Source organism: Rosa rugosa, chromosome 1, assembly GCF_958449725.1.
Source record: "Rosa rugosa chromosome 1, drRosRugo1.1, whole genome shotgun sequence".
Taxonomy (NCBI): Eukaryota; Viridiplantae; Streptophyta; class Magnoliopsida; order Rosales; family Rosaceae; genus Rosa; species Rosa rugosa.
The window spans coordinates 11320211-11380526 of NC_084820.1; the positions used below are offsets into that span (position 1 = coordinate 11320211).

At 42.5% G+C, this 60316-nt stretch overlaps 8 protein-coding genes and 1 pseudogene across 8 annotated transcripts in view; 3 read left to right on the plus strand and 6 right to left on the minus strand.

Moving 5' to 3' along the window:
• LOC133742771 (uncharacterized) overlaps positions 1 to 742 on the minus strand; it is a 1424-nt gene extending 682 nt beyond the window's left edge. The window contains exon 1 of the mRNA XM_062170477.1: positions 1 to 742. This exon is cut by the window's left edge and continues 330 nt beyond it. Coding sequence (XP_062026461.1) covers positions 1 to 341 — 341 coding nt within the window. The 5' untranslated portion in view covers positions 342 to 742.
• An 11686-nt stretch (positions 743 to 12428) lies between these two features.
• LOC133717288 (uncharacterized) lies at positions 12429 to 15923 on the plus strand. Its single transcript, XM_062143979.1, has 7 exons — positions 12429 to 13148; positions 13263 to 13405; positions 13730 to 14007; positions 14302 to 14456; positions 14733 to 14995; positions 15247 to 15309; positions 15409 to 15923. The coding sequence occupies exons 1-7, from the start codon at positions 12896 to 12898 to the stop codon at positions 15664 to 15666; spliced, it is 1413 nt and encodes a 470-aa protein (XP_061999963.1). The 5' UTR covers positions 12429 to 12895; the 3' UTR covers positions 15667 to 15923.
• An 855-nt stretch (positions 15924 to 16778) lies between these two features.
• LOC133717280 (protein FAR1-RELATED SEQUENCE 5-like) lies at positions 16779 to 19762 on the minus strand. Its single transcript, XM_062143971.1, has 2 exons — positions 19497 to 19762; positions 16779 to 19188 (listed from the first exon to the last, which is right to left on the minus strand). Exon 2 carries the CDS (start codon positions 19170 to 19172, stop codon positions 17232 to 17234), a length of 1941 nt encoding a protein of 646 aa, XP_061999955.1. The 5' UTR covers positions 19173 to 19188; positions 19497 to 19762; the 3' UTR covers positions 16779 to 17231.
• Positions 19763 to 20014: 252 nt separating this feature from the next.
• LOC133717265 (protein FAR1-RELATED SEQUENCE 5-like) lies at positions 20015 to 22617 on the minus strand. The gene is made up of 2 exons (XM_062143948.1): positions 22479 to 22617; positions 20015 to 22265 (listed from the first exon to the last, which is right to left on the minus strand). The coding sequence occupies exon 2, from the start codon at positions 22227 to 22229 to the stop codon at positions 20217 to 20219; it is 2013 nt and encodes a 670-aa protein (XP_061999932.1). The 5' UTR covers positions 22230 to 22265; positions 22479 to 22617; the 3' UTR covers positions 20015 to 20216.
• An 8-nt stretch (positions 22618 to 22625) lies between these two features.
• LOC133717274 (pentatricopeptide repeat-containing protein At5g44230) lies at positions 22626 to 26353 on the plus strand. The gene has a single exon (XM_062143959.1). The coding sequence runs from the start codon at positions 22758 to 22760 to the stop codon at positions 24702 to 24704; it is 1947 nt and encodes a 648-aa protein (XP_061999943.1). The 5' UTR covers positions 22626 to 22757; the 3' UTR covers positions 24705 to 26353.
• On the minus strand, positions 25288 to 25770 carry LOC133742848 (dehydrin DHN1-like). Its single transcript, XM_062170554.1, has 2 exons — positions 25627 to 25770; positions 25288 to 25434 (listed from the first exon to the last, which is right to left on the minus strand). The coding sequence occupies exons 1-2, from the start codon at positions 25768 to 25770 to the stop codon at positions 25288 to 25290; spliced, it is 291 nt and encodes a 96-aa protein (XP_062026538.1).
• A 1412-nt stretch (positions 26354 to 27765) lies between the features above and the next one.
• On the minus strand, positions 27766 to 28867 carry LOC133717296 (dehydrin DHN1-like). The gene is made up of 2 exons (XM_062143985.1): positions 28254 to 28867; positions 27766 to 28145 (listed from the first exon to the last, which is right to left on the minus strand). The coding sequence occupies exons 1-2, from the start codon at positions 28551 to 28553 to the stop codon at positions 27957 to 27959; spliced, it is 489 nt and encodes a 162-aa protein (XP_061999969.1). The 5' UTR covers positions 28554 to 28867; the 3' UTR covers positions 27766 to 27956.
• A 5493-nt stretch (positions 28868 to 34360) lies between these two features.
• On the minus strand, positions 34361 to 35709 carry LOC133727216 (dehydrin Xero 2-like). The gene is made up of 2 exons (XM_062154831.1): positions 35323 to 35709; positions 34361 to 35215 (listed from the first exon to the last, which is right to left on the minus strand). Exons 1-2 carry the CDS (start codon positions 35548 to 35550, stop codon positions 34694 to 34696), a joined length of 750 nt encoding a protein of 249 aa, XP_062010815.1. The 5' UTR covers positions 35551 to 35709; the 3' UTR covers positions 34361 to 34693.
• A 5574-nt stretch (positions 35710 to 41283) lies between these two features.
• LOC133727218 (small ribosomal subunit protein eS28z/eS28y-like) lies at positions 41284 to 41478 on the plus strand (annotated as a pseudogene).
• Positions 41479 to 60316: the final 18838 nt, after the last annotated feature.

A 60316-nucleotide genomic window follows, 5' to 3' on the forward strand; every position in this document is an offset into this window, starting at 1 on the left:
GAGAATGATATAAACTTTCCCTTTTTATCACCAAAGGCATATATAGTGTCCCCTACAACAGCAGCCTTCCCAAAGAAAGGAAAACGTTGTATCCGTTGTTTTTGATCGAAATTGACTTGATGCCATGTTTCCGATTCTGCATTGAAAACTACTGGTACGAAATGTGCTGGTTTGAACTTCATGGAAGGGTACCATAATGAAAGCAAAATACAGCTGCCCCAAACAGCATAACCAATCAACTCCCTGCGAGGTAGTGAAGATTGTGGGATGAATGCAAAATGAGGTACAGGAGTTAAAGGATCCCAAGAGTTGGTGGTGGGATCATATAGCTCAAAGGGCATGGGCACACACGGTTTGTGGGCTAACAAAGTTGCCAGATGATAAAGCCTGCCATGCGCTGCAATAATATTTGGAAATGTCGCGAATATATAAGGCCGATTGAATTTAACCAAGTCTCCAGATGCCTTTGGATCAAAAATATATGCTACTTGCCCCGGCTTCTGCTGCTCTGTATCGTTCACCTGCAAGTATGTATAACTTGGAGGCAATTCTCTCACAGAACACTAAAGGAACCCATGATATTTCTGTTTCATCAAACAACTTCCTTGCAGGGGGTTCAGGCTTATCTTCTGTGGATTTAGTGATAACTTTTCCATCTTTGCTGATTTGTATTTTATGTAATAACCCGCCTACGCCGTTAGTGTCAGAATAATGCAGCACCAAATATACAGATTTAATCAGGTCATCCATGGATCTTCTAAAACAGTACCTAGCCAGGAAAAAAAAAAATTCAAGTAAAAACGTCAAAGCCATACAATCTAGTTAATCAGATACAGGAAATTTACAATAATAATTTCTAAAACTTACTTCATGACCAGCAGGTATCTCACAATACTCAAAATGAATTAATACAGTTTATCTCCTATGCTTCGCAAATTAATATGCTAATTCTTTGACCCAGACAAATCAGTATACATATCTTGAGGTACTCAATGTAATAACTGACAACATGAACAGAAACCCTAGGAGAGATTTATTACTTTCGCATCGAAGTTACATGGAAAAATAAAATAAAAAGTCACTGACCTTGATTCGGTCACCACAGCTAGTCTGATTTGATACGTAAGTGAAAAACAACTTGAAACAGAATCAAAACCCAAACTTGAAGCAGTACTAACTATTAAGTATTATTATTGAGCAAGCTAAACCAATCGTTTCTGAAAGGATACAAGATCGACGAGGCCGCTAGAGTTATCGAAGACGTAGTAATTGGATATCGGCAAGGCGGTCGGAAGCACGTTTAACAGGAACTGAAAAGAGAAGAATCGAAAAGCTCTGAAATATGTTAGAGCTTATATTATTTAGGGCTCTTGACCATTTACCCAGTTTGGGTCCAATAAATGCCCACTTACTCCAGTAAAAAATTTGTGTACCCACTTACCTAATTTAAATGTAAAAAGACAAATTTGCCCTTTAAATAATTAAAAAGTCATTGAAGACCTCGTCAGATTTCCGTCACCGGTCGCCGGAGGTTTCCAAAGAGGTCGCAGGAGATTTTTATTACCCCCCCCCCCCCCAATAAATTTTTATTGGGAGATAATAAAATGTTTATTGGGTATTATTGGGGGCAATAAAGTTTATTGAAGGGCAATAAAATAGGATGCAGGACTCCTGTTACAGGTCTGGAGGTTGCCGAAAATTCGCAAAGAGGTCGCCAGAGACTTTTATTAACCCCCAATAAAAATTTATTGGGGGGAAGGGGGGGAATAAAAAGTTTATTAGGGGGCAATCAAGTTTATTGGGAGGCAATGTCAATAAAATAGGACACCGGTCTCCGAATTCCGGCCGCCGGAGATAGGATTCCGGTGCCCGGCGACTGGAGTCCCGTGAAGTCTCTCTCTCTCTCTCTCTAAGTGACAAAGGGAGAAAGGGCAAAATTGTCCCAAAAATAAATAAATAAATAACTTAATTGGGTATTAGGGTAAAAAATATGTAATTTGTTGGGTAAGTGGGTAATCTTATAAGATGTTTGGGTAAATGGGATTATTGTAGCTCAAATTTAGGTAAATGGACATTTTCCCTATTATTTGAGTGTCATTAGATAATTTCAATAAATTAGCTCTCGACTCGCTTCTTAAAAAAAAAAAAAGTGTCATTAGATAATTTCACAAAAAAAATGTGATTAGAGTATTATACGTATGTCGTTGAGATATCTGTAACATGCAATTCTATTTGTTGAAGAAAATTTAGTCCAAAAAAAAAAATTAAACTTTGAGGAGAGCAAATACTTGATTAAACCACGCCTATTCCTTGCCCTCGGGCTTGAGGGAGGGACTAGCTCCCTATATCGTCAATCTCCAAGGAACTAATACCGTCTAATTTAAATAAAAAAAAAAAAAAAAAGCCTTGAGTAAACCACCAGTCTCACATAAGTCACTACCACACTGTCACGCATCTCTTTTAGATCATTGTTTCCCATGTCCACCACTTGGAGGGGTCTCGGACTTATGAAGGGGGTTGGCCAGCTTATTTTGGTTTGGTAGTTAAATAGTGTATTTGGTTACTAGCTTCCTTCATCCAAGCACGTGTATTCGTACATGACAGGATCGATGTCTTCAATGTTTTATCTCATTGGGAGAGCCATAGGAGTAACGGTCACATTAGAGCATCATCATTGAAATAATCAGCTTCTTGAATCTTTACCCTAGAGTGGAAAAAAACATAAAAAAATTAAGGGCATGTACGGTAACGTTTCCAAAAATAATTTTATGAAAATGATTTAAAAAAGAAAACGAGATTGTATTTTCCCACTATGAGAAGTGCATTCAGTAGGTTAGTGCGAAAAAAAAAATATTCTCTGTTGTAGAGAAACTGAAATTGAGAGGAATTTGCTGTGTATTCTCATTGATAATAGGGGTCTCTTTATATAGAGGATTACAATGCATAGAATCTCAATCATACAAGGAAAGTAATCGTACATTGAATAGGAATCTAGATCCTTCTAATTGAACCCTATTACCACTAGGTCAAGTAACCTAGAGTTTGGGCCAAACACAAATTAGGGTTTACTTGAACACTCCCCCTTGTGTTGCCCAAAAGCGGTGCTTCTCTCGTTGCCTCATTAAAAACCTTGCCGAGTAACAAAAACCCAGTGGGACAAAAATAACATCGGTCGAAGGGGAAAAAGAGCACAACACACTCTTCACGTTTCGAGACGAACATGTAGACATCTCCCCCTGATGTCTGCGTCTCCCCCTGATGACTACGATCATGGGAGTTCAGATATTTTCCGCAAGCCAATTCTTGCCACATGTTTCTCGAACGTGGATTTGGGCAATGACTTAGTGAACAAGTCTGCCACATTGTCCTCAGATCGAACATGGTTCACTTTGATCTTGAGGAGCTTCTGTTGTTGCTGATTGTAGAAGAATTTAGGCGATATGTGCTTGGTGTTGTCGCCTTTGATGTAGCCTTGCTTCATTTGTTCAATGCAAGCAGCATTATCCTCATAAATGCTTGTTGGCTCATCTGTGGTAGACTTCAAACCACAATTACTTCGAACTCGTAACTATGGATCGAAGCCATATACATTCACGAACTGCTTCGTGAAGAGCAATAATCTCTGCATGATTCGAAGAGGTAGCGACTAAGGTCTGCTTTGTAGACCTCCAAGATATCGCGGTCTTTCCCATAGTGAAAACATAACCAGTTTGGGAGCGACCTTTGTGTGGGTCAGAGAGGTACCCAGCATCAGCAAAACCTTCCAAAACACTTATATCGTTTTGGGATGGGGAGAGGGAACGCAGTCCACCATGTGTGGCGTCCCTGGCACTTGATGGGTCTGAATCCATCTTCTCTCTGTAGGGATAGAACAAGCCCATATCGATCGTACCACTTAGGTATCGAAAGATATCTTTAACACCAGTCCAATGGCGTCGTGTTGGCGCAGAGCTATATCTAGCTAGCAAGTTCACAGCGAATGAGATATCCGGTCTTGTGCATTGTGTTAAGTACAATAATGCGCCTATTGCACTTAGGTAGGGCACTTCAGCCTCTAGCACTTCTTCATCATCATCTTTTGGACGAAATTGATCCTTTTTTGGATCAAGACTACGGACGACCATTGGGGTGCTTGAAGGCTTAATCTTGTCAGTGTTGAAACGCCTAAGCATCTTTTGGGTATAAGTTGATTGATGAATCAGGATACCATCTCTACGGTGCTCGAGTTCTAAACCGAGGCAAAACCGTGTTTTCCCAAGATCTTTCATCTCAAACTCGGATTTCAAGTGTTCATCGGTTTCCCTTAACTCTTTAAGGGTGCCAATTATGTTCATGTCATCGACATAAACCGCTACTATTGCAAATCCGGAAGTTGTCCTTTTTTATGAACACACATGGGCATAGTTCATTATTGACATATCCATTTCCAATCAAGTAATCACTTAGACAGTTATACCACATCCGTCAGGATTGTTTTAATCCATATAGTGAGCGTTTCAATCTAATCGCAAACGCGCTCCGTGGTTTAGAGCCACTTGATTTGGGTAACTGAATTCCGTCTGGAATCTTCATGTATATCTCTGTATCTAGATCCCCATATAGATACGCAGTAACCACATCCATAAGCTGCATGTTCAGTTTTTCGGAAACTACCAAACTGACAAGGTAGCGGAACGTTATGACGTCCATTACGGGAGAATAGGTCTCCTCGTAGTCGATTCCAGGGCGTTGTGAGAAACCTTGCGCCACAAGGCGAGCTTTGTACCTTACAATCTCGTTTTTCTCATTACGCTTTCTAACGAATACCCATTTGTGACCAACTGGTTTGGTGTTGGGCGGTATTGGTACAACTGGTCTGAATACCTTTCTTTTCGCTAGAGAATCAAGTTCTGCCTGGATCGCATCTTTCCACTTTGGCCAATCAGCTCTACGTTGGCATTCATCAACGGAGCGTGGTTCGATATCATCGGTCTCAATAATCTCACGCGCCACTGAATACGCGAATACATCATCAATGATGATGGAGTTTCTTTCCCACGTCCCATGTACACTAGTGTAATTAAAAGAGATCTCTATGTTCTCAGGGATAGGTTCTGACATTGAGGCGTCCCCCAATGCTGTCTCTTGGACATAACCATAATCCGGAACATTCTCATGGGACGGATTTTGAGTATCAATGATCAAAGGATTTGTTTGTGCCTCATTCGCTCTCTTTCTAAGGCGAGTATCCTTCGAACCAATCGGTCTACCGTGCTTTCTTGCGGGACCTGCGGCCATAGATGCCACATAATTTCCATGTTGGGCAATGGCGCCATCTCCTGGTGTCACAGGAGAGGCGTGATGTCCAGTATTTGGGACATCGATCCTTGCAGGCACGTTTGCAGCAGGTATGTGTGATCTCGTCACTTTGGCAACATCAGAAAACGCATCAGGCAGAGTGTCTGCTATGTTCTAGAGCTCGATTATTCTTCGCACTTCAAGTTCGGACTGTGCGGTACGGGGATCGAGATGAGACATAGTGGGGACAGACCACAACAATTCCTGTCGTTCCTGTTGAACATATGTGTTCTTATCTCCCCCTAACGATGGGAAGACTGTCTCATCAAAGTGACAATCCGTAAATCTAGCGGTAAAGAGATCGCCTGTCAAGGGTTCAAGGTAGCGGACGATCGTTGGAGATTCATATCCAATATAAATGCCCATTCGTCATTGTGGACCCATCTTAGTACACTGTGGCGGCGTAATAGGCACATAAATGGCATACCCAAAAATGCGTAAGTGCGAGATATCAGGCTCGTACCCAGTCACTAGCTGTAACGCAGAGTAAGATTGGGTTGCAGTGGGTCGTAGAAGAATTAGTGTCGTTGCATGCAATATTGCATATCCCCAAGCAGAAACAGGGAGATTGGTGCGCATAACCAATGTCTGGGCTATCATCTGTAGTCGTTTGATAGCGGCTTCTGCGAGACCATTTTGGGTATGAACATGGGGAACTGGATGCTCTACATCAATCTCCAGTGACATGCAATAGTCATCGAATGTTTTCGATGTAAACTCCCCAGCATTATCAAGTCGAATTGACTTAATAGGATGGTCAGGGTAGTGAGCCCGTAGACGGATAATCTAGGCGAGGAGTTTAGCATAAGAAGCATTTCGAGTGGACAACAGCGCGACATGTGACCAGCGTGTCGACGCATCAACCAATACCATAAAGTATTTAAAAGGTCCGCATGATGGTTGAATTGGTCCACAGATACCCCCCCTTGGATTCTCTGTAAGAACGGAATGAGTATTTTGGGATCCTTTGCGTAGGACGGTCTCGATCCTAATTTCCCGAATGAACAGGCTTTGCAGAAAGAGCGAAGGGCCTTAGAAGCAACCAATGAGGATTTTGGTTGGGCATGAGAGTCTATAGCGCTATTAGAAGCAAAATGTGTGACTACATCTCCAATCATGGCGTTGGAGCCATGGGAATTGTTGTGTATGGCATCATGGCCATTGGGAGGAACAACCATGGCGTCATGCTCATGGTTGGCGCCATTGATGGCGTCATCACATGGGACTTGGGCTGCCCTATGACGCCCCAAGACTGCTGCAGCGCCAGATGCTGCAATTGTTGCGGTCTTGCTAAGTCCAAGAATCAATTTTCGATTCTTGCTTCTTCTCACTCTGAAGAATGGATGTCCGTGTGAAGTCTTTAGTATACGGAGCATCATATCACGACCAGGATGTCCTAGTCAGTCATGCCAAAGCCAATATGTGTCTGAATCCAAGAGATCTTCTCTTATGACATTGTTGGATTCAATAGGTCGAATTGTAGTGACATAGAGTCCACTAGATTGACACATAAGCTTCTCTAAGATGCGATTTCTTCCGCAATCAGTAGAGGTAATGCAAAGGAATTCTATTCCGTTCTTACTATGCGTTTCCTCATGGAATCCGTTGGCTCTAATATCTTTAAAGCTCAATAAGGTTCGGTTTGCCTTAGGAGCGTAGAGAGCTTCAATGACTTTAATCAAGGTGCCATTGGGCAAAAGGAATTGGGTCATTCCATGTCCTTGAACTAAACCTGATGGCCCAGCCATCGTAGTCACAGATGAATATGTAGGCAACATCTCCAAGAATAATTGCCTATGTCGTAGAATGGTGTGCGTAGTCGCACTATCCGCAAGACATTGATGTTCATCCATTCCTAAAAGAAAAGCTCGTAATTAAAAAGGAGTCATAAAGAAAAGAACTCAACTTTTATTAATAAGCCAAACGGAATTACATCATCGTTTCTTTAACCAAAGAAAGTCTAATCCAATAAACTAGCTAATGCAAAACAATGGTAGTTGTCTAACTCCTTTCGGTAATTCCAATGCAAATGTGACCAGGTGAGTAGAGAGATGTCGGTGGAGCAAGGCTCGCTTAAGTACCACTTATCTCAAAACCTTCCTAGACATCACACTTACATTGAGTACGCCTACTTTGAAGAAAGACTAATAGCATTGGCATCTACTACAAAAATAATATGGCAATTGCCTACATCTCTTGGAAAATAAAAATACTTAATCAAAATCGCCAGTTTCTGGGTCTTGATCCTTGTAGTCTTCCACCCTTAGATCGAGATAGCCATCTTGATCTTCTTGTTCCATGTAATTTGCCTCCCTTGCCTCACGATACATCTTGTATGCGTTTGCAACGTTCTGGGATGCAGTACACTTCTTTGCCCAATGTCCACTTGATCCACATCTGAGACAAGCATCATTATGGTCAGGTTCCCTTGATCGAGGCGCTCTGGGAGCGTTATGAGGACGGTTATTGCCTTTGGTGGCGTTACCACCATAACCGGAGGCTTGGCCTCTCTCTCTCTCTTCACACGTTTACCTCCACGGTTCCGTGTATGCCTATCTTGGCGGTTTCCTTCCTCTTTAGGGCGAGAATATGGACCAGAACGTCCAGAAATATCCCTATTCTTAGGGTTTCGCTCCTTGCGTCCTCCCTTGGAGGCGCGACTATAATTAGACTCCGGATTTGACTTGGTTCCCACGGGTCTAGAGTTATAGTTCTTCACAAGTATGTTGTCGTGCTTTTCAGCTACGTTCAAGGCACCAATTAGCTCATGAAATCTTGTGATCCGTCTAGCATTGACATCAATCCGATAGTTTTTGGCTATCATCAATGCAGAGACGGGGAAGGTGGAGAGAGTCTTCTCGATCAACATCGTATCAGTGATTTTCTGTCCACAGAATTCCATCATGGACTTGATACGAAGTGCTTCTGAATTGTAGTCAAGTACAGACTTGAAATCACAGAAGCGGAGGCTATGCCATCTCACTTCTAAGTCTGGAAGCAGGGAATCACGGACGTTGCCAAAACGCTGCTTGAGTTCTACCCATAGTTTTCTTGGGTCTTCCTCATTGAGGTACTCATTTTGGAGCGCGTCATTCATGTGCCTTGTCATGAGAATGATGGCTTTAGCTTCATTCGCCTATCTCTTAGCTCTATTTGCTTCAAAAGCAGCAGCTTGTTGAGGAGTAAGCACATCCTGACTTGGCTCTTGGATCGTACTCAGGATCCCATCAGCCTTAAGATGCTGGCGCACATCACGGACCCACTTGTGGTATCCTGCGCCCGTTGTCTCTAGTGGAGCGAAGCTCAACTTGTTCAGGTTACTCATCCTGAAAAACAACAAGAAAATAGGGTTAGTTTTGGAGCGAAAAAGGCTACCACGAAAAACTATAAAATTTCTGAGCGTAGTCGCTTCCAAGAAATTAGGGATTTTCTGAGCGTAATCGCTTCCAAGAAAATCCGATTCCAAGAGGGGTTTTGGATTAGATCGAAACAATGATGTAAGTGGTCGATCGTTTTTCTTCTCAACAAACTCTAAGTTTGGAGGACTCTACAAGCTCCAAGCTTGGAGTGAGCACGAGCCCCCACAGTTCGGCTATTGGTCTCCCCTATGAAGAAGAAAGGGGGGTAGAAGAAGGGATGTTGGAAGTCCCCGAGAAAAAGAAGAAGAAATTGAAAAACTTCAAAAACGGGAACTTTTAGAAAAGATTTACCTTGAAAAGTGGTAGGAAATTATTGACCGGAAAAGTTACTGTAGATGGCTGGAAAAAGTCGCCGGAAAAGTGGCCGGAAAAAGGTTGACCGGCTGTTGACTGGAGGGTTGACTGACGTTGACCGGAGGTGCTGACGTGGCGGCCGGTTGCTGACGTGGCACTCTGACGCTGACGTGGGCTGCTGACGTGGCTGGGGTCTGACTTCAGTGGGCTTTGGGCTTGGTTCTTTGCTTTTGGGCCGATGTCAGCTTCTTTGCTTCTGGGCCTAGGGCTGCTTCTGGGCCTGTGGTTGACTGCTGGGCTTGGTTGACTGAAGCAGGGGCAGAGGATGCAGGCGGCGGTTCGGTGGTGCAGTCACTTCAGGCGGCTGGTTCGGGTGGTTGTAGGCCGGTTCCGGTGGTGATTTTTCTGCTCCGGTGATCTGGGGTCAGGCTACAGCTTCTGGTGGAGTATGGCAGCAGTAGGCAGTGAGGAAGGCTTCGAACCGGGCAGAGAGGTTTTCGGTATTTCCGGGGGCCGGTCCGGGTATTTTCCGACTGGTTCTGGGCTTCTGGAGGTAAGAGCTTCAAGGTGGGCGGCGGACGTTTCAAGGTTAGGGCTTCGTGCTGATAACGTGTTGTAGAGAAACTGAAATTGAGAGGAATTTGCTGTGTATTCTCATTGATAATAGGGGTCTCTTTATATAGAGGATTACAATGCATAGAATCTCAATCATACAAGGAAAGTAATCGTACATTGAATAGGAATCTAGATCCTTCTAATTGAACCCTATTACCACTAGGTCAAGTAACCTAGAGTTTGGGCCAAACACAAATTAGGGTTTACTTGAACATTCTCCATATTTTCTAAATTGGGAATAGGTAAAAGTAAAAACATCAAAATATTGTTTTCAGTTTCTTCGAGTAAAAACTGAAACTATTTTCTATTTTTGTTCTTAACGTTTTTGATAAATAGTTTGTCGAACGGATTCTCATCATGTTTTCATTTTCTAAAATGAAAATATAGGCATAAAAGTGTTACTGAATGCTACATTAGTGATTAGGAAAATGTTGGTCAATTTGGCATACTTGAAACTAAAATGACTACAAGGAAATTAGGGATGCTTATTGAAATCGCTAGGTGAAAATAATAATAATAATAATATACTACTATAGTTCTAAACAAAGCATTTCTTAAAATATAATACATTTATTAAAATATCACATGTCAATATGGAGCTACTGCATGTAACAAACTATACCCATAAACCATGGTCAAGTATACATTAATTTCAATAATATTCTAAACCCTTTCATCTTCAAATTTTACTTTCGCAAGGAGACCAAGAACAAAAGGAAAAATGTTGAGATTGGACATTTGGACTAATAAACGACGTCATAGAGACACAAATGTTCTCAATCATGAGAGAGAAACTTTCAACTAGAGAGAAAAGATTGTATTTTACAAGTACACATCATCTATCTCTTCTTCAGATAAAAAAAAAAATCATCTATCTCTTCTTAATTATAAATTGTTTGTTGAATTCCAACAACATCAAAAAAATAGCACAAAGATAAAAATGTTCACTATTTTCTTTTGATATAATATAGTACAATATGATGCAAACTTCAGTTTAGTATATCAGACTATTTAGGAGGTTATGTAACGTGTTGTGGAGCATACGGATGAATGTACAAGACTTGTGAAGTAATGCTATTTCATATTTATTTGGTTTTCTTTAAATAAGGTGAAGGGTACACTCTTTTAATGCAAGAGCTGCTGGACCATAACCAACGGGAGAAAAAGGTCATCGCTTTTCTTCATCTGTCTTTTGATCACCGGAGGTAGGATGAAGAAAACTTATTCATCCGTCTTTTCTTCATTCATCTCTTCATCCAGCGATTTAGGCTTTTTGACCATCACCGGAGGTAGCATCATTTCTTAGTTATGAAAATGAATAGCTTAATTCCACGTATCTTAAGGAGGAGTTGAGACTTTTCGAAAAAAAAAAGTGTTTGGCTTAATCCGCCTTTTGATCTCAATATTACACCATTATGATACAATTAAAGTTAATCAAATTCATGTACTAATTATTCATCCAGAAGTATAAACCCTAAACCCAAAAACGAGTCAATTAATGTTAAAACTTTAAGATAATCTAACTATGGTGTATCCACTACAAAGAGAGATTTAGTAAATGAGGTAGATTATCAACGTATACGGACAAACAATATAAAAGAGATTTAGTAAATGAGATAGATTATGAACATACACAGACAAACAATATATCTTTCGCTAGGTTCAATCTAATAAGATGTGAGCATGAATGAAGACCTTCAAAATTTTCCTACAATTTCACAATTTCGATAAGTTGTGAGGAAATTTTAGGATAAGTTGCTAAAACCAACGGGAGAAGAGGGTCAGAATTTTTCTTCATCCGTTTTTAATCATTCATCTTTTCATCTAACAATTTAGGCTTTTGGGCCATCACCGGAGGCAACATCATTTCTTAATTATGAAAATGAACATCTTATTTCTGCGTAGCAACTCATAAGGAGGATGTTGAAATTTTTCGGAAAAAAAGAAGAATATTTTTTTTTACTTAATCGACCTTTTGATCTCAATATTACACTATTATGATACAATTAAAGTTAATCAAATTCATTTACTAATTATTCATCCGGAAGCATAAACCCTAACCCCAAAAACGAATCAATTAATGCCACTCAAGTGACTCAACATAAGAGGAATGCCAATTTAAAGGATTAAGGAAATTAGAAAATAAACTCCAAATTTGTCTAGAAAAAAAAAAAAAACAAGACATAAAATAGATGATCAATAGTTTCAATAGTAGTATGACAATACATAAGAGTATCTTCTATCAATAATATGAGAAGTCCAACACAGAGTCTTTAGTTTTTAAATTATTTCGAATCAGTTGCAAACTAAAATCTTAATCTTAATATAGTCTTGAACTAGTTTATTTATTGCTATCATCAATTAATAAAATCAAAGGAAGATGACAATAAATTGTTTTTCGGAGATACTTAACTGTAACAACTTTACCCCACTAGTTTTGAGATTCAATTAACACTTTGCAACCCAGTTGAAGAAGGGCGTCCTTATTAAAAACACAACTTGATCAAATTCCAAGAGCTCCTTTATTTTTGGAAAGGCAAAGATGACACCAAACAATAAGAGGAGTATGCATATTATTGCCCCATAGTAATTTATGATTGATGGGAGTGAGAGATGGTTCACCAAAATAGAATGAAAGAAGAAAAATAGATGTTACCCCCATAAAAAAGGGCAGCTCGGCCATTTCCCCCAAAAAGCTTGATGACCACAAAGATATGTTTATAATTCACCAAAATAGAACAAAGAAGAAAAAGAGAAATTTCATTACAGCAAATAAAGGCCCCCCCTTCAAAAATGTCAAGAATTTCGAAGAAAGGAGGCAAAAGGAAAAGGAATACGAAGAATCCAAAAGCAAAAGCCACACAAAAACGGTCCCAAAATGGCATTTCCTTTGCATAATTCGCATTGTTCCTCTTAAAAAGCAAAAGAGCCATTCGTCCCCAAAAGTCTCAAAAATACACACAGCACCCCAAATAGAAGAAGAAGAAGAAGACCATACTCGAGCTCTGTGCTACCTGCTCTTGATTCTCTGACCAAATCCAAGAGCCATTGACCTCAATCCTAATCAAAGCTTCAACCTTTTGGAACCAACGCACCCAAAAGCTTCGCTACAAGTGTCTGCAATCACACCCAGCCAAATGTACCAAAACCATCACAAGCCCCAATTCGAAACCCTAAAATGCGTCCTCCTCCTCTGCTCCCATTAGAGCGCCGCTACTCGGGAAACCCTAATGGCGAAGCAGCAGCACTCGGCGGGGTGGGTGGCGTCCCAGAAGCGGTGGCTGTTGGCTTTTCTGGTGATGCTCTCCGTCTCGACCTTGATCGCCTTCTTCATCAGAGCGGCGTTCGATTCATGCGATCGGAACCTCGACGTCGTCGGAAAGAGGGTGCCTTTGGGCTCGCCGATCGGCACCAGTCCTAGCCCATTGCGCTTCATGAAGTCCAAACTCGTTCTCCTAGTCTCGCACGAGCTTTCTCTCTCTGGTAAATTCAATGCGTTCTTTTCGTTTTTAAGTTACTGATTTGGATTCAAGTTGGTAAATTATGCAAATACCACAGTGAATAGTAATGAATGGTTTTCGAACTGGTTATTTCCAGGTGGGCCTTTGCTGTTGATGGAGCTAGCTTTTTTGTTAAGAAGTGTTGGTACAGAAGTTTGTTGGGTGACTATTCAGAGGCCGTTGCATACTGACGAAGTGACATACAGCTTGGAGAATAAGATGTTGGACCGGGGAGTGCAGGTAGCGAAATCGACCTTTTTGTTTTCAGTGATTGTTTTGGATGTTTTCTTTTGCGGTCTGTTGTCTGTGTTTTACTGTAGGTATTGTTTTTGTCTTGAATTTTTGTGATATGGAAGCAGTATTGTTCTACATTGTACGTATATTTGGCCACCTGGTTAGGGAGAGTATGAGATGTAAAGCAGCGTTCCTAGTTGATCTAAATTATGACCATTATGAAATTATGGCTTTTTCTGCTACATGGTATTTCCTGTTTCTGATAGGTTTCATTTGTTTTCTGTGTAACTTATCTGCAAGATTCTAAGTCTGCTTCCATATGTCTGCTAGGTCTTGTCGGAAAAGGGCCAAGAAGCTACAAATATAGCTCTCAAGGCTGATTTAATTGTCTTGAACACGGCAGTTGCTGGGAAATGGATGGAATTGGATGCCACTCTCAAGGAAAATGTTCCCCATCTTCTCCCAAAAGTGTTGTGGTGGATCCATGAAATGCGTGGTCATTACTTTAAGTTGGATTATGTCAAGCACCTTCCCGCTGTTGCAGGTTCTATGATTGATTCACACGTAACAGCAGAATATTGGAAGAATAGAACTCGAGAACGTTTGGGGTATGCTTCAAATTTTGCCATTGAACTGTCTGTGCTTAGTAACTCTAAATGCATTTTATAATTGCTCTGTACACATCCTTTGAGGTAGAGTTTGAAAAGCCTGATGTACTTTTTATCCAATACATTAGCATGAGAGAAAGACTATAACATTATGAAGAACTAGATCTGAAACTCTGAACTAGTGCTCCATAGGCCAAATAACACTCTTATTTCGTTACTTTGGAATTTTTTGTTTCCAATTTCTTCTTGTAGTCAAATTGTGGTTTCTTACTTGCATTCATTTGCTCCCTACAGGATCAAAATGCCTGAGACCTTTGTTGTTCACCTTGGGAACAGCAAAGAGCTTATGGAAGTTGCTGAAGACACTGTAGCAAAAAGGGTTTTGCGTGAGCATGTTAGGGAGTCTCTTGGAGTACGAAGTGAAGATCTACTATTTGCCATCATAAACAGTATGTGTTCTGAGCTGATTTGATCTTGTCTCTTCTTTAAATGGTTGAGTCTTGTCCAATGTCCAGTTACAATTGGCCAGTGCAGTAACTTCACTATTGCTTATCGGGTTATACTGCAACACTGTGAATTAGCCTGTTCTACTTACTTTTTTTGTCTTTATTCTGGCATTTCTAGTATGCATCTAAAACTTGTGGTCATTTCCATTAGGAAAAGAAAAGAGTCTTTGGTTAGTTTATCCATAGGCCTTTTGAATAGATTACAATTGATGATTACAGGTGTTTCACGTGGAAAAGGCCAAGATCTATTTCTGCGTTCATTCTATGAAAGCTTGCGATTGGTCCAAGAGAAGAAGCTGCAACTGCCAAAAATGCATGCAGTTGTTGTGGGAAGTGACATGACTTCTCACACCAAGTTTGAGTCTGAATTACGTTACTTTGTAAAGTTGAAGAAAATTCAAGATCGTGTTCATTTCGTAAACAAAACGCTGACTGTAGCTCCATATCTAGCTGCCATTGATGTTCTTGTGCAAAATTCTCAGGTATGGAATATTATTCGTTTATTAATGAGTTCATATTTTGTTTTCAAGAACTGCATCTGCATGTACATGTAGAATGTTAAACTAGTTTGTTATGTAAAGCAGTTCCCAGTTAGCATAACAGATAAAGCACGAGATGCATAAAAGGCATCAAAATTATTGCCTTTCTGACCCTAATGTTGTTGGAATTACATAGATCTTAATTATATTATCTTTCTTCATCTTGTAACCTGTTTCGTAACCCTTCCATATAGGCACGGGGAGAATGCTTTGGTAGGATAACTATTGAAGCCATGGCATTTCAGCTGCCTGTACTGGTAATGAATCTTCCTTTTGATATATGCCTAGTGATCTTGCAAGTAATTCTCTTTTGTATTGCTGCTGCTAATCTTGTTTTGAAATGAAAAATTTGCCAGGGAACAGCTGCAGGTGGAACCACAGAGATTGTAGTGAATGGAACAACAGGTCTCTTGCATCCTGTTGGGAAAGAAGGGGTTACCCCTCTTGCGAAAAACATTGTCAAACTTGCTACTCATGTTGAGAGGAGACTTACGATGGGGAAGAGAGGCTACGAAAGGGTCAAAGAAAGGTTTTTAGAACATCACATGGCAAACAGAATTGCTGGGGTTCTGAAGGTAGTGTTGCAGAAATCAAAGAGCCACTCAGATGCCTGATACTTTAGAGGCACTTTAGTGTCAACTAGAATGCCACATAATTCAAACTATTTGGGGCGAAATATACATCTGTAACATGCTCTCTTCTCCTAGGGATTTCAGTGCTTATCAAAAAGAAGATGAATTACACTAGATTATTAGGACAATTTTCCTGCTTTTGCTTTTTATGTACATATTAAATCATCGCTAGTAGCTTTTGTTATCAAGGTTAACATTATGGATTTTGATATATCAAGGTAAACATCTTATTGAAATGATTGGCTCCAATTTTGTTGTTAATTTTCTCTATTAATTGTTTTTTATTTTTTCGGCAAACCATCTAAACTATGGGATTAAATCTCATTGAACACCACCATTCTTAGCAGTCAGTATAGCAGTAACTAAATAAGAATCACTACATTTTGGTAAGAGAGATTACAAATACTAATCACTGACATTGTGATTGCGGCAAAACGATTTAGAAACGATAATGCAGAGTGAAGAGGAAGCAATTCAGCTGGTAAACCCATAAACCTCAAGGGAACTTGGGTTGTGGAGAACCGTTTACAGGTTTCGGCTGCTGCTTGGTGTTGGGTTTTGTGAACCAAGTCGTATACATAAACTGCTTATTAGGCCCTACATGGTTGCATATTTGTCTAAGCTTCTGCCTCTCCTTCATCCACCTCAACACTATCTTCATGTGCCTCTTGCTCGTCAGTCCTCTTAAACCAACTTCCTAATAAAAATGATTCGGACATTCAATCAAACAGTTGGTAGGCACTACTCAGATCAGAGATAAGAGTAGAGACAGCTCCGGATTTCAAAAACTAAAAGAGCTTACAACAGCAACAAGACCTGTAAATGGGAATCAAATTACCTTAACGTGATCCCAGGTTTCAGAAATGGTGAGAGGACCGTGCTCCTTCACGATGTCAAAGATGGTCCTAGTGATGGTCTGTGTCTGCTCTGGTGGGGTTTTGAGCTCTATCGGTTTCATCTTTGGTTTCGGTTTTCTCCCAATAAACCTTATTGCTGTTCCAAACATGTTGACGGCGTCTCTTGTTTCCCTGAACTATTCTCAGTTTGCTATATAGATGCTCACCACCTGAAGAGGGAAGTGAGTGAGAGAGAGAGAGAGAGAGAGAGAGAGAGAGAAAATATGTAAGTATTGTAAAGGGCTAAAGCAGATATTTTATTTTCTAGTAGAGAAATTCATCCCAAATCTTCAAATTGTTGTATTGTACCAAGTAAACCAAAGGATTTCACTAATAAAAAGCACATATCAAAAGCTGCCAAACCATAAAATTCTCATATTCCAATGATTACAAGAAGCATAATAACCAGATATATCTAGCCTCTGAAGAAAAGAATGTTTACTGATAGCTTCTGCCAAAGAAACAAAAAACACACATCCTATACAGTACAATTCTAAGCAAAAAATAAGCAAAAGCCTTGAACACAGGCTGTTTCCGTTTCTTCTTTTCTCCAAATTACTTCTCAACCTAGCATTAGTTATCTCTTTAGCTGTCAGAACTAGGGGATCTAACACCAGTTATCAAGAGGCACATCCGGAACATATTGGTCATCTACTTGTTCAAAGTTCCCAGCATGGATGTAGTTTCCGTATCACTTTCAAGTAACTTCATGGCCTCTACCAACTTTTGTTTGACAATTCTTGTTCCAGAATCACACAATGAGCCTATACTGAAAACATTATTCCCTTCATGCGTCAACTCACTCAGGCGCAGTGATTGGGCAGACTTTGCCCTTTTACATGAGAGCTCACATAAACCACCACTCATCACATTCTGTTTTTTCGCCCCTCGAGTCCATCTCTTCACTATGTATTGAGCTGGTATGCTCATGAAGTTTTTAAGATCCAATACTTTCAGGGCATGACGACACAACACTCCCATGGATTCAAATAACTTACATGAACAACAAATCATGGAAGTAGTGGAGTTGTACTGAATAGTGTAGACTCTTTGATGACCTTCTTCAATTGCTTCATATACATACTGGTTGCCATCATTACCAACTTCCATCATCCTCACCCCAAAGGTACTTAAAAGCTCATTTTCAAAGAATGAATACATTTTAATAGTGTACTCTGCAGCTGCATGCTTAAAGATACCCGTGTTCACTTTAAGACGAGGCATACCATTTTTACAACGAAAATCCTCTTCCGCCTCTGCTGATCGTAACACTTTTGTTTTTTTCTCGTAATGCTGTGCCAAACCAATGAGATCCATTGTTTTTGTAGAAATTTGATGGAAAGTAGTATTAATGTTCTCACCCCTCTGGTCACATCCGATATTAGCTGTGAAAGTGTCTGAGCTAAAAGTAGGACACCATTTCTCTCGAAGTAAATATAACTTTTTCAGCCACAAATTATTCTCAAGGTTGAACTTTTTAACCATATCATCCCACGTAGCTTCAAATTCTGCTTCGGTGACACAATCATGAAAACATTTGTTAAAGCATTCCTTGAACTCAGGATTAGCAAGGTGGCTAGCAAGATATTGTGAAGCATTCTTAGAGATGTTCCATGTGCATAGTCGATGATGTGTCCCTGGAAGTATAATTTCAATCGCTTTTTCCATGGCATTATCCTCATCTGTAAAAATGGTTTTAGGCCGTTTATTTCCCATAGACTCCAGAAAAGTTTCAAACAACCAAGTAAATGAATCGGTTCTCTCGTCCGATAGAAAAGCACAACCAAATAGGACATTCTTCCAGTGATGATCAACCCCCACAAATGGAGCACAAATTAGATTGTATTTCTGGGTTCGGAATGTGGTGTCAAAGAGTACAACATCTCCAAAGCAATCATAGTCCAGCTTTGATCTACTATCTCTCCAGAAGAAATTTGTGACACGGTTATATTGATCCACTTGCACACTGTAAAAGAAATTTGAATCCTCCATTTGCTGATGCTTCAAATAATCAAGTAAGCTTTGTCCATCTGCTCCTTCAATCATTCCTTCCTTCATCCTGTGCAAACAATTATGGCCAGCATTATCAGTACTGCCCATTTCTTTTTCCAAGTGTGATTGTGATTTTGTTGGTCTTACACTCACATCAACCTTAGAACCGATGATAGCTGCACGAACAGTTGGTATATGTCGACTTGATCTCAGAAATTGTCTCTCTTCAGGCTTAGCAAACTCGTGATTATGAACCGGATTGAACTGAGCAATCTTCCATTTACCATTATCAACAGTGAAGCGAATCATCGCCTTACAACCGGTTCTTGTGTCCAATCTTCTCACTTTTTTCACTTCCCCCATCTCCTCATCTAGTGGAAACCCCTCTTTGGAACAAAAATAGTCTCGCTGGCGGACATTATTTTGGGCATCTCTTCGCACAGTCCCTTTACGGATACTAAAACCTTTCTCGAAGGCATATGTGTTGTATAGCTCATAAGCTTCAGTTTCATTAGATACCTCCATCCCCACTCTTAGCTCATCACTTTCTCCAACCTTGCCACCATTTTCTAATATATTCCTCTGCCAACCACTATCCATTTACCTAATCGACAGCCTAATCATAAACAACAGATTTTCTATTACTGTTTTGACAAAACAGAAAACAGGGCAAGCAAAGTTCACACATTCAAGTCTAAACCAACAACATTCTCGTGAAACATTCGGAAATGTGTAATGAAAATCTATCTTCGTGAACAATCATATTACTCACCAAAAACTATCTCTGAAAATTTTCACCAGAATTTCATAAAGAAAATAACACCCAGTTTCATAAACCAGATACCCAACAATTCGAAAGTCACTCTCCTGTCCAAAAATCCAAGAAATCCAAACCCAAAAAATAAAGTGAGGCAGAAGTGCTACCTGTTTTGCCAAGAAGGAGACTTTCTGAGTCTGAGGTCACAATCGCCGTTCAAAGTTGACTTCTTTCTGCAACTGGATTATGGGTTCGAGTGACGGAGAGGATATATATAGAGCAGAAAGAAGGCTTTGGTATTCCCAAGAGTTTCTGTAAACCAAGTTAATGGTATTGGTGGGTGTAAATTGTAAAACGACCTAAACGCACCGTTTTGTTTACTTCTTTTAGCTGCGCATTGATCTTGTCAAAATTCTAGTACGAGCTTGGTTTTACGGTCTTACCTCTACTCTAGTGCCAATACCCTTTCCTTCACATAAATATAATCTACTTTTTTTTTTTGGCTTTTGGTGTAATTTTACAGATTAGAATTAATGGTTAGGAAAAACCATTCATCGTTGACAAGGCAGGGCAAAGCTCTCTCTCCTCAGTAATTCACTGACTTCAGAACACTTCAGCTGCATGACAACTCTCTTCCAGAAAGCAATAGCTTATGAACTGAAATTAAAACGGAAAACGTAGAATCTTGGGCCGAATTTTGACATGATCCTTCATTTCATGCCAAATCCATTAATGGTATAAATCTATACAACTTGCTGCATTACAAAGCACTACCAAAAAGTAAAATTCAAAAGTATTGACAAGAAGCATGGTAACTGTATAGTGTATACATCTAAAATATGTTCAATCTAGCAGTTTCCCTTCATCTCTCGCAACCGTTCCACACTTCAGTCATCCAGAACCGCAGCACAGACAGATGAGTCATCTGCTCTTCTCAAATTTCTAACCATGTCGGTAGTTTCTGCATCACCTTCGAGTAACTGCATCGTCTCTGCTAACTTCTGTTTGACAATCCTAGTTCCAGAATCACACAATGAGCCTAAACTGAAAACATTAGTTCCTTCGTGCATCAATGCACTTAGGCGCGACGATTGGGCAGACTTTGCCTTTTTGTATGGTGACTTGGAGAAATCAGTACTCACCACAATCCCCTTCTTCGCCCCTTTGGTCCATCTCTTCGCTATGTACTGGGCTGGTATGCTTGTCAAGTTTTTCAAATCCAATACTTTTAGAGCATGACGACACAACACTCCCATAGATTCAAATAACTTACAAGAACAGGAAACCCTAGCAGTAAAACAATCATATCGAAATCGAATTCTATAGACTCTTTCATAACCTTCTTCAGTAGCTTCATAAATACACTCATTCCCATCAGTACCGACTTCTGTCATCCTCACCCCAAAGATACTCATGAGCTCATTTTCAAGAAATGAATACATTCTAACAGTATACTCAGTAGCTGTTTGCTTAAAGACACCACTATTTATTGTGAGACGAGGCGTGGCATTTCTACAACGAAAATCCTCTTCCAACTCTTTGAATCGCATCACTTTTGTTTTTTCCTCGTAATGGTGTGCAAAACTGATCAGATCCCCATTTGTTCTAGATATTTGATGGAAAATATTGTTCATGCTCTCACCCCTCTGGCCGGATGCAATATTCGCAGAGAAAGTATCTAAGCTAAAAGCAGGGCACCATTTCTCTTTAAGTGAATACATCATCTTCAGCCACGAGTTACTTTCAAGGCTGAATGCTTTAATCATGTTACCCCATGCAGCTTGAAACTCATCTTCAGTAAAACAATCATGAAAGCATATGTTGACGTGCTTCTTGAACTCGGGATTAGCATAATGACTAGCAAGCTGTAGCGTAGCATTCTTAGAGATGTTCCAACTGCACAATCGGTGGCGTGTCTCTGGAAGCACACTTGCAAGTGCATTTGCGATTGCTGTATCCTCATCTGTGAAAATGGTTTTAGGTTGTTTATGTCCCATTGACTCCAGAAATGTTTTAAACAACCAAATACATGAGTCGACGCTCTTATCCAATAAAAAAGCACAACCAAATAAGACGTTCTTCCAATGATGATTAACTCCGACAAATGGAGCACAAATAAGATTGTATTTGTTGGTCTGAAATGTAGTGTCAAAGCAGACCACATCTCCAAAGCAATCATAGTCCAACTTTGATCCACCATCTCTCCAAAAGAAATCTGTTATCCGACTAAATTGATCGACTTTCACACTATAGAAAAAGTTCGGATCCTCAATCTGTTTATGCTTAAAATAGTTAACCAAATTTTGTACATCCCTGGCTTCCATCATTTCTCCCTCCTTGCTTTGCAAAAGACTATGATAATCTTTATGAGTGAACCCAACACTGTCAGCACTGCCACATTCCTTTTCCAAGATTGGGTATGCTTTCACTGGTGTGCTACTCTCATCAACCTTATAACCAACGATAGCTGCACGAACACTCGGTATATTTCTACCCGATCTCAGAAATTTTCTTTCTTCAGGACTCGCAAACTCATGATTATGATGCGGATGAGTGTAAGAGATCTTCCACACACCATTTTCCACATTGAACCGAAATGCAGCCTTGCACCCCGTCCTCGTCTCCAACCTCCTCACCTTTTTCACTTCACACAAGTCCTCATCTCGCAGAAACCCTTCTTTCGAACACAAAAACTCTCTCTGCCTGGGATTATTCTGCGCATCTTTTCGAAGGTGCCCTTTACGAATACTAAACCCTTTCTTATATGCATAGTTGTTGCACAGCTCATAAGCTTCAGCTTCACTAGACACCTCCATCCCTAGTTTTAGCTCCTCACAATCTCCAAACTGATATCCCTCATCACCATTTTCTAACATCTTCTTCTGAAAACCACTTTCCATTACAGCCTACTCATAAACCCCAAATTTTTCTAATACCTGTATACAACATAGTAGTAAAACCCAGACATGTGAGACACGTATTTGGTACCTATTCTAAGTATTGGAAAATATAATCAAAAGTTGTTCTCAATTTCTCTGAAATTATATCCAATACATCAAATTTCATAAACAAAATTACACATCAACCTCCAAAAGTTTCAAAACAGAAATGCATAACAACCAACGCAAATTGCAGACAGAGGAAACTACCTGGTTCGCCGAGAAACAATACCCAAGAGTCCAAGACGTGATACGACGCCGTTTATGCTGCTATGAGAGAAAGAAAGAAAAGAAAAGAGAGGACTTTGGAGTTTTATACTGCAATGGCTCTGGGTCACTATCCAGAGAGAGAGACGGTGCGTTTTGCTCCTCTTTGCTGCAAAACGCACCGTTTCTTCTTTCTCTTTTCTTTCGTCAAATAGACTCCTGGGGTTTTCCTTTCAAAAAAAAAAAAAGACTCCTGGGGTTTATGAAAGTTTGAATCTTTCAATGCAAAACCTCTCTCGCAAATTCTCAACTCTCCCAATTCCCAAGCTTTCACCTTCACACCCACAACCCGCCACACCCTTCACCCCATACTCTGAGATTCAGCATTGCCGTAAGATCTTAGAGCACAAAATCATTACTATTCTAGACGTGTGCAACACCCTCAACCATGTCAAGCAGGTTCACGCTCACGTCATCGGAAATGGGCTCAGCCAATACAGCTACGTCATCACCAAGCTCGTCCGCACGCTCACCAAGCTCGGAGTCCCAATGCCCACCTACCCGGAACTCGTCTTCCGGCAGGTGTTGCACCCGAACCCGTTTCTCTGGGCGGCTATGATTAGAGGGTGTGCAATTGAAGGAACTGTTTCTGAAGCGGTCAAGTATTACACTTTGATGAGGAGGGAGGGCACTGGGCCGGTTTCGTTTACGTTCTCGGCGCTGTTCAAGGCCTGTGGGAGTGGTCTGGATGTGAACTTGGGCCGGCAGATACATGCGCAGACGGTTTTGATCGGTGGGTTTGTGGCGGATTTGTACGTGGGGAACACTATGATTGATATGTATTTGAAGTGTGGGTTTCTGGATTGTGGGCGCAAGGTGTTTGATGAAATGCCTGAGAGGGATGTGGTTTCGTGGACCGAGTTGATTGTGGCGTATGCCAAGAGTGGGGATATGGAGTCGGCGAGGGACTTGTTTGAGGATTTGAGTTTGAAAGATATGGTGGTGTGGACGGCTATGGTTACTGGTTATGCCCAGAATTCGATGCCGAAAGAGGCGTTGGATTGCTTTGAGAGAATGCGAGGTGCTGGTGTAGGGCTCGATGAGGTTGCATTGCTCGGGGTCATTTCGGCTTGTGCACAATTGGGTGCTTCCAGGTATGCTAATTGGGTTCGAGCCATTGCTGAGGAATCTGGTTTTGGGGCAACTCAGAATGTGCTTGTGGGATCTGCATTGATAGATATGTTCTCCAAGTGTGGGAGCTTGGATGATGCATACAATATTTTTCAGGGGATGAAGCAAAGGAATGTGTTTTCTTATAGCTCGATGATTTGGGGATTTGCAGTGCATGGAAATGCCAATGCAGCGATAGGATTGTTTCATGAGATGCTGACCACTGATGTAAGGCCGAACCGGGTTACTTTTATAGGTGTGCTAACTGCCTGCAGCCACGCGGGGATGGTTGATCAAGGTCGGCAGTTATTTGCAACGATGGAGAAGTATTACAATATCACTCCATCAGCTGATCATTACACTTGTATGGTAGACTTGCTTGGTCGAGCTGGGCGCTTGGAAGAAGCTCTCGAGCTAGCTGAGACAATGCCGATAGTCGCACATGGAGGTGTGTGGGGAGCACTACTTGGTGCGTGCCGTATCCATAAGAACCCCGACATTGCTCAAATTGCTGCCAGCCATCTATTTGAGCTTGAACCTAATAATATTGGAAACTATGTGATGCTCTCCAACATATATGCATCAGCAGGAAGGTGGGATGATGTTTCAAGTGTTAGGAAGCTGATGAGAGAAAAGGGTCTGAAAAAAAACCCTGCATATAGCTGGGTTGAAACAAAGAACGGACACGAAAAGTTTTGTGCAGGTGAAACGAGTCACCCCGAATACAACAAGATTAAGAAGGCGTTGGAGGATCTTCTAAACAGATTGCAGGATCTTGGCTATAGGCCAAACCTAAATTCGGTGGATTATGATGTGGGGGATGAAGAAAAGATGCGTATATTGATGGCTCATAGCGAAAAACTGGCTTTGGCATACGCATTGCTCTACGCAGATTCTGGTTCCACCATTAAGATCGCCAAGAACATAAGGATTTGTGAAGACTGTCACGCCTTCATGTGTGGTGCATCACGGGTTACAGGAAGGCATATTATTGTCAGAGATAACATGAGATTCCACCACTTCGAAAATGGGACTTGTAATTGCGGCAACTTTTGGTGATTCAAGTACTGTTGGGAGTGTATTTAACCAAGATTATGGAGCAAGATTTGATAAGCGGAAAGCTGGCTCGGAAACGCAATTCTAGCTGCCTCAATATCTCATAGCTAAGGCTGGTAACCATATATAAGTCTACAAAACCCTTCAAAATATTTTCATAGAGCTTTTTCTTGGTGCCTTGAGCCTTTGATTGAAGCCTCAAGCAAGGTTAATACAGTCTCTGTTTCGCACATCTTTTGTATGAGGTGACTAATTATAGGTGTTTAATGGGCTGGATCCTTTTCCTCAGTAGCGGTGGGTGAACAAGAACATTAGACGGCAAAGTTCAGAGGCTCAATGAGCACAGATCAACATATATAAACGATTACAGTGAGCATTTTTCTATTTCTTGCTTTCCAAATCCTTCCCTTACAACCTTGTGGACCTTATACACAACACTGCTTATTATACCAGTAGTACTATAGGTGCATAGGTGCTTATCAACTTATTCAGCTATCAACAAGCATTTACATTAGATGCATATATAGATAGTCCATCGATCAGTCGATTTAATGGTGGCCGGGAAGCTTCTCTTTGATCTTGTCCATCATGCCCTTCTTCTCATGGGCTCTGGTATCAAACGGTGGCGTATTAGTTGTGCCGCTATGGTCACTGTTGCTGCCTGGCAGCTTCTCCTTATATTCTCCTTCAAACCCTTCTTCTTCCTCCTCCCGCCGTACCCATCATCCTCAGACTATAAGTTCATAACCAATCTAACATCGATCACCTAATTAATTCAAACACAAAAGTCAATTGATTAGCATGCAAAGAGTGATCGAGACTCACAGAGCTTGAGCTGTCAGAGAGGTGAAGCGGGACGCCGTGACCGCCCGCCGTTGTTGCAGCGAAGGCAGTTGGCTCAGTGGCCGTGCCATGAGTTCCGTACCTTGTTCGATCTAGTGTCATGAGTGCCGTACCCGCCGGTTGCTTCAGTTACACCGTGGTGAACCGGGTCTTCAGTCCCGCAGATCGGGTTTCCAAACTCGTCAGTGGTCTTGTCTCTGCTGTACTCACTCTGGTAATGCGCCATGTTGATCAGTTTCCCAAAGACGCAAACAGTTTTTGTGCAAATGATCGAAATTGTATCTGATGATGTGATTATTAGAGCAAGTATTTTGGAAGATGGATTGGAATGGGACTTGATTCGTTTGTATAGGGAACCTCTGCATGGACACGTACGTACGACTGAGGGCGTGGAACTGCCCGGAGGCGACGATGTACGACTGAGTCGATACGGATAAGCTAAGAGAAGTTTTTGTCTCCTAGCCAGCAGGGGAAACTAAGCTCGTGGTGCACCTCATTGCGTCGATAATTAGGATTTGTGAAGATTAATGCCATGGCTTCATGGTGGTGCATCACATGCTGGCTGAAACAATGCCAATAGTCGCCCATGGGGGTGTGTGGGGAGCACTACTTGGTGCGTGCCGTATCCATAAGAACCCCGACATTGCTCAAATTGCTGCCACCTAGCCCTGGCAACGTGCGGGTTCTTAATGGGCTGACCCGATAAAAATCCGTTAGCTTAACTGGTTTTGCGGGCTAAACCCGGCGGGTTTGCGGGTTATCCGTTGGAACCCGTTAAGACCTGTAAACTTTTTTTTTTTAACTTTTTATCAAAGCAACTAGAACCAGTTAAGACTTATGTATATAATTTTTTTGACAACAACATTACTATGATATAGTACACTGCAAGTAGCTTTTTTGACATTGAAAGACAATTAAGTTGCCTATAAGAACGAAACAAGAATATACAATTAATTACTATTCAAACAGAAAATGGAGATTCCAACATTCAAAAGATAACTATTGGCTCTGCAATAACTATTTGTCATAGTCAAAGTAGTATTAGATCTGAAGCCATAGTCATAAGGTGCTATATATAAAGCAGTCCTCCAAGAAGATTACTAATTCAAAGTTGAAGATCTACATACATACACACGCGGGAGTAGACCATAGCATCGCGTATTTTTACAATTAATGCCTCGTTTGGTAATGCTTGCTAGAATAAGATAAAGTTTGAGAGTAAATCAAATTTAAAAAAATTAAAAATCCTAAAAGTTTGCTAGAAATGGGTTTTTGGGAAGGGTTTTGAGTTAACGGGTTCCAACGGGTTTAGCACGCAAAGCCTGTTAATTTGCGGGTTTTTTACGTGCGGGTTTTTTTTAGCCCGGATTAATAAATGGGCGGGTTTGTGCGGGTTTTTAGCGTGCGGGTTTGCGGGTTATGGGTTTAAATGCCAAGCCTACTGCCACCCATCTATTTGAGCTTGAACCTAATAATATTGGAAACTATGTGATGCTCTCTAACGTATATGCATCAGCAGAAAGGTGGGGTGATGTTTCAAGTGTTAGGAAGCTGATGAGAGAAAAGGGTCTGAAAAAGAACCCTGCATATAGCTGGGGTTGAAACAAAGAATGGGGGCATCGAAAAGTTTTGTGCAGGTGAAACCAGTCACCCCGAATACAATGAGATTAAGAAGGCGTTGGACGATCTTATAAACAGATTGCAGAATATGCAGGGTTATCAGCCAAACCTGAATTCGGTGGATTATGATGTCAGGGATGAAGAGAAGATGCATATATTGCTTGCTCATAGCGAGAAGCTGGCTTTGTCATACGCATTGCTCAGCGCAGATTCTGGTTCCACCATTAAGATCATCAAGAACATAAAGATATGTGAAGACGTACTGTCATGCCTTCATGTGTGGTACGTGCATCAAAGGTTACACCACTTCATGAGATTCCACCACTTCGAAAATGGGACATGTAGTTGCGGGAATTTTTGGTGATTGAAGAAGATTTGATAAGGGGAAAGCTGACAATTTGGTTAATAGAGCTTTTTTCAAAATAATTTCAGAGCTTTTTTGGGTGCCTTGAGCTAGCCTTTGATTGAAGCCTCGAGCAGGGTTATATATACACTTATACATTCTCTGTTTCGCACAGTATTTTGTATGAGGTGATCAATTATAGGTATTAATGGGCTAGATTTTTCCTCAGTGCCGCTACTGGGTGAATAAGAACATTAGATGGCAAAGTGCAAAGGCTCAATGAGCACATATTGACATAAACTTTCTAAATCCTTCCCTTACAACCTTGAGGACCTTATACACAGCACTGCTTATTATACCTAGTAGAAGTACTATAGGTGCTTATCAGCTTATTCAGCTATCTACAAGCATTTACATATGCATATATAGATAGTCGATCAAAGATCGATTTAGTGGTGGCCGGGAAGCTTCTCTTTGATCTTGTCCATCATTCCCTTCTCCTGGTGCTGTCCACCGTAAGGTGTAGTAGTCGCACCGTAACGGTCCTCGGACCCGTGTGTGCCACCTGGCAGCTTCTCCTTTATCTTCTCCTTCAAGCCCTTCTTCTTCCTCCTCCCGCCGTACCCATCATCCTCAGACTACACGCACATAACACATACCGTAAGTTCATAACCAATTAAACATCACCTAATTAATTCAAACATAAAAGTGAATTGATTAGCATGCAAAGAGTGATCGAGACTGACAGAGCTTGAGCTGTCAGAGCGTTGAAGCGGGACGCTGTGAACGCCGGCCGTTGGTGCATTGAAGCCAGTGGGACCAGTGGCGGTGCCATGAGTTCCGTAGCCTGTACCAGTTGTGCTATGAGTCCCGTACCCCGTTCCGGTGGTGTCATGAGTTCCGTACCCTGTTCTAGTGTCATGAGTGCCGTACCCGGTGGCTGCTTCGGTTACACCATGGTGAACAGGGTCCTCAGTCCGGCGGATCGGGTTTCCGAACTCGTCGGTGGTCTTGTCTCTGCCGTACTCGCTCTGGTAATGCGCCATATATGTTGATCAGTTTCCCAAAGACGCAGACAGTCGGTGTGCAAATGATCGAAACTGTATGTATTTGATGATGTGATTATTAGAGCAAGTGTTTTTGGAAGATGGATTGGAATTTGGGACTTGGTTCGTTTATATAGGGAACCTCTGCATGGACACGTACGTACGACTGAGGGCGTGGAACTGCCTGGGGGAGACGAGTGTACGTCTGAGACGTCGGTACGGATAAGATCCTAGAAATCCTTGTCTCCTAGCTACGAGATGAAACTAAGCTAGCTCGTGGTGCGGGCACCTCATTGCGTCGACCATTAAGATTAGAATTTGTGAAGATTACCATGGCTTAATGTGTGGTGCATGAGTGCATTAGGGTGATTGTTGCCACTGTTGTGAGAGATAACCTAAATATGAGGTTCGACCACTTCTGTAATGGGACATGTTTCTTTGGCCATATTAATGAACCAGTAGATCTGAAGATGGTTGGAGGTCTAAAACAGGTCGACCACGATTTAAAGTCGACCAAGATTTGATATGTCGAACGCTGGCGCTAATGATCTGGATATTGAACCAGGAGATCTGAAGATATATGGTTGGAAGTCAAACAGATTGACAACGATTAATGTCGACCAACATTTGATATGTCGACATAGGGGTGGTTTCGACACTCATACATTTGATCAGAACCTTAATAGGTGATTTGCCGAGTTTTAAATTTCTTACTTGGCCTTCCTATGCTATAATATTAGCTAATCAAAGACTATCATAAAACGAATCAAGTTAATCATCACAAGCCCGCAAGACACCTCGGCCAATTGTGCTAGAAGTTGCCAAATAATGGTTGTTACAAGAGGAATACTAAGAAGCTTTATAAATGACCACAATTGAATAAATGACTTCTTGGTTAGGATATCAATAATCGTGATATTTCTAAAAGTATTAGAGTTCAAAAATATATTCCGTTCATATAATCAAATCATTAAAGAAATTGGAGAACTTGGGCCTTGTGGGCTGCTATGATTTTAGCTAGTTTTAGTTTGTATATTTCTAATCATTCCCTATTAGCTATGCTTGTTAGTTACTTAATGAGCGCTAACGGGTGTTTGTTAGGTGGTTTTTTAGCTTGTAGATTATGATGTTTCTTTTACATATTGATAATGGAAGCTTTTGGCGCACTGCAATTGAACGCATTGGCAAAAGAAGTTTTCACACAAAATTATCTCTTTCTACGGTAATGTTGTAGTTTGTTAAGCTCCTTGAAGTGAGCTTCGATGTCTTAAGCTAATGGTGCATGATTCTGATTTCTGATAATTTGTAAGTGTCGTTATGGCCTGCGATTATCAATGAATTCTAAATCTTTATTTACTCAAAAAAAAAAAAAAAACACAAAAGAAGTCATGTGTTAGAATCATTATATGTAACTTAAAACCTAATAATAATAATAGTCTCAAAAATTAATATGAGCAAAGCAACAAAAAGATCAATAAAACCATATGAGGATTATAGTCATTGTTCTAATGTAGCACGGGGTTCAGGTTTTATGTCCCCACCCCGTTGCAAAATATTATTTCAATAAATGGAACCGGGCGTGGGGCTGAGCCTCCCAGCTAGGCTGGGTTCCAAACCCCTTTTCAAAAAAAAAAAAAAAAAAAAAAGATGATCCTTGTGATGGGGTAAGCTAGAAAAAACACTCCCGAAAAATCAGTACTACACCAAAACCTAGCCCTAGGTTTTGAGCAGTAGTGCGACAGCGCCTCATGATTTCAAACTTGTAGCAAGGCTGTAACGTCCCGAACCTAAATTTACCGGTTTACTAGTCTTTCGATCGGTAAACGACATTCACATTTACTTTTGACTCCGTTTCGATATTTTAGGGGCCTTAAAAGTTGACTTTTTGTTTGGGTCAAAATTTGAGAAAACTTTCTTCATGAAAGTCGTAGGGGACGTTAAACCGAGAGCGTGCATATGTGATACGTAAAAATCGGAGTTCGTATGCGAAAGCTATAAGCGAAAAGTTAAAGTTACTGTTCATGGTAATTTCCTATATATATGGAAAGTTACTGTGGTAGCTTCCATTTTTCAGAAACTACTCCAGGTGACTTTCTCTCTCCTCTCCCTTCTCTCTCCCCGACCCGGCCACTGTTTCCGGCCGTTTCTTCTCCGTCCGGCTACAGATTTGAACGTCGCCGGTGGCTATGGAACCCTCTCTTCCTCCTCTCCACGTCTATGGTTCTTTGGTGGCGCAATTTGGGCCGTAAGAGGTGCAGAAAGGTGGTGATTGCGGTGGCCATTTCAGGTCTCCGGTGATTTCTCGTTTTCCTGCCATTTTCGGCCGTCTTTCCACCCATAACATGGAGTCCTTGTCTTCGTGGTTCGACCCATGCCCGTGGGTAACCTCAATTTTGCCGGATTGCGGCGAATCGACGACGAGAAGCATCCTGCGGATTTGAGGTAAATTCGGGTACTTAGACTTGAAATTGAGCTTTGTCATAGTTATGAAAGATGCATAGAAGGTCGAGATGATGCTATTGGTGAATTTTGGTGGCCATCGGAGGTGGTGGCCGGAAGCACTGGGGCCCACGCGCCGCCACTGTTGGTGGCGCGTAGGACAGTTTCTGGTTTTCGGTTTTGGTTAGATAATTCAATTGTGAGTTAAAGAATATGTGGATATGATTTTTGGTGGAAATAGGAGAGGTTTGATATTGATTTTGAATTTCCGAAGTTCGATAATTTGGTTATTGATTTACTAGAATCCGGCCATCGGATTTCTCTCGGTTCTGCCTTAGAACTTTTAAATTAAGGAATTGGTGTTAATGGTGAAGTTTTGGTTAAATCGGAGAATAAATGGAAATGTTGAATTATGAGGATATGATGCGGGAATCGTATTTAATTTCCGGATTGTTATTCACGAATTATAATTGTGTACATGACGATGTACCGAGCTACTGCTCGATGAAGGAAACCGTTTGGTGATCGCCTAAACAGTACTGTGAGTGGACATTTGTTTTAAATTAATTGTGCATGCAGTATATTATTATTTTCCGATTGAGATTTAATTTATGATTTGAATTATTGAGTTTTATAATTTTATGAGCTTTATCTATGAATTTACGAATTAGTATTGAAATTCCTACCCGAGGGCTTTTAGTAGATTTCGAGCTATTTATTATGAGTTATTAAGGAATGGTTTTGGAAAGTGGTTGATTAAGAAAATAGTATGTTATTGTAGCATTTTGAGTATTTGATTTATCGAGATTTATTGAAATAAGCTTCCAGTGATTTATTGAGGATTTACGGAATTATTATTGAGTTCTCTTTTCAGAAGCACTTAGTGATTTATTTGTGTCATGAGAATTGTTTGAAAGTGATTTTCGAAAAGTGATTGATTGATTAAATACCCACTATTTTTTTAGTATGAGACTGATTTGTGACATGACTTATTTTGAAGGGGAAGAAGGTTTTAAAAAGGAATAAATTGGCAAGGAGGCTATTATCGGCGCATGCGCACATTACCAGCTGGTCGGTAGTCCCCTCCAGGTAATAGTCTGGTTGGCAGTCCCCTCCAAAATATTCCGGTCGGCAGTTCCCTCCGGTGCATCATCTAGTCGGCAGTCCTCTCCATATGACATGAGGTAGTTAGTCGGCAGTTCCCTCTAACTACCCGTGGTTAGTCGGCAGTCCACTCTAACCACCGCCTCCTGGGTTCCAGTCGGCAGTTCCCTCCGATGCTTCATCTAGTCGGCAGACCCCTCCAGATGACATGAGATGACTGGTTAGCAGCCCTATCTAGTCATCAAAGGTTTTACATGGAAAGGTGGATATTGAAAGGAAGTGGGTTTGAGACATTTCATTATGAAAGGCTGATTTTAAAGGAATTGAATTTAGAATGTTTTATAAATTGCACTGCGTGCCGGATTTAAAGAATAAGGAAATGGGAAAAGCATTCAGTTAGTTATTTTCGTAAATTACTTTATTTTTATCCACTCACTCTAACGGTTTTTAAATGTTTTTCCCCTGGGCCATTCGGTTTCAAATGCCCAGTTTGCAGGACAGATTAGCTTGAGGTCGAGCGTACATGGGGTTGAGGCATAGCTGTCATAGCTTCCGCATTATGAAAAGTATCGATCCTTTATCTTGTATTCTATCCTCTTGTACACCCTGTGCATTAGATTGCTCTGATAACCCATGAGATTAATATTCTTAAGTTCAGAATTGTTTTGTGAAATGGGAGATATTGTGATCAAGGGAGCAGGGTGGCTCCAGAAGAATAAGGTTGGATTGTTTGGAAGTGTTTTGTTTTTCTATAGGTTTTGGGTAGTCCGTTCTAGAGGAGGTTCCGCCAAATTTTTGGTAGAATTTCTTCTAGCGAGGCAATGGTGATTTGGTTGGAGATGAGTACGGTTCGGATTTTTTGGGGCTGAGATTGAGGTCGGCGTGTCTGCTGTGTAGCTGCGTCGGGGCTTGCAGATGAGGTGATTTTTTTCAAAGCGGGTCGGTGTCTTCTAGTTGCGAAGGAGGCGTGCGACTCTGTTTTTGACTCGGCAATGCTTGTGTTGTAGCAGTGGTGGCGGTTGTGTGGCTTGGTACTTAGGCTGGTAGCCATGGTTTCTTGGATAAGGAAGCCGCTGGATTGATTCGGCAGTAATAGGCGCCGGCGATCTCGTGGGAGGCTCGGCTCTTGTTGGTTCAGGTTGCAGGGATGAGGGTGTGGGTTGGGCCTTTGGGCTTCAACCCACTTTCTCTTTCTTTCTATGGCTTGGGCTGGGCCTTTTGGGTGGTCTGTCATAGCGCAAGTCCTATATTGCCTTAGGTTGTTCTCAATGAGTAAAGATGTACACCATGAGGGTCTTAGACATCTTTGCTTGTCAAGTGTGGTTTTTGGTAGCATTTTTATTTTTGGATTTTTGTCAATGAATAATTGAACATAGTGATGTACGTATATTGAGTGGGGTCCTCATTGGCAGGAATCTGATCTGGCGCCAAACACCACGTAGGGTCTTGCTATTGTTGGATCCCTCTAGATTGACCTCGTATGGTCATGAATGTTAATCATTGCTCCACTTGATCTATTTCGTGAGAACCAAAATTACATTGCGATAAAGGATCTGGAAAAGAACCCTAGCCTGCATATAGCTGGGTTGAAATGGGGGATGAAGAAAATTAAGATGCGCGTATATTGATGGCTCATAGCGAGAAACTGGCTTTGTCATACGCATTGCTCAACGCAGATTCTGGTTCCACCATTAAGATGATCAAGCTTTGTGAAGATCATGCCTTCATGTGATCGACAGGAAGGCATATTATTGTGAGAGATAACATGAGATTCCACCACTTCGAAAATGGGACATATAATTGCGGCAACTTTTGGTGATTGAAGCAGGAGTCTAAAGACTGTTGAATCTATTTAACCAAGATTATGGAGAGCAAGATTTGATATATAGTGGGAAACTGGTAATTTAGAATTTGTGATATTGTTGCTTAGAAACGGAAATCTACTTGCCTCAGAGGTTCATAGCTGAGGCAGGTAACGATATATACATTAGTATGCAAAACCCTTTCAAATTAAAATATTTTCATACAGCTGTTTTTGGTTTCCTTAAGCCTTCGATTGAAGCATCAAGCAGTATATTTTTCGTTTCGCACACTTTTCTTTTGTATGAAGTGAATAATTATAGGTGTTGATGGGCTTGATCCTTTTCCTCTGTAGCAGTGTGAATAAGAAGTTAAGAACATTAGATGGCAAAGTACAAAGGCTCAACGAGCAGAGATCAACATAAACGATTGCAGTGACTGTTTCTCTATATCTTGCTTTCCAAATCCTTCCCTTACAACCACGCGGACCCCCTTTTTTTTTTTTTGGGTTAAAACAGAAGCTGGGAAGAGCAAAATGCTCTCCCACCCCAAATTTATTGAAATAAAGATAATATACACTCTAATAGGGTGGCATAAGAGCCAAACCCTGAAGAACAAAACGAATGACATTAATTTACACAATGCAACCAGCACAAAGAGAAAGAAGGAGAAAGCACAAATCGATGTACCATGCGGCTTATTATACCAGTAGAGTACTCTAGGTGCTTATCAGCATATTCAGCTATCAACAAGCTTTTACATATATGATATATATAGATAATCTATCAATGATCAATTTAGTGGTGGCCGGGAAGCTTCTCTTTAATCTTGTCCATCATTCCCTTCTTCTCATGGGCTCTAATATCAAAAGGTGGCGTATTAGTAGTGCCGCTATGGTCACTGTTGCCGCCTGGCAGCTTCTCAATCTTCTCCTTCAAGCCCTTATTCTCATGGTGCTCTCCGGCCACGCCGTAACCCGGTGTAGTAGTGGTGTCAGTAGTACTGTAGGGATCATCCTTGTGACCACCTGGTAGCTTCTCTTTGATCTTGTCCACCACTCCCTTATTCTCATGGTGCTCTCCGGCCACGCCGTAACCCGGTGTAGTAGTGGTATGAGTTGTACTGTGGGGATCGTCCTTGTGACCTCCTGGGAGCTTCTCTTTGAGTTTGTCCATCACTCCCTTATCCTGGTGCTGTCCACCATAAGGTGTGGTAATCGGGGTCGTACCGTAGGGGTCGTCGGACCGGTGTGTGCCACCAGGCATCTTCTCCTTCAAACCCTTCCTCTCCCTCCTCCCTCCGTACCCATCATCCTCAGACTACACATACTCATACCATAAGTTCATAACCAATCAAACATCACCTAATTAATTCAAACAAAAAAGTGAATTGATTAGCATGCAATGAGTACGTGATCGAGACTCACAGAGCTTGAGATGTCAGACCGGTGATTCGGGAACCCGTGACCACCGGCCGTTGTTGCAGCGAAGCCAGTGGGCCCAGTGGCCGTGCCATGAGTTCCGTAGCCTGTTTTAGTGTCATGAATGCCGTACCCGGTGGTTGCTTCAGTTAAACCATGGTTAACCGGGTCCTCACTCCGGCGGATCTCGTCGGTGGTCTTGTCTCTACCGTACTCGCTCTGGTAATGCTCCATGTTGATCAGTTTCCCAAAGATGCAAACAGTTGGTGTGCAAATGATCGAAATTGTATTTGATGATGTAATTAATTACAGCCTGTGTGTTTTGGAAGATGGATTGGAAGTTGGGACTTGATTCGTTTATATAGAGGGGAAATTATAACATGGTTTCAGATTATGGTACACGCGGTGATCCGGGTTAATGTTATTGGAAGAGCTTTGCATGGACATGTACATACGACTGAGAGCGTGGAACTGCCAGGACACGACGAGTGTACGTATCAGTTGGTACGCATAAGATAAGAGAAGTCCTTGTCTCCTAGCTAGGAGAGGAAAACTAAGCTCGTGGTGCACCTCGCGTCGACCATTAAAATTATGATTTGTGAAGATTTCCATGGCTTCATGTTGTGGTACATCACATGTTAGGGTGATTGTTGCGACTGTTGTGAGAGATCGATGACATATAAATGAGGTTCCACCACTTCTGTAATGGGACATGTTTCTTTGGCCATATTAATGAACCAGTAGATCTGAAGATGCTGGTGGGAGGTCTAAAACAGGTCGACCACGATTTAATGTCGACCAAGATTTGATATGTCGAACGCTGACGCGCTAATGAAGTTGGAGGATCCTCTGGATATTGTTTCTCAAACTTAAACCTAGCTAGGTATACCTTAGGCTTTCATAAAGGGAGGCAACTAACCCGGCCACAATTACAAACGATTTAGGGCTGGTTTCGACACTCAGAGAACTCCTCCATCGATCCCCCACTATCAAAAGAATAAGAGAAGTACTAGTGTATTTGATAAGAACTTTAATAGGTGATGGGCATGGGGTGGCTTTATTCCTCCCCTATCATCGATCTTTTAGCCAAAAAAAAAAACTTTAATAGGTGAATTATAAGCGCCGAGATTTAATTTTCTTACTTGACCTTCCTATACTAATATTAGTTTATCAAAGACTATCATAAAACGAATCAAGTTAATCATCACAAGCCCGCAAGACACCTTGGCCAGTTGTCCTAGAAGTTGCCGAATAATGGTTGTTACGAGCGGAATACTAAGAAGCTTTAATTGTGGTACAAGATTCGTGCATGTGTTGTAACGCCCCAAACTGCACCTCATTAATTTGAGCACGTCACAATGCCGCGTGTCTCTAATACATAAACCGAATGTTCAGTTTACATCCTAAAAGCCCGCAAGGCATTTTTGTTAAATAGCTTTTCGTAAAACGCGTAGCGAAAATGTCGAAATACTTTTTGAGGTGAAAACTTTTTTAAAAATTATTTATCGAACTAGTCCGTCTAGAGTGATTCTGATTTACCAGTAAAGTAAACAAGACTTGACACATTTTCAATACAAGACGGAACAATAACTATCAAGTTCCGAATTAATGACTTTCAAGAGATAGAGTTCAAGACTAGACACGGAACCTGATTTCCATTACAACTATTCACCAAAGCTATTTCCGCACACCCTGCTCCGTTCGTCAATCCCGTCACCAGTGCATAGTACCTGCATCCACACTGTTGTAGGGGTGAGATTTCGTCCTCGCTGCTCATTGGGAAAACATCTCGACTAGGTTTGAAAACAATATAGTATTGTTTTGTGGCCACGGTACACATAAAAACATACTTACACCATTCATTTGAAGAACGACAAACTTTATATTATTTTTCAACTTGAAAACCGATGCATGCTACGTAAATAAATACGGCACCAAATCCAAGTATTACCTGATGGCTGGTCTCATAGACCCACTACAGGACCTTACCTCAAATTAATTTATAACCGGCCAGGTAAGCGTAGCTAGAGCGTCCACTACCTAGCTACACACACGGAATTGGGTCGTCATTACAATCGCGCACCGTCCGACTGGTGTAGCTAACCCTCTGGAGGTTAAGGGGATCGAATCCAAGGAATTCAGTGCCAGTGCCACCTTTCGCTCTCAAGCCATCATTTCTCTCACGGTTTGGTTAGTATGCATTGCATTTTAACATAACCAAACCACATTAACATGCATCATTTTATAAAAAGCGTAATATAATAAAACCACTAATCGAGGAGAGTCCCGAATCCCCTACCTGGATTCCAATGCTTTTCTTCACGTACTCCGAAAGTCACGAACATTCCGTTCCTCAGGTAACTGGAGTCCTAAATTCCGACACGATTCCATATCAATAACACTTTCTTAGGAAAATAATTTTATAAACCTCGACAAATTGTCCGACCATTCCCTAGTTTGACCAAGATAATCGATGAGCTTCCAATTCCAATAAATATATGGAGTCTCTATCCAAGCTTATCAATTAAGCTCAACCTTGTATTTGTATTTAATTGTGCTGCTCACTGCACATATATTAAATAGAACCAATCTGTACATTTAAAACCACTTAATCCGAAGGATTGAACAACGTGGTACTTTAACACCTTTAAAGGCAATGTGACTTTTTAACATTTTTGTCACTACTTGCATAATTAGGATAGGGTGGTGCTATTCGCACACTCATTTTCTCTATTCACACACCTTCTCTATTTTTTCATTACTTTAATATATATTTTTTTTTACAAATTACCCTAACTACCCTCTCTTGTAATTATGTTTTTTCTTTTCTTTTTTTATTTGGCAAGTCAATCATAAATTAAACATTATTATACAATAAATCAATTTTTCTCGTGAATGTCATTGCTGATTAGAAAAAAAAAATGATGGGCAGGATGAAGTGCAATATGTCGAAAGTTCTGCAATTAGTGTGGCAAAATTTAGGACTCAGATGAAAAATCACGATGTAACTGAGTTTGGGGATTTAGGTATGTCATCATGACTGTTATACAAAATTGAAGAAAGATATAAGCATATCACCTAAACTAAAGGAGATCCAAAACCACTCACGTATGATTAGGCAACATTGATTCAAGATAGCATTCCCAGTGACATAAAGTATTTTGTAGAGTGATGATATGACTAAAGTCAAAATGAAATCAAAGCGTCAATAATATCAAAATTATCAATCAACTCAAGTCAAAACCATGATTAGCAAGCCAGCCATACCAAAATCAAACTAAGACGAACATAACGCACATATTTAAAGCTCCTAGTCTACCAAATCGCTGAGAAATTGATATTTTTAGCGGAAAGCGATGGATTGAAATGCACCAAATAATTTCAGTTAGAATCTTACCAGGAATAATGGATTCAAAGGGGCTCGAATAATCACTAAACTCATATTTTTCTTCCATGTCTCCATTGCAAATCAGATGTAATTTTTTTTTCAAAGATGGGTCTAAAGTTGCTTGTTTTGCTATAATTAAACTTTAAAGCATCACGTTAGAGAGACAATGACTAGACTAGAGAAGTTTTTGATGGAAAAGAAAAGAGAAAATCGCAAAGAGTTTTGAAGTTCTCTGTGTCTGCAGGAAAATAAGGGTTTAGAATTTGGGGATGATTGACTTGCCAAATAGAAAAGAGAAAAGAGAAAAAAGAAAAAAAGAAAAAGAAACAGAATTGTTAGAGAGGGTAGTTAATGTAATTTGTAAAAAAAAATTAAATTAAAGTAATAGATAAATAGAGGAGATGTGTGAATAGAGAAAATTGGTGTGCGAATAGCACCACCCTTAGGATATCAATAACTAGTTTGCAACTTTTGTCATTCTTGTAAATATGATGCAGCGTATTACCAATTGATAAAAACCATATCAATTTTTTTTTTTTGGTAATAAAAAACCATATCAATTGATCATTACATACTTACAGTAGCCTAGTAATACCTTCACCAAAATATACCCATGCCACACATAATCAAGTCCAACAATAATTGTCCAAAGTGATCTCCCACTTATCTTATAAATTCTTTATTTTAAACTCTTTCTTCCCGCTGCGTTGTTGGACCAAGCAACTGAACATTCTCTACTCTGTTTCCATCGAATAGAAATACAAATCATCATTTAAATGCCAAACTGAATTCTTACTGCACTACCAACAATAACAACGACCACATTGATCGAGTTTCAAGCTTAATTCCACAATTACCTCAGCTGAGATTAACAGCGTACCTAAAACTCACACAGTAATCGAGCTGCAGAGTCTGCAACTCCCCCTGCTCGAATCACAAAGCAAATCGGAGAAAGTTCTCCTGATATTCATCATCTCCACATTTCACCCATTCTGTGATTTCGACAAAACTAAACGTCAATAACCCATAACTAAAGCTTTCGGGCTTTGATTCTCTCTCTTCACTCCATGCATGGACGATCCGTGACCACAGGAGGAACCACGACGAAGAGACGCGTCAAATGTGACCGGTGCACCGCCGTATCGTCGCCGGAAGAGGAAGTTATGGCCGGGTTCAGTCGCCGGGTCGTCGAGCAGGGAAACGGGTCGAGGATTCCCGAAACAGCCCGAAGGTTCTGGCACATGTGTAAGGCGTGTGGAGGCTTTATACCCAAAAATTAATTAATTTCAACGGTCCGGATCATGCGGTGGTTAATTCAATGGCTCTGATCGCATCAGGACAATTTCTATTTATCTAAATGAATTTCCATAATTTCCAAACTTCGGAAATTCATAATAAATAGTTCGGGTGTCCGAAAAATTCCCCGAAAATTCCCACAAACTCGTTGTGTCGTGTGAAAATTCCAACTCTGAAATAATGGATTCCACCTTGTGAAAATTTCTTAAAAATATTCTCGAGTACTTTGGTAATTACCGAGATCGTAAATAAATAATTCTGAACGATCTCAATTAAGCTTTTTAAAATTTTCTGGGGCTCACATGTGTGCCCAAGAAATGATTGTGGTGGTTGGCTAAATGACTTGATATCGATAATCGTGATACTCCTAAAGGCATCAGAGTTCTAAAATACATTTTCTCTATGTAATGAAATCATTACAAGAAATGAATTGAAAGAGTTTAATAATTAGTTCCGTTGAAATTCACAATAAATATTGGCTTGATCGACTACATGAGCTTAATTGTTGGGATGTTATTGTAATTGATAGGGGCTCCATTGCTTGCACTTGATCTATTTCGTGAGTACCAAAGTTACATGGAGAGAACATTCTTCATTGAATTCACCCTTTGGATAAACTTACGCGATTACCTTCGATCCTTTTTATTAACTTATTTTGACCTAACCACGTGGTGTGGTGTGTTGGTCGAGCGGCCTAGTCTGGAACCCTCAGGTCTAGCGTTCGAATCCCAGCTCCACCCCGTGGACAGCAGATTTGAGGGACCTAGGTTGATTAAACACCAAGGTTCGTGCGTCTGCGGTGCAGTGATTAGTCCGGCTACGCTGGGATGCACTGCATGAGGGTGTGTGTGTGGTTACTACTGTCGTCCAAACCTAAAAAAAAAACTTATTTTGACCTTTTGTTTACATAATTCAAACTATTAATTTGATATATACAACCATTCACAGATCACTAATTTCCGCACAAATCAATCAAATGGAAGTTTATTTAACCTATTTGTATCAACAGATATACTGTCTTAAGATTGATCATCGAGCCTCTTTATTTGATGCAATGAAGTATATCTTCGAATTGATTTTATTTTTGTACCTTTCTATTTTTTAACCCATAAACAGTTTCGATTAAGAAAATTAAAGGTAGAAATACATTACTACAAGAATTGGTGAAAAAGCCAAGTGACTTTTGCTATCTTTGTCTCAGGAAAAAGCACGATAGTGAATTGGATCTGCCGCACATAAAAACCTCTGAAGTCTCGGTGTTGTACAGTTTCGTCGATCGAAGGATGGAATCTTCAATGAAGCATGCTATTGTCGTGAAAGTTATGGATCAGACTGGATCCCGAGGACATGTGACTCAAGAAAGTCGAGTTTCAGAGCGATCAGAATCGGGACATCATGAGGAATGTCAAAGGACTGGTGAGGGAGGGGGATATCCTACCTTGCTCGAGTCTAAAAGGGAAGCGATGAGGTTGCGTTGAAATGGAGGCTTTATTCTAGCGTCTGTACGTTTTGCTTATTTTTGTCAAGGTAAATGGCACTTCTGTTGCTAGCGTATGCGTTTTTTTATTTTTTATTTTTATTTTTTTTTTAAAGGGCCACTACGGCTGCCCTCAAGCCATGATCATTAATGAAACCACAGAATACATGGGGGGGGGGACATTGTACCTAAACCCCAACATACAATAAGCATTGAGAGAACATCCCGAGATAATAACAGAAGTCTCAACTAAACATATGTATTCTAACAAACATCAATTAGCGAAGAGTGCACTGTTAGCTACTCTATTCGCTTTGCAATTGTGACGACACACCGGAAAGATATTGCTCACGCGGAGCCATAATTTACTAATACTATCAGCTTTCCCACTATGTTGCCACCAGAAAAACAATCCACAATATGATAGGGACTTATTGCTAGCATAAAGCCACTTCCTACAAACAAATAACAATAAAATAAAACATGAAAATTAAAAGCAAACCCAAAATGACCCATTGACCAAACTGGGTGTATATACATGACATCTGCCGGCCATAATCAGCACTCATACTTAACCATGTCACCTTATCGGAATGACTTCAACAGTGTGACCCCTGGAAACACAGCAACACAACCTTTACCGGCAAACCATCTCCAGGCCGAAATATGCCTCGACGAGCCGACACGCGCCACCCAAAGTCGTCTCTGCAGAAAGGACCAAAGCTCAGCAAACTAAAGCATATCAGTCCCACATCGAAAACAAAGTGAGGTAACTCACTATTTCACCTATAAAATGTCCACTTCTCTCTCTCTTCATTCATTACGCATTTAATAGCTATTTACCGCTACATTTGTCAATACAAGTACATCGTCTAACTTTAGCATCGGAGGAGCGAATACCGCCAACCGCGGTCTCCCCTCTTGACGCCGTTGTATTTCTCTTGACAGATTAGCGGGATTTCGCGAACTCTATACATATCGGAAGATTGGACCCTAGTCCACGTTATCGGAAGCCGACATCATATGGTGGTATTCTGAACATTAACACTAGGTCCAAAAGCAAAGCCCAAGCCCAGAAGGCTAAGGCAACAAAGATCCAACCCGCAAACTCTGCTCGATTTCACCGCTGCACCATCCCGCCACCCACCCGCCGCCGTTTGTCCACCAGCGAAAGCCACCCTCCACCACTGCGATCCAAGACTCCCTCTGCCTCGATCCAGATCGCACCTCCAACCCAAGTATAAGGCCTGCCACGTCGCCACACAACACCATCCTGCCATCTACCCGTGGTGGCTTTGTTTTCTGTCCCACTACAGCGCCGTGAATCCATCCCACTTCGATCCAAACCCGCAACCATTAATCAAACCCTGGTGCAACCACGCCATTCGATTGAGAAAGATAAGCCAAGGAGCTTCTCGACCCAGCCTCCAAGCAATCGGCCAGCCATCGGAGTAACCACCCTATTCGGCAGCACACACAGTGCACGGGCGAGGCCTGCAGTCAGGGCCATCGCTGAGGCGCCAAGGTTCTAAAAAACGGGCTGGGCGGCGCCTCGCTAGGCGCCAGGCGTCGCCATACCGTTTCGATTTTGGGCTGGGCGTAGTCACTAGGTGGCGGGCTTCTAGGCGGACACTCCTGGGCGTTGGGCGCTGATTTTTTTTTTTTTTTTTTTTTTTTTCCGATTCGTCTGGCCAGATTGATAACTCCCAAACTCCATAGTCTTCAGAGACTTCTCTCTTAACTGAAACCCAATCCTCGACAGAGCCCTTGATCAAAACTAACAACCCAGCACGCTCGGATGAGTCGGTGGTGGTAGAGTTCCGGCGATGAACCCGATAAGAGAGAGTCGGGGATTGAAATTTGAATCTTAAGTCGGAATCTCTGATCAACAAAACTATCAATTGGTAGATGAATGAAGCTTTCCTCGATGAAGACAACGAAGATTTTGGTGTTTGATGATCAATTTTGGCGAGAGGAAGAATTGGGAGAGTGCAGAGAGAAATAGGAGAGTTGAGAGGCTTCGTGAAATCTGGACTTTGTTTCTTGACTTTCTTCTAAGCACACACAACTAGCAAATGACAATTATGCCCTAAGACTAATTAATATAATTACAAGATCTGAGAGTGGAGATTAAAACCAAAAGAAACGTAAAAAAAAAAAAAGTTTTAAAAGGGAAAAAATACACACACATTAACACACTATATATATATATATAAAATAAAAATAAAAATAAAATAAAATAATAATAAAAAACTCCTAGTCCCCGCCTAGGCCTCTGGGCGCTAGGCTCCGGATTACCGCCCGATTAGCGCCTAGCGTTTTTTAGAACCTTGCGAGGCGCCGCCGGACATACAGGCAACAGCGTGTCTTTTCCTCTCTATGTTTTTTTTTCTCTCTTAACAGTAATTAAATCTTATATTAATGGGGAAATAATAGATGCTGTTATTAGGTTTATAATTCTTAATCTTTATATGGATGAATCTTTTGGTTGACTTAAATTTTGTTTTCAGTTATGACAAAAAAAAATGGCAGTGAATCAAAATCTCAGACCATGCTTTTCCAATCCAGGTGTGACCATATGCGTCTCCAATGAGGAGGCAACTACGTCACCAGAGGTAAAGTTTGAGACTATATGGAAAGCGTGAAGGCCTCGTACCTGTTCGACACGAAATCAGTGCGGTACAAACTGTCTCTTTTGAGCGTGTGATATCGCGGGCGTGCCAGCACCGTGGGGTGCAGTCGTTGGGGGAGTCCCTTGACCTGACTTCTTCTTCAAGCGTTGTAGACGAGGAGAGCACCAACCTCGTCACAAGGCTCTTTTCTCTGCCTTCCGAAAAAGGACTTTTTGCCTTACGGATAAGGGCTTTGGTTGTGATCTCTTCGCGTTACCGAATCGATACTCAACGTTGTAGGTTGAGCAGAGCAATCACTGGGAAGTTCTGAGAAAGCACAGGGTTTGCTAAAGCGTGACTTTAGCTTCGCTAGGTTGCGAGGGCGTTACCCTTGCTTCGCTGGTAGTATCGGTGGCAGTAGCACTTAACAGTCGACTCTTGGAGAGACTAGGACTGGAAGCACGGTCGCCGGGTTTCAACGAGGTTGAAGGTTTGCTCCGGGGAGGCTTGATAATCTGAGAGATTAGTTGATTTGAGAGTGTTGTTGTTTTGTCCTTGAAACCTGGTATTTATACCTAGGGTTTCGACTGCTCCTTGCCATGGAAAGATTATTGATTGAAGTTTCCTATTCAATCTCCGCTACCTGACTCCCATAAGGGCTCGTTTTCCTTATAGGTTTCGGAATGGGTGAAGCTGTAACCCAATCCCAAGCAGACTTATTTTTGGGCCGCAGGTATCGGCCTACTATGCTAAATCCACTAAAGGATCTTGCCAAAATTACTTTTGGGCTCAAACATTGCCCCCCAGGCCCCGAAATCGGGCTCGCTAAAACGTAACTGATTGAAGGGGACTAAAACGACATGCCTGGTTATTGAAACGATGTCATTAATGAGGGTTGCGTCTATTCGCTTGGCAAAACGTCTTTTCGTCGCATCGTTTCCCTCACAAAATCTCTTATTTAAATCCCGCAGCCACTTCAGACCTATCACATCAGACACTCTTCCAGTCTCCTAAACCCAGAAAACCTCTTGTTCCATATCATCTTTCTCGCAGAAACCCAGAAATGGCTCCCCCAAAGAAAATGATTATCGATCAAGAAGAAGAACTCGACGAGAACGTCGCTCACACTTGGGGAACCAACATCGGTGCCCGCTGTCATATCCGTACTTCCGTCCAGAGACCTCTCCTTCGCAGGCTTCCCAATCGTCACGCCGGACTGGGTCCGGCACCGCGAGATTCCATCCCAGCCGACGCTATCGTCCTCTATAGCCTGCCTATTCGCCGACCCATTCAGGTCCTCCGAATGACCCCTAGGGATTTCAGTAGTTGGGGCGCGCAAAAACATCGAGCAAAAATAGGGCACTGGCCATCCAAAATTAGCACAGATGAGTTTTCCTGGTATCGCGAAGTGAGAGTACGAGATTTGTCTCGCTAGAATACGGCAGGTATTACCCAAACTATCAATTTATGCTTTCGTCTTCCTCGCGGTGGCAATCGCTCACCACTCGCGGCTTTCCTTTGCTTTTGGAATACTGCCACCAACACCTTTGATTTCCAATTTGGCCAAATGAGTATTACATTACTGGATATTCTGACCATTACTGGCCTGCCCATCGATGGCGAGCCCTATCTTCATGGCCAATTCGAATCTGACACCTTCGCATCAACTATGGCCCAAACCGGTCGCAGCGCTCATAACGGCTCCTATCCGCAGTGGCTGGCCTATTATCGCAAAGAGTGCAATGCAACCGACGGCATTGCTTTTCTGGAGTATTGGCTCTGTAAGTTCATCTTCTGTATCTCCGCCAATAAGCCCACTGGTCCTTGGACTTCCCTGGCCACAGCCCTTTACAACGGCCGCCGCATGGGGTTAAGACAACCAGTGTTGGGTGCCCTCTATCACACTCTATACCAGGCCACCATGCATCCTTTCGAGACTAGCATTTCTGGCCCCTTTTGGATCCTTGATTTCTGGATTCAAACTTATTTTCCATTCTTTCGCCGCGACGACATTTCACTGCTACCACTAGCTGACGCCCTTCTTGGTCAATGGCTTTGTCGCGAGACGAGGTACCCATCCCCACCCTATTCTGAGTGTTTCTCATATTTGTACCTCCTGCACGAAATGCCTTACTGCGATTTAGTACTCAATAGGAGATTCCTTACTCCTCTTGAAAATGGGTTCCTTCCTGGGGCTCCTAATTATAGTGATCGCGCGCGCTTGGATTTTCGCCGCGCGATCTCTTGTGCAGACATTAGGCTTGCTGTTGATGAACTCAGTTATGAGCTTTACGCTCCCAACCATTTTGCTCGCCAGTTTGGTCTTATCCAATTGGTGCCATTTCCCCTCTATGATGCATGGAATTACAATACCTCTTGGCGCAGAATTGGCCCCCTTGACTGGGCCTCCGCCAGTACAAAGCATGCTTGTACTGGTTGATCTCCCTGACTGGGCTAATAACATCGTCCCCGTGGATGCGACCGTTGAAGACTATGATCAATGGTGGAAGGAAGTCTCTGTTAACTGCTGGAGGCAAGGGGACGATATACATACATGTACATTTGCAAGCATAATTAGCTATAATGGGCCACGCTCATTGTACCGCCAAAGGTACTAATTCCAACCAAAGGAATGACATGCAGACACACCGCCAGGCGGGCTACAACCTCAGCGTCGGATCACCTCCAGATCACCGCCGACGCGCCGCGCCAAGATAGCATCAGAAGCTTCTGAATCTGGAAACTGAAGCACGTCAGCCCCACATCGAAAACAAGGAGAATGTCAGCCTCCTCCTCACCTATAAAAGGTTCTCTCTTCTCTCCTCATTAATTACGCATTCAATACTTACCTACTGTTACTTTGTCAACATAAATACATTGACTAACTTAGGCATCGGAGAGTTAAAGACCGCCCAGCGCGGTCTCCCTCTGACGCCATTTGTATTTTACTTGACAGGTAGCGGAGGCTTTGAGTACATCACAGGCATCGATCAGCCCATCGGATCAGCGTTAACAAAGGTTCAGCTACCGCCGAACTTTTAGACATTAACTGTCACACCCCGAATTCTGAATTTAAGTAATTCATATTCGAAGCATGAACCTCAAATACCCTGTTTATAATCTCAAAATTTCTTTCTCAAAATCAACTGCACATTACACCTTTGATATTACATAAACCAAATCCTCAAGCTACTTATTACAGCACACTCTCACCAAATCAAATAGTAAAACTCAAATGAGTATAATTCTCCTCACAAAACAATTGCTGTAAATCTAATACTAATACTCTAAACCGCACGATCACTGCCCTGATTCTCCTGACCTGTAAGACTACCCGCTACACAATTTGAATAGTGTACCGGGAGTTGCAACAACACAAAACCCGGTGAGCTTTTGACAGCCCGTATGAGCAAACAAGAAAGAACTGTTAATTTATTCAATTATATTTATTATAACTCAAGTAAACAATCGACGCACTCACAATGTAATTCCAAAAATCAAAGAAACATATATAAGCATATTTATTCTCGATACTTCTTTTAAAACTCAGCATTTGACTGATCACCACCAACGAATATTGCAACATTAATATGTGAAATAACATTAAAGCAAAGCATGCTTGATTCTCTTTCCACTAACACCTTCACATATTAACAATATATCACAAATAGATATTTGATCAAAATAATATAAGTACACTTTTCTTTTTAGTGAATTTTCGGATTAACTGGTAACAATTCATAAATACAAGTGCTAGGGTCCAACGTACTATACCCAAAGCACAAGTAAGCCAGGTTGACTGGTAACAAATCATAAATCCACGTACTAGGGTCCAACGTACTATACCCAAAGTACGGGAAAGCCGCAGCATACTAGGGTCCAACGTACTATACCCAAGTATGTATACCCAAGGTCGGCTACTTCCTTCCTATGAGTATAATAGTGCACTATCTGTAGGGACTAGGGCCCAAGGCTAACTTCCACATAACACCAAAACACATTTACCAGTAATTCACTTAAGCACGGGGTAGTAGATAACACCCGGCTTCACAATTGTACTTCTCAGACATAATCAAAATCACAAAATACAATCTTTATGATTTATAGATCGTATATATGTATATGTACACCCACATAAAGAGACATATTATTTCAAGACAAATCTTTATTTCTTAAAATAATTTCCACATATTCACAATTGGGCATAGAAAATAGCTTTCACACCACATGATCAACATTTCATTATTCAACAATTAAATGCGAGATTAATAGCTTGAATAATATCCAATCCAGTCTCAATCATTTCATCACACCAATCACACATCAACCAATATATATATTCCACGTAAATATATATATACGTAATCATCCGCTCAGGGATGACCACTAATACTAACTATAGTTCAAGCATAAAAACCGTGAAATTCATTTGTATAATAAAATCATTTTACTTACCTATGGACCGTAGTTGATCAAGTCCATATGATTTAAAACAAATATTTATTCCACAAATATTTTCACACAATTGCGACAAAAATAAAGTAATTAAATTTATTCGGTTCGTAATATGAACCACGTGAGGTTTACTCACCTCTAATCCAGCTGCATCTTCTTAACAGCTAAAACAACAATTTTCCCGAATTGTCCGCCAAATCAATCCGTCGATAACCTAATCCAATAATGATCTTAACTTAGCCAACAACTCATAAATGTAATTAAACGACGATCCAACGCTCAGATTCAAATTAAACGATGATCCAACGGTCGGATCTGAATTTAATGATGATCCAACGGTCGGATCCTCACGGATCGCCTTTAGGATCATCCTCCAAAATTATCACGAAGATCCAACGGTCAGATCTTCCTGAATCGCCCTTACTAACATCTCCACAAAATTATATGAAAATCCGACGGTCGGATTCTCACGAATCGCCTTCCGAATCACTATTTCTCAATTATACGAAGATCCAACGGTCGGATCTTCGCCCGTGACCTCACAAAGTCACCGGGACAGTCATACGATCAACATATTAAAATTTGAAGTAAAACCGATGGTCTGATCTTCGCAGATCGTAAACCGAAGATAAAACGTAAAAACCGTAAATAGTAACGTAAAAACGTAAATCCACTATTTATCAACTTTTTCTAACATGACCATGTTATATATCAAAACGCTCGTATGGATGCATAGATCATCGCCTAGATAATGAAAACTCGAAATATGGTCTGACGCGCCGCCACAAGCGGTGGTCAGTGGGCGGTCAACGCGGCGGTCAACTCCGGGTCAACCACCTCCGATGGCAAAGCGACCAACTACAAACTTGTTCAAAATGAAAGGGTGATCGACTTCCATACCTGGAGCTAAGTCTGGTTTGGCCTAGATCGTCTTAGATCAAGCTTTGAAGTTGGATTAATCCGGAGCGTCTGATCTGATTCCAGATTGAATCAGAGCCGTCAAAAAAAGTCAAACCTTGATCAAGCGCTCTACACCCAAAATCGTCATGCAAGGCCTATATGGGGATGATCAGGAGGAAGAGGAGATCACGAAAATGGGGAGGATCGGCCCGTGCAACGCCGGCACGGCCAAGATCCGGTCGGGTCGAATGCTAGGCTCTGGGGGACTTCGATCCACGTCTGGGGGCAGCGTCGATGCAAGGCGATGGCACCAGGCGACTGGACGGCTCACGGCGAAGCCAGGGATGGCCGGGTCGTGGCCGGAGGACGCCGGAGGAGGGATATGGGTCCGGGTCGGGTCAGTCGGGTCGGCTGCGTAGGGAGGAGAGAGAACGGAGAGTTTCAGGGACCAAAATGCAATTTTGAGAAACTTTCGTCCTTCCGAAATAAATCAGATTTTCCACCTATTTATAGAAAAATCCCAATTTTTAAATATTCATAACTTATTCATACGAACTCCGAATATTGCGTTCCACATATGCACGCGATCGTATCGACGAGTTCTACAACTTTCATGAAGGAAGTTTTCCCAAATTCCGTACGTATAAAAAGTCAACTTTCTCGGCCCCCCTAAAAAACGTTCGTTTTCGAAAATAAAATCATTCGAACTAATTCCACAACTTCTCCAAGCTTCGTACTCGCTCCTACTATCGTGAAATCATTTCTAAAAATCCATGGAATTTAATTTGGATTTTCGGGGTATTACATTAACATTGGCGCCGTCTGTGGGAATACCCTTGAACAAAAGGTCATCCCACCATATCCACCATGACTAACGGTAGCGGAGGAAACGCTGAGGAGCAGGCGGACCAATCCGCCATCCCCCAACCCTCCGACCCAGCGGTAGGCGTTAACCGCACACTATTCACAACACCGGCCAACCCTGGCGTTGAGACAAATCCAAGCAGCAGCCGCCCGCCCGGCCAAGATCTCGTCACTATGTACGAGCTGGCACTGGCGGATCTTCAAAAGGCAAACAGAGAACGTGAGGAGGAGCGCAAGGAGAAGGCTGAGGCTCAAAGACAGTTGGCTACGCTAATGTCACGTTTTGATGAACTAAAGAGGACGCTGGAGGCCACCGCCAATCCAGCGCAAAGCGAACAGTCACGTAGCACCAGGCGTAGTCGACCCGGCACTGGCACATTGGTACCGGGGCCAGTCATACAGATGCAGGTACCGCTAGACCCACCTGAACTTTCGGGGATGGGACCACTGCCCATCCCCCAGCTAATGTTAGAACAGGAGGCGGAATCACTGCCGTGCACCAACCGCTCGGAAGCTAGGGCAAGGACCGAGGGCAATCCACCTGCGCCAAGGCGCAGACAGGTCAAGCGGAATATCCAGGTTGGTTCCGCCGGTGATGCAACCGCCCAGATATTGGAAAGGATGCAACAGCTGGAGCAGAGATTAATCCGGGCAGAGTCGGGCGCCCCAGCGCCAACTCAGAATCCACTGTTCGCCTCCAGGCCTGGGCCCTTCACCGCTGCGATTCTGCAAGCTGTCAGGCCGGCGTACGCAAAAACCCCAAAAATGTCGCATTACGGCGGAATGTCTGATCCCTTCGTCCACATGGACACCTTCAAGAAAGTCACCAACAACAAGGGGTTTGACGACGCCACCCTGTGTCACTTGTTCAGCGAAACATTGGACGGTGAGGCAATGAGCTGGTTTTTCGAATGTCCGCCAGGGTCCATTGACTCATTCCATGCACTATCACACGCCTTCCTCTCTCGGTTCATCCTATTGTCCGCCAGACATCACAACACGAGTCAGCTATTCGGCGTCAAGCAAGGGGCGGATGAACCACTGAAGGCATTCGTCACGAGGTGGCGGGCGGCAGTGTCTCAGTGCCGTGACCTAGATAAAACAATGGCATCGGCGGCCTTCAAGCAGGGACTTCTCAAGGGGCCATTCCTCTATCACCTCAACTACAATCATCCTAATGCGGCGTATAACCACGACATGAGTGAGGCGGTCATCCACGCCCAGGCGGAATTCCTCACATATGGAGAAACCCCACCACCAGACGAAGCGTCTAGTGGAAGTAACCACTTGGGATGAAGTCTCCGCTGAGCGAAACCCCGCCAGCGGAACTTCTCCCTTGTCATCTTCCAAGTGATGAAGTATCTGCTGAGCGAAACCCCCCAGTGGAACTTCTCCCTTGTCATCTTCCAAGTGAGGAAGTCTCCGCTGAGCGAAACCCCGCCAGCGGAACTTCTCCCTTGTCATCTTCCAAGTGATGAAGTTTCCGCTGAGCGAAACCCCGCCAGCGGAACTTCTCCCTTGTCATCTTCCAAGTGAGGAAGTCTCCGCTGAGCGAAACCCCGCCAGCGGAACTTCTCCCTTGTCATCTTCCAAGTGATGAAGTCTCTGCTGAGCGAAACCCCGCCAGCGGAATTTCTCCCTTGTCATCTTCCAAGTGAGGAAGTCTCCGCTGAGCGAAACCCCGCCATCGGAACTTCTCCCTTGTCATCTTCCAAGTAACGAAGTCTCCGCTGAGCGAAACCCCGCCAGCGGAACTTCACCCTCTCCATCTTACCAGCGGGGAATCTTCCGCTACAAAACCTCTAGCGGAACCTTCTGGTCATCTGGAAAACAGCGTACGATTGCTCAGAGCAATACCGCTCAATAACATACCGCTAAGCACGTCTACTGGACACTGCTTCCTGCTACAGTCAGCGGCGGATCCCGAGGCCACGCCTCACTCTGACAACGACCGCCACGCGGCGTTACGGTCAGACGGTCCCTACGGGACACGGGGACTTGTCAACAGTCTACGACGGCCCTGATCAGGAACGTTGACCCCCGTCACTCGGGTACTAAGATTGGGCTCGCTACCCAACACCCTCTGCTCCGTGCAGCTCCCCCTCAACAAACAATTCGCCGACCATCCGGAGGTCTACCTTGGCCGGGGACTGGGGAACTCCCTGGGGGGCCTAGCAGGGGCCCACCCGAAAGGGTATAAAGTGTTTGCTCACTAAATCCATGGTTGACAACGCACTGACGCTAATTATGCTCTTGCAAGTCTAGCGGAAGAAAACGCTTCAAACCGCCGAACAACTCCCCAACCAAGATTGCCCTCCTTGACTGGGGACTTGGGGGACTTGTACATACATGTACATTTGCAAGCATAATTAGCTATAATGGGCCACGCTCATTGTACCGCCAAAGGTACTAATTCCAACCAAAGGAATGACATGCAGACACGCCGCCAGGCGGGCTACAACCTCAGCGTCGGATCACCTCCAGATCACCGCCGACACGCCGCCACGCGCCGCGCCAAGATAGCATCAGAAGCTTCTGAATCTGGGAACTGAAGCACGTCAGCCCCACATCGAAAACAAGGAGAAGGTCAGCCTCCTCCTCACCTATAAAAGGTTCTCTCTTCTCTCCTCATTAATTACGCATTCAATACTTACCTACTGTTACTTTGTCAACATAAATACATTGACTAACTTAGGCATCAGAGAGTTGAAGATCGCCTAGCGCGGTCTCCCTCTGACGCCCTTTGTATTTTACTTGACAGGTAGCGGAGGCTTTGAGTACATCACAGGCATCGATCCGCCCACCGGATCAGCGTTAACAAAGGTTCAGCTACCGCCAAACTTTTAGACATTAACAGACGACGAGCTCTTCGCAACCATTTTCAAAGAATTGAGATATCCTTACGACGCTGATATTGAAGTACTCGCTCGCTTTCCTGAAGATGAAACAAGACCTCCGCTACCCGAACCGGCTCCGCGAGCTCGGTTCAGGCTAGGATTGTAATCCGCGAGCCCCTTCCAGAGGTAACTGTTGTCAATTTTAATTTAGTACTCGCAAGTGCACGAATCAATTGTAGAATAAATGTGCAAGCACGAGGTCATTCCCTCAAGGACTGATTGAAACAATTTTGCTATGACAAGTGTGCTATACTTAAGTGAAACAAACTGATTTTTATGATGATTGAGTTGTAAACAGAAAATTAAAGAAAGAAAAACTAAAATTAAAGACAAGAATGAGCAATGAGATTCTTTAATTAGAGTTTAAGAATAGATTATAAAGATGCTAAAGCATTGAATCCACCACCTAATACTTCTATCCGATTCTCTAGTTGATAACAATTGAATTCCCTAGATTTCATGCTAAAGATTTCCGTACATAAACTGTATTGATCCCAGACATATGCCAAAGTTCTTCTAACCTTTGAATTCCAACTTATTGATCCTGTATAGAACTCAAGTAGCCAAACTATAATTTACTCCACTTAATGATCAGGTTCAAGCAAACATGTTCAACTCCATTAAGCACAAAAGAACTAGAAAATCATGCAAACAAGAATATCGACTATGATCAAGCACTTGTATTCTTAATTCACAACTCTTTAATCACAAGATTGAATTATCTTTAGGCATCCGAGAAAACTTCTACTCATTGATCAAGCATCATGTTCTCCAACCAAATAACCAATAAACAAAACCTAGGTCTTATTGATCCCGAACAAAGATTTTGAATAAAAGTTCTATTGAAACGGTGATTAAGAGTTTAACATAGAAATCCAGAAATTCAATAGCAAACCAACTAAATAAACAGAATAGTCATACTAGGGGCTTCATCTCAGCCCTAGCCTAGAAGTTTAGCAATCCATAACTATGAAAAACATGACTAGAATCAAAGAAATCATGAAACAGACAATGGAAGAATTGAGGAACTTGGAACCAGCGTTGGTGAGAGCTTCTCTTCTCCTTGTTCTCTGCAGAATATGCTGTGTCTTCTCTAAAACGTGCTAGGTTTTCTCCTTGTATCTCTCTTTCCAAATCCTACTTGAATTGGGCTTCTTAGGTCTTCTAGTCCAACTTGGAATAGATTTCTTCTCTCCAAAGCAACGCAGGGTTATTAAAGTCAATGCAAGAAATTACTCCAAATATGTCAAACACGTTCAGCCTTGTTCCATTCAAGTGCTAAGAACAACGGACTTGGGCCTCACAAGTCAGATTCCGAAAATCGTCAGAATCTGCCTTCCCGAACTAGGTTCACTTAAACCATCATAACTTCCTCCACAAGAATGCGAATCCACTTCCGTAAAATTCCTCAGAAAGCTAACATCCGTATCTTTCCAATGGTATAAGGCTCGCCTGCTAATTCCTTCTGAGAAGGTACAGTTTAATCCGCGAAGTTGACGCACAGCAGAGACAATTCTGGACGCTCAGGATAGCAAGCATCCTTTCAATCCCGCGTTTGACTTTAAGCTCCAAATCTTTCTTTTCTCCAAATTAACCTACAAAACACAAACACAAAGTAAATGACTCAAAAATGATAAGAACTAAGCCTAGAATCCTACATTTAAGGGTATAAAAATATATGAAATTATGAACCTATCAGTAACTGCCTTGGAACGTTCTTTGTTCTTTTAATTACTTTCATCTCCGACTCTTTTCCCTTACCCGAAGTTTCCAGCAGGGACGTATACCGTCAACGGGAAATCGCGCCGTGGACGCTTCTCCGGCCACTGGTCAGGCCGCCAAGCAAAAAGCAAAAGTAATAGAGCCAGAAGGCGAAGACTCTTCCACTGAAGATGACGACCCACAAACTGTAAGAATTTTGTCTTAAAATCTCATAATTTTGACATCTTCTTCGAAGCTTATTTTGAGTTCACTTTCCTGACAGATTGCTGCCGCTTTAGCCCGCAAACGCAGTCGCGCTGATCCCCGGACTGATCTATGGGCAGAAGATGAACCAGTCGCTGATCGACTGGTAATAATCCTCTAAAATGAGCATTGATACTTTGTTTTGTTTAGGTGTGACTCTATAACGCTCTCCCTCTGCAGGTTCGTCGTAGGTCATCAAGGCAAGTTGGGGAAGGATCCTCTGCTGCTGGCGAAGGTGCGTCTGGTTCGCAAGTCCAAGAGCCAAATGGTTGTAATAATCCTCCCTCCCTAATTGATGCTGCAAACAACATGCAATTGGCTCTGGTCCCAATACAGGTCATAGATGACAGCTCGCCTGAGGTTGAAGAAAGAATGTCGCTCCCGGACACCTCTCGCGAGCAACCCATTGCAACCCTCCTTCTGGAACAAGCAACGCCTGATTCAGTTCCAGCCTCTGGTGCGGTTGCTCAAGAACCAGTGCCAGCAACAATTCTCTACGAGCCACCTGTTGAAGAGGTACCTCTCTTAACAACATGTTTTATCATTCACCCCTGGCTTAATTATTCTGACAATGTCTCCTTCTAGGATCCAAATGCTATTCCAAACGAGGAAGCGGTAGCCGGAGAGATAGCTGCCGAGGATCCTGCTGAACCTGTTCTCAATGTGGTTGGTCAGGAACCTGCCCCCCAAGTCATTGAAGCCGGGGAATTAGGAGAACCTGAACCAGTGCCAGAGGCAGTACCTGTCGCGGAGCCTCTTGAGGCTCCTGTCGCTGAGCAATCGCCTCCGTCCACTTTAGAACGGCTAGCTCGTATACTTGAGGTGACCCCACCTGGGGTCGTAGATATTGCCAGAGAAGGTATTCGTCGCCTCCTGGGCCCTGATATTCTGATGCCTAGCGCACCCGTGAGAGTTTTGGAGTATTAGAGGGTACTTCTCCGCGAGGACGCTATCACTGAAGACCAATTTCAAGAGGTTGACCAACTGCTGCAAGATCTCCCCCAAGGGCTCAATGAGAGGGCGGTCGCGACCGCGCAAGCTAGGCAGACCGAAACACACTACCAGACCCTTACACAACAAACGGACACTGCGCGTGATTTCTTGGGTGACCAGGCTAATCTCATCAGGGATGTGACGCTCGAGAGGAACCATCTGAGGTCCCAGATTCAGGCTCTTCAGGCCCAATTAACTGATGTGACGGCTAGGCTTGCTCACGCGGAACCTCAATTGGAACAACCCCTTGCCGCTTTCGAGACGCTGGCCCAAGCTCGTGTAGCAGCCCAACAGGCCGCGCAAGCTTCCGCTGATGCCAGCTTTCGCCTGGATGAACTTTTCCTTCGCTTAACTCAAGCAGGTCGAAGACTTTTGGACCTCTAGGCCTCTAGTATCAGGCCCATTAATTTCTATGAACAATATTACTACCAATAAATTAATTATTTAGCCCACTTTGTTGGCCCAAATTTCGTTTATTTTGTAGGCAATAACTCTGTTCAAACTTGCTTTATCTGCGCAAAAACAGTTTCGAAAAGATAATCTCGAAATGGAGCAGTTACCTCCTTGGAGACCGTTCTCTCGTCCACGCGTATTCAATTCCGTTCATTTCCGAGATCTCAGCATTGAATTCTATTGATATTTCCATTGATGGCGTTGAATCTTCTTCAACTACCCATATCAAAGGGTTGAGGCCACTGAGGCAGGCCTCTATAAATATCAATACTCTGGAGAGGTGAAAACTTGCGCCAACATGGCTTACCCAGAAATGACTTTGCAAGCCTTTCTCCTCTTCCTCATATTTCTCAAGTCTTCTCCTCACGATCTTGCTGTTAGCCTCTAGACCTTAAGTTTTATGGCTTAATCTCACTGCCTGGGTAGGTCTTATGGCCTAATCTCAGGCAACCTCGTGTCTTTGGTTTATGAAAGCCTGGATGGAACATCCTGGGTTTTGGATAGGCTGAAGAACACGAGGAGCTCCTAGCGCGGGGCATCATATTCTGGGGAGGTGCTCTCCTCAGATTTCCTCGCGTGGAGCAGTAGGAAGAAGGGCGGAAGGCCACTCTGGGCCGATCGTTCTTCTTCCGCGGTTTACCACTAGGGGCTGACGTACCGACTTCTGTTTTTCCCCTGGAGGTAGATGAGGCAACTGGGCTGCATTCAAGCGCTGATTCCATCTCCATCCCGGAGGGTAACCAACTGGAAGGGTTGCAATAGATTATGTCCTTCCCTCTTCTTCCAGAGTACAGACAATACCAGCTGCAGCCCGGACTCAAGAGATGTGGGTGAAGCGAGGAAGAGTAAGAATGATCATCTCACCGCCTCTTCCTACCGCAAGATCTAAAGACTCTTAGAAGAACCGAACTCCTTATAGGTTGGAGCCACTTTTGGCTCTGTATATCGCAGATGTAATTTTCTCGAACACATTGTACTGCCTTTGGCCGCAAAGGCACTTTATGAATGAAATATTCTGAGTTTTATTAAACATTATGATATAATAAGGCCTCTAGTATAGGCCCTTACACATATTCCTAACACATATTGTCAAGGATATTGAATGAAGATGTACAAAAATTGAAAATTACGAAATTTCCAAAAATTGTACGAAATTTCCAAAAATTGCCAGGAATGGCCTAAAAAACGGCCACAGAAAGGCCTTTATGCGTAGAATGTTGCCCCCTAGTGTTCTTAGGTGGAGCGAAGACATGCGAGCGAGGCCATAGAAAAAGGCCTAAGTACCAGGGAGGATGCGAACCAAAGGACACTATGCTTGCCCCCCTGTCTCAGCTATTGAAGAATCTAGGGGATCGTCAAATTCCCAAACGCTGGGGTAGTATTTCTTTAAAAATAGTCCGTTGATAGGGTTGCGGTGAAGGTCGCCATCCAAATCTTTGAGGTGAAAAGCCCCGCGCTCCAGAATTCTATGAATCACAAAGGGCCCTTCCCAGCGCGGGGTCCATTTACCACGACCGGTCAACTTCTCGCCAAATGGAAGGACCACCCATAAATGCTGCCCCCCTGTCTGATACTAACACCTCAGGAACGCCAAATCTGCATATAATATTGTGAAAGATGAATTGGCGAATGGTCGCTCCAGAGGCCTCCTTCAAAGGCTCAGCTTCCACCCATTTAGTGAAGAAATCAGTAGCGACTATGATGAACTTGTGTTGGAGTGACGAATGAGGATGAATCATTCCAATCAAGTCCAATGCCCAGCCTCTCGCAGGCCAAGGTTTAATTATAGGTTGCATGGGGATATTGGGAATGTGATGGACTGGTCCATGAGCCTGGCAGTCTTGACAACCTCTCGCTAACGCGATACAGTCCTTCAGAATGCTGGGCCAATAATACCCATATCGCCTTATGAGCCAATGCATCTTTGGATCCGCTTGATGGGCTCCACATACACCTGTGTGTGCTTCGCGCATCAGGCACTTTGCGTCGCGGCCAAACACACACTGGAAGTCTATGCCATCTTCTCCGCGTCGTCGCAACTCGCTGCCTCTGAGGAAGTAGTTGAGCGCCAGAAAACGTATCTTTCTGTCTGCAGTGGGATCTGGCTGTTTGAGATAAGCAATTAACGGATCGCTCCAGTCCACATCAATGGGATCTAAAGCCGCCATCGTTGGTTCATCTGGAGGATCTGGCCTCGCGATCCACGAAGGTAGCGTGCGCGCGGCGCTCGACTTTTAGAATGCGCTCGCGAACCCCATATTTCAAAGTAATGCCGGTAGCCAACTGAGCGCGCTCATTAGCCGCAAATTTGCGCTCGCGAGGAATGTATTCCAAATCCACGTCATCAAATTGGTCGAGAAGTTCAATGGCGCAATTCAAATATGGTACGAGTAAACAGCTCACACATCTGTACTTCTCTTGCAGCTGATTTATCACAAGCAAAGAATCACCGCGTACCTGGACATCTCTTACTCCTAGCTCCAGTAACACCTCTAGGCCAATAATGAGGGCCTCATACTCTGCTTGATTATTGGTGCACCTAAACTCCAATTGGAAAGAATAAGAAAAACGATCGCCCGCTGGGTTTTCCAGAACAATCCTTGCTCCTGCTAGTGTGTCTGTTCGTGAGCCATCAAAAAATAATACCCAGGGTTGAAGGGAGACTGTGGCTTGATACCATAAAGCATATTCCAGAATGCGTGCCAAACCCGGTCGAGTTATGTTTGGGGTCGCTATCTCTAATTCTTTCACTGTGGGGACATCCAACATAGGGTGATGTGCTAGAAAGTCTGCGATAGCTTGTCCCTTCACTGCTTTCTGTGGAACGTATTGTAGCGAGAATTTGGATAGTGCCAGCACCCACTTGCCAATACGACCTCTCAGAATAGGTCGCGACAACATGTACTTAACCAGGTCGGTTTGAGCGATAATGCAAGTGGTAAAGGATAACATGTAGTGTCGCAACTTACATGCAGAGAAGTACAATGTAAGACACAATTTTTCCATGGGAGTATACCTGGTTTCGCAATCCGTCAGTGTCCGACTGAGATAAAAAATGGTATGCTCGACACCCTCCTCATCATCCTGGGCGAGTAGGCTGCCAATGGAAGCCTCAGCTGCTGAAATATACAGCTTTAATGGAAATCCAGCTCTAGGTGGAACGAGTACTGGCGGGCTCGCCAGATAGGCCTTAATTTTGTCAAAAGCCTCTTGGTGTTTAGGTTGCCACACAAACTCATTTTGTCCTTGTAGTTTCAGTAGTGGGGAAAAAGGCTGGATTTTACCTGCAGAGTTAGATATGAAACGTCTCAGGAAGTTGATCTTACCCAGCAAACGTAGTAGCTCTTTCTTTGTTCGCGGGGAAGATGCGTTGATGACTGCGCTGGCCTTATCTTCAGGAACCTTAATGCCCCTTTGATGGACGATGAAGCCCAGAAAATCACCTGCCTGGACTCCAAACACGCACTTAGCGGGGTTCATCTTGAGCTTGTGCAGCCGCATGCGCTCGAAAACCTTTTTGAGATCCGTGATGTGGTTTCCTCGTTTTTTGGACTTGACGACTATATCATCGATATAAACCTCTAGGATCTTCCCAAGGATGTCGTGGAAGATCAGGTTCATGGCTCTTTGATACGTTGCCCCAGCATTCTTCAAACCGAAAGGCATGACCACATATTCAAAAACTCCTACGAACCCTGGG

What these genes read in the sequence shown, in the direction of transcription:
- LOC133717288 (XM_062143979.1), top strand. Translation starts at nt 12,896, where the DNA reads ATGGCGAAGCAGCAGCACTCGGCGGGGTGGGTGGCGTCCCAGAAGCGG. An exon ending in TGTTGGACCGGGGAGTGCAG is followed by an intron (nt 13,406 to 13,729) that starts GTAGCGAAATCG and finishes TATGTCTGCTAG; the next exon opens with GTCTTGTCGGAAAAGGGCCA. An exon ending in CATTTCAGCTGCCTGTACTG is followed by an intron (nt 15,310 to 15,408) that starts GTAATGAATCTT and finishes AAAATTTGCCAG; the next exon opens with GGAACAGCTGCAGGTGGAAC.
- LOC133742848 (XM_062170554.1), bottom strand. Translation starts at nt 25,770, where the DNA reads ATGGCGCATTACCAGAGTGAGTACAGCAGAGACAAGACCACTGACGAG. An exon ending in ATGACACTAGATCGAACAAG is followed by an intron (nt 25,435 to 25,626) that starts GTACGGAACTCA and finishes ATGAACTTATAG; the next exon opens with TCTGAGGATGATGGGTACGG.
- LOC133717280 (XM_062143971.1), bottom strand. Translation starts at nt 19,172, where the DNA reads ATGGATAGTGGTTGGCAGAGGAATATATTAGAAAATGGTGGCAAGGTT.
- LOC133717296 (XM_062143985.1), bottom strand. Translation starts at nt 28,553, where the DNA reads ATGGCGCATTACCAGAGCGAGTACGGCAGAGACAAGACCACCGACGAG. An exon ending in GCTCTGACAGCTCAAGCTCT is followed by an intron (nt 28,146 to 28,253) that starts GTCAGTCTCGAT and finishes ATGTGCGTGTAG; the next exon opens with TCTGAGGATGATGGGTACGG.
- LOC133727216 (XM_062154831.1), bottom strand. Translation starts at nt 35,550, where the DNA reads ATGGAGCATTACCAGAGCGAGTACGGTAGAGACAAGACCACCGACGAG. An exon ending in GGTCTGACATCTCAAGCTCT is followed by an intron (nt 35,216 to 35,322) that starts GTGAGTCTCGAT and finishes GAGTATGTGTAG; the next exon opens with TCTGAGGATGATGGGTACGG.
- LOC133717265 (XM_062143948.1), bottom strand. Translation starts at nt 22,229, where the DNA reads ATGGAAAGTGGTTTTCAGAAGAAGATGTTAGAAAATGGTGATGAGGGA.
- LOC133717274 (XM_062143959.1), top strand. Translation starts at nt 22,758, where the DNA reads ATGCAAAACCTCTCTCGCAAATTCTCAACTCTCCCAATTCCCAAGCTT.